Source organism: Spermophilus citellus (genome assembly GCF_964194105.1).
Source record: "Spermophilus citellus genome assembly, chromosome: 5".
NCBI lineage: Eukaryota > Metazoa > Chordata > Mammalia > Rodentia > Sciuridae > Spermophilus > Spermophilus citellus.
The window spans coordinates 36,548,071-36,620,159 of NC_138186.1; positions in this window are offsets into that span (position 1 = coordinate 36,548,071).

A 72,089-nucleotide genomic window follows, 5' to 3' on the forward strand; every position below is an offset into this window, starting at 1 on the left:
AGTTTTAATTTTTAGGTTTTACTCTGTTTTCTCCTATATGGATACATGTAGTTGGAACTCTAAATCAAACACGGTTTGTGCTAGCTCTTTGAAACTTGACACAATAATGTAGTTCCAAGTTCTATCTCTATGGTTTGTTTCCTATTGATGTAGCCCTAAGCAGAGACTGGGGCAAATCTCTTTCATGGAAAGGGGTTACCAAGCTTCCAAAATACTAAGAGTTTCCTGAAATCTCAGCACAGATTTTTTCACCCAATCTTGATGACACTTTCACGTAATGATCAGTACCCCAATCCCACTTGGCTCACCATATTTCGTTCTTCTAGGTTAAACTGTTCGTTGGCAGTAACAGTTTTAATTTTTAGGTTTCACTCTCTTTTCTCCTATATGGATACATGTAGTTGGAACTCTAAATCAAACACGGTTTGTGCTAGCTTTTTGAAACTTGACACAATAAAGTAGTTCCAAGTTCTATCTCTATGGTTTGTTTCCTATTGATGTAGCCCTAAGCAGAGACTGGCGCAAATCACTTTCATGGAAAGGGGTTGAAAAGCTTCCAAAAAACTACGAGTTTCCTGAAATCTCAGCAGACATTTTTTCACCAAATCTTGATGACACTTTCAGGTAATGATCAGTACCCCAATCCCGCTTGACTCACCAAATTTCATTCTTCTAGGTTAAACCGTTGGTTGGCAGTAACAGTTTTAATTTTTATGTTTCACTCTGTTTTCTCCTATATGGATACATGTAATTGGAACTCTAAATCAAACACGGATTATGCTAGCTCTTTGAAACTTGACACAATAAAGTAGTTCCAAGTTCTCTCTCTATGGCTGGTTTCCTATTGATGTAGCCCTAAGCAGAGACTGGCGCCAATCACTTTCATGGAAAGGGGTTGAAAAGCTTCCAAAAAATTACGAGTTTCCTGAAATCTCAGCACACATTTTTTCACCAAATCTTGATGACACTTTCAGGTAATCCTCAGTACCCCAATGCCACTTGGCTCACCAAATTTCGTTCTTCTCGGTTAAACCTTTCGTTGGCAGTATCAGTTTTAATTTTTAGGTTTCACTCTGTTTTCTCCTATATGGATACATGTCTTGGAACTCTAAATCAAACACGGTTTGTGCTAGCTCTTTGAAACTTGACACATAAAGTAGTTCCAAGTTCTCTCTCTATGGTTTGTTTCCTATTGATGTAGCCCTAAGCAGAGACTGGCGCCAATCACTTTCATGGAAAGGGGTTGAAAAGCTTCCAAAAAACTACGAGTTTCCTGAAATCTCAGCACACATTTTTTCACCAAATCTTGATGACACTTTCAGGTAATCCTCAGTACCCCAATGCCACTTGGCTCACCAAATTTCGTTCTTCTAAGTTAAACCGTTCATTGGCAGTAACAGTTTTAATTTTTAGGTTTCACTCTGTTTTCTCCTATATGGATACATGTCTTGGAACTCTAAATCAAACACGGTTTGTGCTAGCTCTTTGAAACTTGACACAATAAAGTAGTTCCAAGTTCTATCTCTATGGTTTGTTTCCTATTGATGTAGCCCTAAGCAGAGACTGGCGCAAATCACTTTCATGGAAAGGGGTTGCCAAGCTTCCAAAAAACTACGAGTTTCCTGAAATCTCAGCACACATTTTTTCACCCAATCTTGATGACACTTTCAGGTAATGATCAGTACCCAAATACCACTTGGCTCACCAAATATCGTTCTTCTAGTTTAAACCGTTCATTGGCAGTAACAGTTTTAATTTTTAGGTTTCACTCTGTTTTCTCCTATATGGACACATGTAGTTGGAACTCTAAATCAAACACGGTTTGTGCTAGCTCTTTGAAACTTGACACAATAAAGTAGTTCCAAGCTCTGTCTCTACGGTTTGTTTCCTATTGATGTAGCCCTAAGCAGACACTGGTGCAAATCACTTTCATGGAAAGGGGTTGCCAAGCTTCCAAAAAACTACGAGTTTCCTGAAATCTCAGCACACATTTTTTCAACCTATCTTGATGACACTTTCAGGTAATGAACAGTACCCCAATCCCACTTGGCTCACCAAATTTCGTTCTTCTAGGTTAAACCATTCGTTCGCAGTAACAGTTTTAATTTTTAGGTTTCACTCTGTTTTCTCCTATATGGATACATGTCTTGGAACTCTAAATCAAACACGGTATGTGCTAGCTCTTTGAAACTTGACACAATAAAGTAGTTCCAAGTTCTATCTCTATGGTTTGTTTCCTATTGATGTAGCCCTAAGCAGAGACTGGCGCAAATCACTTTCATGGAAAGGGGTTGCCAAGCTTCCAAAAAACTACGAGTTTCCTGAAATCTCAGCACACATTTTTTCACCCAATCTTGATGACACTTTCAGGTAATGATCAGTACCCAAATACCACTTGGCTCACCAAATATCGTTCTTCTAGTTTAAACCGTTCATTGGCATTAACAGTTTTAATTTTTAGGTTTCACTCTGTTTTCTCCTATATGGACACATGTAGTTGGAACACTAAATCAAACACGGTTTGTGCTAGCTCTTTGAAACTTGACACAATAAAGTAGTTCCAAGCTCTGTCTCTACGGTTTGTTTCCTATTGATGTAGCCCTAAGCAGACACTGGTGCAAATCACTTTCATGGAAAGGGGTTGCCAAGCTTCCAAAAAACTACGAGTTTCCTGAAATCTCAGCACACATTTTTTCAACCTATCTTGATGACACTTTCAGGTAATGAACAGTACCCCAATCCCACTTGGCTCACCAAATTTCGTTCTTCTAGGTTAAACCATTCGTTCGCAGTAACAGTTTTAATTTTTAGGTTTTACTCTGTTTTCTCCTATATGGATACATGTAGTTGGAACTCTAAATCAAACACGGTTTGTGCTAGCTCTTTGAAACTTGACACAATAATGTAGTTCCAAGTTCTATCTCTATGGTTTGTTTCCTATTGATGTAGCCCTAAGCAGAGACTGGGGCAAATCTCTTTCATGGAAAGGGGTTACCAAGCTTCCAAAATACTAAGAGTTTCCTGAAATCTCAGCACAGATTTTTTCACCCAATCTTGATGACACTTTCACGTAATGATCAGTACCCCAATCCCACTTGGCTCACCATATTTCGTTCTTCTAGGTTAAACTGTTCGTTGGCAGTAACAGTTTTAATTTTTAGGTTTCACTCTCTTTTCTCCTATATAGATACATGTAGTTGGAACTCTAAATCAAACACGGTTTGTGCTAGCTTTTTGAAACTTGACACAATAAAGTAGTTCCAAGTTCTATCTCTATGGTTTGTTTCCTATTGATGTAGCCCTAAGCAGAGACTGGCGCAAATCACTTTCATGGAAAGGGGTTGAAAAGCTTCCAAAAAACTACGAGTTTCCTGAAATCTCAGCAGACATTTTTTCACCAAATCTTGATGACACTTTCAGGTAATGATCAGTACCCCAATCCCGCTTGACTCACCAAATTTCATTCTTCTAGGTTAAACCGTTGGTTGGCAGTAACAGTTTTAATTTTTATGTTTCACTCTGTTTTCTCCTATATGGATACATGTAATTGGAACTCTAAATCAAACACGGATTATGCTAGCTCTTTGAAACTTGACACAATAAAGTAGTTCCAAGTTCTCTCTCTATGGCTGGTTTCCTATTGATGTAGCCCTAAGCAGAGACTGGCGCCAATCACTTTCATGGAAAGGGGTTGAAAAGCTTCCAAAAAACTACGAGTTTCCTGAAATCTCAGCACACATTTTTTCACCAAATCTTGATGACACTTTCAGGTAATCCTCAGTACCCCAATGCCACTTGGCTCACCAAATTTCGTTCTTCTCGGTTAAACCTTTCGTTGGCAGTATCAGTTTAAATTTTTAGGTTTCACTCTGTTTTCTCCTATATGGATACATGTCTTGGAACTCTAAATCAAACACGGTTTGTGCTAGCTCTTTGAAACTTGACACATAAAGTAGTTCCAAGTTCTCTCTCTATGGTTTGTTTCCTATTGATGTAGCCCTAAGAAGAGACTGGCGCCAATCACTTTCATGGAAAGGGGTTGAAAAGCTTCCAAAAAACTACGAGTTTCCTGAAATCTCAGCACACATTTTTTCACCAAATCTTGATGACACTTTCAGGTAATCCTCAGTACCCCAATGCCACTTGGCTCACCAAATTTCGTTCTTCTAAGTTAAACCGTTCGTTGGCAGTAACAGTTTTAATTTTTAGGTTTCACTCTGTTTTCTCCTATATGGATACATGTCTTGGAACTCTAAATCAAACACGGTTTGTGCTAGCTCTTTGAAACTTGACACAATAAAGTAGTTCCAAGTTCTATCTCTATGGTTTGTTTCCTATTGATGTAGCCCTAAGCAGAGACTGGCGCAAATCACTTTCATGGAAAGGGGTTGCCAAGCTTCCAAAAAACTACGAGTTTCCTGAAATCTCAGCACACATTTTTTCACCCAATCTTGATGACACTTTCAGGTAATGATCAGTACCCAAATACCACTTGGCTCACCAAATATCGTTCTTCTAGTTTAAACCGTTCATTGGCAGTAACAGTTTTAATTTTTAGGTTTCACTCTGTTTTCTCCTATATGGACACATGTAGTTGGAACTCTAAATCAAACACGGTTTGTGCTAGCTCTTTGAAACTTGACACAATAAAGTAGTTCCAAGCTCTGTCTCTACGGTTTGTTTCCTATTGATGTAGCCCTAAGCAGACACTGGTGCAAATCACTTTCATGGAAAGGGCTTGCCAAGCTTCCAAAAAACTACGAGTTTCCTGAAATCTCAGCACACATTTTTTCAACCTATCTTGATGACACTTTCAGGTAATGAACAGTACCCCAATCCCACTTGGCTCACCAAATTTCGTTCTTCTAGGTTAATCCATTCGTTCGCAGTAACAGTTTTAATTTTTAGGTTTTACTCTGTTTTCTCCTATATGGATACATGTAGTTGGAACTCTAAATCAAACACGGTTTGTGCTAGCTCTTTGAAACTTGACACAATAAAGTAGTTCCAAGTTCTATCTCTATGGTTTGTTTCCTATTGATGTAGCCCTAAGCAGAGACTGGGGCAAATCTCTTTCATGGAAAGGGGTTACCAAGCTTCCAAAATACTAAGAGTTTCCTGAAATCTCAGCACAGATTTTTTCACCCAATCTTGATGACACTTTCACGTAATGATAAGAACCCCAATCCCACTTGGCTCACCATATTTCGTTCTTCTAGGTTAAACTGTTCGTTGGCAGTAACAGTTTTAATTTTTAGGTTTCACTCTCTTTTCTCCTATATGGATACATGTAGTTGGAACTCTAAATCAAACACGGTTTGTGCTAGCTTTTTGAAACTTGACACAACAAAGTAGTTCCAAGTTCTATCTCTATGGTTTGTTTCCTATTGATGTAGCCCTAAGCAGAGACTGGCGCAAATCACTTTCATGGAAAGGGGTTGAAAAGCTTCCAAAAAACTACGAGTTTCCTGAAATCTCAGCAGACATTTTTTCACCAAATCTTGATGACACTTTCAGGTAATGATCAGTACCCCAATCCCGCTTGACTCACCAAATTTCATTCTTCTAGGTTAAACCGTTGGTTGGCAGTAACAGTTTTAATTTTTATGTTTCACTCTGTTTTCTCCTATATGGATACATGTAATTGGAACTCTAAATCAAACACGGATTATGCTAGCTCTTTGAAACTTGACACAATAAAGTAGTTCCAAGTTCTCTCTCTATGGTTTGTTTCCTATTGATGTAGCCCTAAGCAGAGACTGGCGCCAATCACTTTCATGGAAAGGGGTTGAAAAGCTTCCAAAAAACTACGAGTTTCCTGAAATCTCAGCACACATTTTTTCACCAAATCTTGATGACACTTTCAGGTAATCCTCAGTACCCCAATGCCACTTGGCTCACCAAATTTCGTTCTTCTCGGTTAAACCTTTCGTTGGCAGTAACAGTTTTAATTTTTAGGTTTCACTCTGTTTTCTCCTATATGGATACATGTCTTGGAACTCTAAATCAAACACGGTTTGTGCTAGCTCTTTGAAACTTGACACATAAAGTAGTTCCAAGTTCTCTCTCTATGGTTTGTTTCCTATTGATGTAGCCCTAAGAAGAGACTGGCGCCAATCACTTTCATGGAAAGGGGTTGAAAAGCTTCCAAAAAACTACGAGTTTCCTGAAATCTCAGCACACATTTTTTCACCAAATCTTGATGACACTTTCAGGTAATCCTCAGTACCCCAATGCCACTTGGCTCACCAAATTTCGTTCTTCTAAGTTAAACCGTTCGTTGGCAGTAACAGTTTTAATTTTTAGGTTTCACTCTGTTTTCTCCTATATGGATACATGTCTTGGAACTCTAAATCAAACACGGTTTGTGCTAGCTCTTTGAAACTTGACACAATAAAGTAGTTCCAAGTTCTATCTCTATGGTTTGTTTCCTATTGATGTAGCCCTAAGCAGAGACTGGCGCAAATCACTTTCATGGAAAGGGGTTGCCAAGCTTCCAAAAAACTACGAGTTTCCTGAAATCTCAGCACACATTTTTTCACCCAATCTTGATGACACTTTCAGGTAATGATCAGTACCCAAATACCACTTGGCTCACCAAATATCGTTCTTCTAGTTTAAACCGTTCATTGGCAGTAACAGTTTTAATTTTTAGGTTTCACTCTGTTTTCTCCTATATGGACACATGTAGTTGGAACTCTAAATCAAACACGGTTTGTGCTAGCTCTTTGAAACTTGACACAATAAAGTAGTTCCAAGCTCTGTCTCTACGGTTTGTTTCCTATTGATGTAGCCCTAAGCAGACACTGGTGCAAATCACTTTCATGGAAAGGGGTTGCCAAGCTTCCAAAAAACTACGAGTTTCCTGAAATCTCAGCACACATTTTTTCAACCTATCTTGATGACACTTTCAGGTAATGAACAGTACCCCAATCCCACTTGGCTCACCAAATTTCGTTCTTCTAGGTTAAACCATTCGTTCGCAGTAACAGTTTTAATTTTTAGGTTTTACTCTGTTTTCTCCTATATGGATACATGTAGTTGGAACTCTAAATCAAACACGGTTTGTGCTAGCTCTTTGAAACTTGACACAATAAAGTAGTTCCAAGTTCTATCTCTATGGTTTGTTTCCTATTGATGTAGCCCTAAGCAGAGACTGGGGCAAATCTCTTTCATGGAAAGGGGTTACCAAGCTTCCAAAATACTAAGAGTTTCCTGAAATCTCAGCACAGATTTTTTCACCCAATCTTGATGACACTTTCACGTAATGATAAGAACCCCAATCCCACTTGGCTCACCATATTTCGTTCTTCTAGGTTAAACTGTTCGTTGGCAGTAACAGTTTTAATTTTTAGGTTTCACTCTCTTTTCTCCTATATGGATACATGTAGTTGGAACTCTAAATCAAACACGGTTTGTGCTAGCTTTTTGAAACTTGACACAACAAAGTAGTTCCAAGTTCTATCTCTATGGTTTGTTTCCTATTGATGTAGCCCTAAGCAGAGACTGGCGCAAATCACTTTCATGGAAAGGGGTTGAAAAGCTTCCAAAAAACTACGAGTTTCCTGAAATCTCAGCAGACATTTTTTCACCAAATCTTGATGACACTTTCAGGTAATGATCAGTACCCCAATCCCGCTTGACTCACCAAATTTCATTCTTCTAGGTTAAACCATTGGTTGGCAGTAACAGTTTTAATTTTTATGTTTCACTCTGTTTTCTCCTATATGGATACATGTAATTGGAACTCTAAATCAAACACGGATTATGCTAGCTCTTTGAAACTTGACACAATAAAGTAGTTCCAAGTTCTCTCTCTATGGTTTGTTTCCTATTGATGTAGCCCTAAGCAGAGACTGGCGCCAATCACTTTCATGGAAAGGGGTTGAAAAGCTTCCAAAAAACTACGAGTTTCCTGAAATCTCAGCACACATTTTTTCACCAAATCTTGATGACAATTTCAGGTAATCCTCAGTACCCCAATGCCACTTGGCTCACCAAATTTCGTTCTTCTCGGTTAAACCTTTCGTTGGCAGTAACAGTTTTAATTTTTAGGTTTCACTCTGTTTTCTCCTATATGGATACATGTCTTGGAACTCTAAATCAAACACGGTTTGTGCTAGCTCTTTGAAACTTGACACAATAAAGTAGTTCCAATTTCTGTCTCTATGGTTTGTTTCCTATTGATGTAGCCCTAAGCAGAGACTGGCGCAAATCACTTTCATGGAAAGGGGTTGCCAAGCTTCCAAAAAACTACGAGTTTCCTGAAATCTCAGCACACATTTTTTCTCCCAATCTTGATGACACTTTCAGGTAATGATCAGTACCCAAAAACCACTTGGCTCACCAAATTTCGTTCTTCTAGGTTAAACCGTTCGTTCGCAATAACAGTTTTAATTTTTAGGTTTCACTCTGTTTTCTCCTATATGGATACATGTAGTTGGAAATCTAAATCAAACAGGGTTTGTTCTAGCTCTTTGAAACTTGACACAATAAAGTAGTTCCAAGTTCTATCTCTATGGTTTGTTTCCTATTGATGTAGCTCTAAGGAGAGTCCGGCGCAAATCACTTTCATGGAAAGGGGTTGCCAAGCTTCCGAAAAACTACGAGTTTCCTGAAATCTCAGCACACATTTCTTCACCCAATCTTGATGACACTTTCAGGTAATGATCCGTACCCCAATCCCACTTAACTCACCAAATTTCGTTCTTCTAGGTTAAACCGTTCGTTGGCAGTAACAGTTTTAATTTTTAGGTTTCACTCTGTTTTCTCCTATATGGATACATGTATTTGGAACTCTAAATCAAACACGGCTTGGGCTAGCTCTTTGAAACTTGACACAATAATGTAGTTCCATGTTCTCTCTCTATCTTTGTTTCCTATTGATGTAGCCCTAAGCAGAGACTGGCGCAAATCACTTTCATGGAAAGGGTTTGCCAAGCTTCCAAAAACCTCGAGTTTCCTGATATCTCAGCACACATTTTTTCACCCAATCTTGATGACACGTTCAGGTAATGATCAGTACCCCAATGCTACTTGGCTCACCAAAATTCGTTCTTCTAGGTTAAACCGTTCATTCGCAGTAACAGTTTTAATTTTTAGGTTTCACTCTGTTTTCTCCTATATGGATACATGTAGTTGGAACTCTAAATCAAACACGGTTTGTGCTAGCTCTTTGAAACTTGACACAATAAAGTAGTTCCAAGTTGTATCTCTATGGTTTGTTTCTTATTGATGTAGCTCTAAGCAGAGACCGGCGCAAATCACTTTCATGGAAAGGGGTTGTCAAGCTTCCAAAAAACTACGAGTTTCCTGAAATCTCAGCACACATTTATTCATCCAATTTGATGACACTTTCAGGTAATGATCAGTACCCCAATCCCGCTTGACTCACCAAATTTCGTTCTTCTTGGTTAAACCGTTCTTTGGCAGTAACAGTTTTAATTTTTAGGTTTCACTCTGTTTTCTCCTATATGGATACATGTAGTTAGAACTCTAAATCAAACACGGTTTGTGCTAGCTCTTTGAAACTTGACACAATAAAGTAGTTCCAAGTTGTATCTCTATGGTTTGTATCTTATTGATTTAGCTCTAAGCAGAGACCGGCGCAAATCACTTTCATGGAAAGGGGTTGCCAAGCTTCCAAAAAACTACGAGTTTCCTGAAATCTCAGCAGACATTTATTCATCCAATTTGATGACACTTTCAGGTAATGATCAGTACCCCAATCCCGCTTGACTCACCAAATTTCGTTCTTCTAGGTTAAACCGTTCGTTGGCAGTAACAGTTTTAAATTTTAGGTTTCACTCTGTTTTCTCCTATATGGATACATGTAGTTGGAACTCTAAATCAAACACGGTTTGTGCTAGATCTTTGAAACATGACACAATAAAGTAGTTCCAAGTTCTATCTCTATGGTTTGTTTCCTATTGATGTAGCACTAAGTAGAGACTGGCGCAAATCACTTTCATGGAAAGGGGTTGCCAAGCTTCCAAAAAACTACGAGTTTCCTGAAATCTCAGCACACATTTTTTCAAACAATCTTGATGACACTTTCAGGTAATGATCAGTACCCCAATCCCGCTTGGCTCACCAAATTTCGTTCTTCTATGTTAAACCGTTCTTTGGCAGTAACAGTTTTAATTTTTAGGTTTCACTCTGTTTTCTCCTATATGGATACATGTAGTTGGAACTCTAAATCAAACACGGTTTGTGCTAGCTCTTTGAAACTTGACACAATAAAGTAGTTCCAAGTTGTATCTCTATGGTTTGTTTCTTATTGATGTAGCTCTGAGCAGAGACCGGCGCAAATCACTTTCATGGAAAGGGGTTGACAAGCTTCCAATAAACTACGAGTTTCCTGAAATCTCAGCACACATTTATTCATCCAATTTGATGACACTTTCAGGTAATGATCAGTACCCCAATCCCGCTTGACTTATCAAATTTCGTTCTTCTAGGTTAAACCGTTCGTTGGCAGTAACAGTATTAATTTTTAGGTTTCACTCTGTTTTCTCTTATATGGATACATGTAGTTGGAACTCTAAATCAAACACGGTTTGTGCTAGCTCTTTGAAACTTGACACAATAAAGTAGTTCCAAGTTCTCTCTCTACGGTTTGTTTCCTATTGATGTAGCCCTAAGCAGACACTGGCGCAAATCACTTTCATGGAAAGGGGTTGCCAAGCTTCCAAAAAACTACGAGTTTCCTGAAATCTCAGCACACATTTTTTCAACCTATCTTGATGACACTTTCAGGTAATGATCAGTACCCCAATCCCACTTGGCTCACCAAATTTCGTTCTTCTAGGTTAAACCGTTCGTTGGCAGTAACAGTTTTAATTTTTAGGTTTCACTCTGTTTTCTCCTATATGGATACATGTAGTTGGAACTCTAAATCAAACACAGTTTGTGCTAGCTCTTTGAAACTTGACACAATATAGTAGTTCCAAGTTGTATCTCTATGGTTTGTTTCCTATTGATGTAGCCCTAAGTAGAGACTGGAGCAAATCACTTTTAAGGAAAGGGGTTGCCAAGCTTACAAAAAACTACGAGTTTCCTGAAATCTCAGCACACATTTTTTCACCCAATCTTGATTACATTTTGAGGTAATGATCAGTACCCCAATCCCACTTGGCTCACCAAATTTCATTCTTCTAGGTTAAACCGTTCGATTGCAATAACAGTTTTAATTTTTAGGTTTCACTCTGTTTTCTCCTATATGGATATATGTAGTTGGAAATCTAAATCAAACAGGGTTTGTGCTAGCTCTTTGAAACTTGACACAATAAAGTAGTTCCAAGTTCTATCTCTATGGTTTGTTTCCTATTGATGTAGCTCTAAGGAGAGTCTGGCGCAAATCACTTTCATGGAAAGGGGTTGCCAAGCTTCCGAAAAACTACGAGTTTCCTGAAATCTCAGCACACATTTCTTCACCCAAACTTGATGACACTTTCAGGTAATGATCAGTACCCCAATCCCACTTGGCTCACCAAATTTCGTTCTTCTATTTAAACCGTTCGTTGGCAGTAACAGTTTTAATTTTTAGGTTTCACTCTGTTTTCTCCTATATGGAAACATGTAGTTGGAACTCTAAATCAAACACGGTTTTGGTAGCTCATTGAAACTTGACAAAATAAAGTAGTTCCTTGTTCTCTCTCTATGGTTTGTTTCCTATTGATGTAGCCCTAAGCAGAGACTGGCGCAAATCACTTTCATGGAAAGGGGTTGCCAAGCTTCCAAAAAACTACGAGTTTCCTGAAATCTCAGCACACATTTTTTCACCCAATCTTGATGACACTTTCAGGTAATGATCAGTACCCAAAAACCACTTGGCTCACCAAATTTCGTTCTTCTAGTTTAAACCGTTCGTTGGGAGTAACAGTTTTAATTTTTAGGTTTCACTCTGTTTTCTCCTATATGGATACATGTAGTTGGAACTCTAAATCAAACACGGTTTGTGCTAGCTCTTTGAAACTTGACACATAAAGTAGTTCCAAGTTCTCTCTCTATGGTTTGTTTCCTATTGATGTAGCCCTAAGCAGAGACTGGCGCCAATCACTTTCATGGAAAGGGGTTGAAAAGCTTCCAAAAAACTACGAGTTTCCTGAAATCTCAGCACACATTTTTTCACCAAATCTTGATGACACTTTCAGGTAATCCTCAGTACCCCAATGCCACTTGGCTCACCAAATTTCGTTCTTCTAGGTTAAACCGTTCGTTGGCAGTAACAGTTTTAATTTTTAGGTTTCACTCTGTTTTCTCCTATATGGATACATGTCTTGGAACTCTAAATCAAACACGGTATGTGCTAGCTCTTTGAAACTTGACACAATAAAGTAGTTCCAAGTTCTATCTCTATGGTTTGTTTCCTATTGATGTAGCCCTAAGCAGAGACTGGCGCAAATCACTTTCATGGAAAGGGGTTGCCAAGCTTCCAAAAAACTACGAGTTTCCTGAAATCTCAGCACACATTTTTTCACCCAATCTTGATGACACTTTCAGGTAATGATCAGTACCCAAATACCACTTGGCTCACCAAATATCGTTCTTCTAGTTTAAACCGTTCATTGGCATTAACAGTTTTAATTTTTAGGTTTCACTCTGTTTTCTCCTATATGGACACATGTAGTTGGAACTCTAAATCAAACACGGTTTGTGCTAGCTCTTTGAAACTTGACACAATAAAGTAGTTCCAAGCTCTGTCTCTACGGTTTGTTTCCTATTGATGTAACCCTAAGCAGACACTGGTGCAAATCACTTTCATGGAAAGGGGTTGCCAAGCTTCCAAAAAACTACGAGTTTCCTGAAATCTCAGCACACATTTTTTCAACCTATCTTGATGACACTTTCAGGTAATGAACAGTACCCCAATCCCACTTGGCTCACCAAATTTCGTTCTTCTAGGTTAAACCATTCGTTCGCAGTAACAGTTTTAATTTTTAGGTTTTACTCTGTTTTCTCCTATATGGATACATGTAGTTGGAACTCTAAATCAAACACGGTTTGTGCTAGCTCTTTGAAACTTGACACAATAATGTAGTTCCAAGTTCTATCTCTATGGTTTGTTTCCTATTGATGTAGCCCTAAGCAGAGACTGGGGCAAATCTCTTTCATGGAAAGGGGTTACCAAGCTTCCAAAATACTAAGAGTTTCCTGAAATCTCAGCACAGATTTTTTCACCCAATCTTGATGACACTTTCACGTAATGATCAGTACCCCAATCCCACTAGGCTCACCATATTTCGTTCTTCTAGGTTAAACTGTTCGTTGGCAGTAACAGTTTTAATTTTTAGGTTTCACTCTCTTTTCTCCTATATGGATACATGTAGTTGGAACTCTAAATCAAACACGGTTTGTGCTAGCTTTTTGAAACTTGACACAATAAAGTAGTTCCAAGTTCTATCTCTATGGTTTGTTTCCTATTGATGTAGCCCTAAGCAGAGACTGGCGCAAATCACTTTCATGGAAAGGGGTTGAAAAGCTTCCAAAAAACTACGAGTTTCCTGAAATCTCAGCAGACATTTTTTCACCAAATCTTGATGACACTTTCAGGTAATGATCAGTACCCCAATCCCGCTTGACTCACCAAATTTCATTCTTCTAGGTTAAACCGTTGGTTGGCAGTAACAGTTTTAATTTTTATGTTTCACTCTGTTTTCTCCTATATGGATACATGTAATTGGAACTCTAAATCAAACACGGATTATGCTAGCTCTTTGAAACTTGACACAATAAAGTAGTTCCAAGTTCTCTCTCTATGGCTGGTTTCCTATTGATGTAGCCCTAAGCAGAGACTGGCGCCAATCACTTTCATGGAAAGGGGTTGAAAAGCTTCCAAAAAACTACGAGTTTCCTGAAATCTCAGCACACATTTTTTCACCAAATCTTGATGACACTTTCAGGTAATGATCAGTACCCCAATCCCGCTTGACTCACCAAATTTCATTCTTCTAGGTTAAACCGTTGGTTGGCAGTAACAGTTTTAATTTTTATGTTTCACTCTGTTTTCTCCTATATGGATACATGTAATTGGAACTCTAAATCAAACACGGATTATGCTAGCTCTTTGAAACTTGACACAATAAAGTAGTTCCAAGTTCTCTCTCTATGGCTGGTTTCCTATTGATGTAGCCCTAAGCAGAGACTGGCGCCAATCACTTTCATGGAAAGGGGTTGAAAAGCTTCCAAAAAACTACGAGTTTCCTGAAATCTCAGCACACATTTTTTCACCCAATCTTGATGACACTTTCAGGTAATCCTCAGTACCCCAATGCCACTTGGCTCACCAAATTTCGTTCTTCTCGGTTAAACCTTTCGTTGGCAGTATCAGTTTTAATTTTTAGGTTTCACTCTGTTTTCTCCTATATGGATACATGTCTTGGAACTCTAAATCAAACACGGTTTGTGCTAGCTCTTTGAAACTTGACACATAAAGTAGTTCCAAGTTCTCTCTCTATGGTTTGTTTCCTATTGATGTAGCCCTAAGCAGAGACTGGCGCCAATCACTTTCATGGAAAGGGGTTGAAAAGCTTCCAAAAAACTACGAGTTTCCTGAAATCTCAGCACACATTTTTTCACCAAATCTTGATGACACTTTCAGGTAATCCTCAGTACCCCAATGCCACTTGGCTCACCAAATTTCGTTCTTCTAAGTTAAACCGTTCGTTGGCAGTAACAGTTTTAATTTTTAGGTTTCACTCTGTTTTCTCCTATATGGATACATGTCTTGGAACTCTAAATCAAACACGGTTTGTGCTAGCTCTTTGAAACTTGACACAATAAAGTAGTTCCAAGTTCTATCTCTATGGTTTGTTTCCTATTGATGTAGCCCTAAGCAGAGACTGGCGCAAATCACTTTCATGGAAAGGGGTTGCCAAGCTTCCAAAAAACTACGAGTTTCCTGAAATCTCAGCACACATTTTTTCACCCAATCTTGATGACACTTTCAGGTAATGATCAGTACCCAAATACCACTTGGCTCACCAAATATCGTTCTTCTAGTTTAAACCGTTCATTGGCAGTAACAGTTTTAATTTTTAGGTTTCACTCTGTTTTCTCCTATATGGACACATGTAGTTGGAACTCTAAATCAAACACGGTTTGTGCTAGCTCTTTGAAACTTGACACAATAAAGTAGTTCCAAGCTCTGTCTCTACGGTTTGTTTCCTATTGATGTAGCCCTAAGCAGACACTGGTGCAAATCACTTTCATGGAAAGGGGTTGCCAAGCTTCCAAAAAACTACGAGTTTCCTGAAATCTCAGCACACATTTTTTCAACCTATCTTGATGACACTTTCAGGTAATGAACAGTACCCCAATCCCACTTGGCTCACCAAATTTCGTTCTTCTAGGTTAAACCATTCGTTCGCAGTAACAGTTTTAATTTTTAGGTTTTACTCTGTTTTCTCCTATATGGATACATGTAGTTGGAACTCTAAATCAAACACGGTTTGTGCTAGCTCTTTGAAACTTGACACAATAAAGTAGTTCCAAGTTCTATCTCTATGGTTTGTTTCCTATTGATGTAGCCCTAAGCAGAGACTGGGGCAAATCTCTTTCATGGAAAGGGGTTACCAAGCTTCCAAAATACTAAGAGTTTCCTGAAATCTCAGCACAGATTTTTTCACCCAATCTTGATGACACTTTCACGTAATGATAAGAACCCCAATCCCACTTGGCTCACCATATTTCGTTCTTCTAGGTTAAACTGTTCGTTGGCAGTAACAGTTTTAATTTTTAGGTTTCACTCTCTTTTCTCCTATATGGATACATGTAGTTGGAACTCTAAATCAAACACGGTTTGTGCTAGCTTTTTGAAACTTGACACAATAAAGTAGTTCCAAGTTCTATCTCTATGGTTTGTTTCCTATTGATGTAGCCCTAAGCAGAGACTGGCGCAAATCACTTTCATGGAAAGGGGTTGAAAAGCTTCCAAAAAACTACGAGTTTCCTGAAATCTCAGCAGACATTTTTTCACCAAATCTTGATGACACTTTCAGGTAATGATCAGTACCCCAATCCCGCTTGACTCACCAAATTTCATTCTTCTAGGTTAAACGGTTGGTTGGCAGTAACAGTTTTAATTTTTATGTTTCACTCTGTTTTCTCCTATATGGATACATGTAATTGGAACTCTAAATCAAACACGGATTATGCTAGCTCTTTGAAACTTGACACAATAAAGTAGTTCCAAGTTCTCTCTCTATGGTTTGTTTCCTATTGATGTAGCCCTAAGCAGAGACTGGCGCCAATCACTTTCATGGAAAGGGGTTGAAAAGCTTCCAAAAAACTACGATTTTCCTGAAATCTCAGCACACATTTTTTCACCAAATCTTGATGACACTTTCAGGTAATCCTCAGTACCCCAATGCCACTTGGCTCACCAAATTTCGTTCTTCTAAGTTAAACCGTTCGTTGGCAGTAACAGTTTTAATTTTTAGGTTTCACTCTGTTTTCTCCTATATGGATACATGTCTTGGAACTCTAAATCAAACACGGTTTGTGCTAGCTCTTTGAAACTTTACACAATAAAGTAGTTCCAAGTTCTATCTCTATGGTTTGTTTCCTATTGATGTAGCCCTAAGCAGAGACTGGCGCAAATCACTTTCATGGAAAGGGGTTGCCAAGCTTCCAAAAAACTACGAGTTTCCTGAAATCTCAGCAGACATTTTTTCACCAAATCTTGATGACACTTTCAGGTAATGATCAGTACCCCAATCCCGCTTGACTCACCAAATTTCATTCTTCTAGTTTAAACCGTTGGTTGGCAGTAACAGTTTTAATTTTTATGTTTCACTCTGTTTTCTCCTATATGGATACATGTAATTGGAACTCTAAATCAAACACGGATTATGCTAGCTCTTTGAACCTTGACACAATAAAGTAGTTCCAAGTTCTCTCTCTATGGTTTGTTTCCTATTGATGTAGCCCTAAGCAGAGACTGGCGCCAATCACTTTCATGGAAAGGGGTTGAAAAGCTTCCAAAAAACTACGAGTTTCCTGAAATCTCAGCACACATTTTTTCACCAAATCTTGATGACACTTTCAGGTAATCCTCAGTACCCCAATGCCACTTGGCTCACCAAATTTCGTTCTTCTCGGTTAAAACTTTCGTTGGCAGTAACAGTTTTAATTTTTAGGTTTCACTCTGTTTTCTCCTATATGGATACATGTCTTGGAACTCTAAATCAAACACGGTTTGTGCTAGCTCTTTAAAACTTGACACAATAAAGTAGTTCCAATTTCTGTCTCTATGGTTTGTTTCCTATTGATGTAGCCCTAAGCAGAGACTGGCGCCAATCACTTTCATGGAAATAGGTTGCCAAGCTTCCAAAAAACTACGAGTTTCCTGAAATCTCAGCACACATTTTTTCAACCTATCTTGATGACACTTTCAGGTAATGAACAGTACCCCAATCCCACTTGGCTCACCAAATTTCGTTCTTCTAGGTTAAACCATTCGTTCGCAGTAACAGTTTTAATTTTTAGGTTTTACTCTGTTTTCTCCTATATGGATACATGTAGTTGGAACTCTAAATCAAACACGGTTTGTGCTAGCTCTTTGAAACTTGACACAATAAAGTAGTTCCAAGTTCTATCTCTATGGTTTGTTTCCTATTGATGTAGCCCTAAGCAGAGACTGGGGCAAATCTCTTTCATGGAAAGGGGTTACCAAGCTTCCAAAATACTAAGAGTTTCCTGAAATCTCAGCACAGATTTTTTCACCCAATCTTGATGACACTTTCACGTAATGATCAGTACCCCAATCCCACTTGGCTCACCATATTTCGTTCTTCTAGGTTAAACTGTTCGTTGGCAGTAACAGTTTTAATTTTTAGGTTTCACTCTCTTTTCTCCTATATGGATACATGTAGTTGGAACTCTAAATCAAACACGGTTTGTGCTAGCTTTTTGAAACTTGACACAATAAAGTAGTTCCAAGTTCTATCTCTATGGTTTGTTTCCTATTGATGTAGCCCTAAGCAGAGACTGGCGCAAATCACTTTCATGGAAAGGGGTTGAAAAGCTTCCAAAAAACTACGAGTTTCCTGAAATCTCAGCAGACATTTTTTCAACAAATCTTGATGACACTTTCAGGTAATGATCAGTACCCCAATCCCGCTTGACTCACCAAATTTCATTCTTCTAGGTTAAACCGTTGGTTGGCAGTAACAGTTTTAATTTTTATGTTTCACTCTGTTTTCTCCTATATGGATACATGTAATTGGAACTCTAAATCAAACACGGATTATGCTAGCTCTTTGAAACTTGACACAATAAAGTAGTTCCAAGTTCTCTCTCTATGGTTTGTTTCCTATTGATGTAGCCCTAAGCAGAGACTGGCGCCAATCACTTTCATGGAAAGGGGTTGAAAAGCTTCCAAAAAACTACGAGTTTCCTGAAATCTCAGCACACATTTTTTCACCAAATCTTGATGACACTTTCAGGTAATCCTCAGTACCCCAATGCCACTTGGCTCACCAAATTTCGTTCTTCTCGGTTAAAACTTTCGTTGGCAGTAACAGTTTTACTTTTTAGGTTTCACTCTGTTTTCTCCTATATGGATACATGTCTTGGAACTCTAAATCAAACACGGTTTGTGCTAGCTCTTTGAAACTTGACACAATAAAGTAGTTCCAATTTCTGTCTCTATGGTTTGTTTCCTATTGATGTAGCCCTAAGCAGAGACTGGCACAAATCACTTTCATGGAAAGGGGTTGCCAAGCTTCCAAAAAACTACGAGTTTCCTGAAATCTCAGCACACATTTTTTCACCCATCTTGATGACACTTTCAGGTAATGATCAGTACCCCAATCCCAATTGGCTCACCAAATTTCGTTCTTCTAGGTTAAACCGTTCGTTGGCAGTAACAGTTTTAGTTTTTAGGTTTCACTCTGTTTTCTCCTATATGGATACATGTAGTTGGAACTCTAAATCAAACACGGTTTTTGCTAGCTCATTGAAACTTGACAAAATAAAGTAGTTCCTTGTTCTCTCTCTATGGTTTGTTTCCTATTGATGTAGCCCTAAGCAGAGACTGGCGCAAATCACTTTCATGGAAAGGGGTTGCCAATCTTCCAAAAAACTACGAGTTTCCTGAAATCACAGCACACATTTTTTCACCCAATCTTGATGACACTTTCAGGTAAGGATCAGTACCCAAATACCACTTGGCTCACCAAATTTCGTTCTTCTAGTTTAAACCGTTCATTGGCAGTAACAGTTTTAATTTTTAGGTTTCACTCTGTTTTCTCCTATATGGACACATGTAGTTGGAACTCTAAATCAAACACGGTTTGTGCTAGCTCTTTGAAACTTGACACAATAAAGGAGTTCCAAGCTCTGTCTCTACGGATTGTTTCATATTGATGTAGCCCTAAGCAGACACTGGCGCAAATCACTTTCATGGAAAGGGGTTCCCAAGCTTCCAAAAAACTACGAGTTTCCTGAAATCTCAGCACACATTTTTTCAACCTATCTTGATGACACTTTCAGGTAATGAACAGTACCCCAGTCCCACTTGGCTCACCAAATTTCGTTCTTCTAGGTTAAACCATTCGTTCGCAGTAACAGTTTTAATTTTTAGGTTTTACTCTGTTTTCTCCTATATGGATACATGTAGTTGGAACTCTAAATCAAACACGGTTTGTGCTAGCTCTTTGAAACTTGACACAATAAAGTAGTTCCAAGTTCTATCTCTATGGTTTGTTTCCTATTGATGTAGCCCTAAGCAGAGACTGGCGCAAATCTCTTTCATGGAAAGGGGTTACCAAGCTTCCAATATACTAAGAGTTTCCTGAAATCTCAGCACAGATTTTTTCACCCAATCTTGATGACACTTTCACGTAATGATCAGTACTCCAATCCCACTTGGCTCACCATATTTCGTTCTTGTAGGTTAAACTGTTCGTTGGCAGTAACAGTTTTAATTTTTAGGTTTCACTCTCTTTTCTCCTATATGGATACATGTAGTTGGAACTCTAAATCAAACACGGTTTGTGCTAGCTTTTTGAAACTTGACACAATAAAGTAGTTCCAAGTTCTATCTCTATGGTTTGTTTCCTATTAATGTAGCCCTAAGCAGAGACTGGCGCAAATCACTTTCATGGAAAGGGGTTGAAAAGCTTCCAAAAAACTACGAGTTTCCTGAAATCTCAGCAGACATTTTTTCACCAAAACTTGATGACACTTTCAGGTAATGATCAGTACCCCAATCCCGCTTGACTCACCAAATTTCGTTCTTCTAGGTTAAACCGTTGGTTGGCAGTAACAGTTTTAATTTTTAGGTTTCACTCTGTTTTCTCCTATATGGATACATGTAATTGGAACTCTAAATCAAACACGGATTATGCTAGCTCTTTGAAACTTGACACAATAAAGTAGTTCCAAGCTCTGTCTCTACGGTTTGTTTCCTATTGATGTAGCCCTAAGCAGACACTGGCGCAAATCACTTTCATGGAAAGGGGTTGCCAAGCTTCCAAAAAACTACGAGTTTCCTTAAATCTCAGCACACATTTTTTCAACCTATCTTGATGACACTTTCAGGTAATGAACAGTACCCCAATCCCACTTGGCTCACCAAATTTCGTTCTTCTAGGTTAAACCGTTCGTTCGCAGTAACAGTTTTAATTTTTAGGTTTTACTCTGTTTTCTCCTATATGGATACATGTAGTTGGAACTCTAAATCAAACAAGGTTTGTGCTAGCTCTTTGAAACTTGACACAATAAAGTAGTTCCAAGTTCTATCTCTATGGTTTGTTTCCTATTGATGTAGCCCTAAGCAGAGACTGGCGCAAATCACTTTCATGGAAAGGGGTTGAAAAGCTTCCAAAAAACTACGAGTTTCCTGAAATCTCAGCAGACATTTTTTCACCAAATCTTGATGACACTTTCAGGTAATGATCAGTACCCCAATCCCGCTTGACTCACCAAATTTCGTTCTTCTAGGTTAAACCGTTGGTTGGCAGTAACAGTTTTAATTTTTAGGTTTCACTCTGTTTTCTCCTATATGGATACATGTAATTGGAACTCTATATCAAACACGGATATGCTAGCTCTTTGAAACTTGACACAATAAAGTAGTTCCAAGTTCTCTCTCTATGGTTTGTTTCCTATTGATGTAGCCCTAAACAGATACTGGCGCAAATCACTTTCATGGAAAGGGGTTGCCAAGCTTCCAAAAAACTACTAGTTTCCTGAAATCTCAGCGCACATTTTTTCAACCAATCTTGATGACACTCTGAGGTAATGATCAGTACCCCAATCCCATTTTGCTCACCAAATTTCGTTCTTCTAGGTTTATCCGTTCGTTCGCAGTAACAGTTTTAATTATTAGGTTTCACTCTGTTTTCACCTATATGGATACATGTAGTTGGAACTCTAAATCAAACAGGGTTTGTGCTAGCTCTTTGAAACTTGACACTATAAAGTAGTTCCAAGTTCTATCTCTATGGTTTGTTTCCTATTGATGTAGCCCTAAGCAGACACTGGCGCAAATCACTTTCATTTAAAGGGGTTGCCAAGCTTTCAAAAAACTACGAGTTTCCTGAAATCTCAGCACACATTTTTTCAACCAATCTTGATGACACTTTCAGGTAATGATCAGTACCGCAATCCCACTTGGCTCACCAAATTTCGTTCTTCTACGTAAAACTGTTCGTTGGCAGTAAGAGTTTTAATTTTTAGGTTTCACTCTGTTTTCTCCTATATGGAAACATGTAGTTGGAACTCTAAATCAAACACGGTTTGTGCTAGCTCTTTGAAACTTGACACAATAAAGTAGTTCCAAGTTCTATCTCTATGGTTTGTTTCCTACTGATGTAGCCCTAAGCAGAGACTGGCGCAAATCACTTTCATAGAAAGGGGTTGCCAAGCTTCCAAAAAACTACGAGTTTACTGAAATCTCAGCAAACACTTCTTCACCCAATCTTGATGACACTTTCAGGTAATAATCCGTACCCCAATCCCACTTGACTCACCAAATTTCGTTCTTCTAGGTTAAACCGTTCGTTGGCAGTAACAGTTTTAATTTTTAGGTTTCACTCTGTTTTCTCCTATATGGAAACATGTAGTTGGAACTCTAAATCAAACACGGTTTGTGCTAGCTCATTGAAACTTGACAAAATAAAGTAGTTCCTTGTTCTCTCTCTATGGTTTGTTTCCTATTGATGTAGCCCTAAGCAGACACTGGCGCAAATCACTTTCATGGAAAGGGGTTGCCAAGCTTCCAAAAAACTACGAGTTTCCTGAAATCTCAGCACACATTTTTTCACCCAATCTTGATGACACTTTCAGGTAATGATCAGTACCCCAATCCCACTTGGCTCACCAAATTTCGTTCTTCTAGGTTAATCCGTTCGTTGGCAGTAACAGTTTTAATTTTTAGGTTTCACTCTGTTTTCTCCTATATGGATACATGTAGTTGGAACTCTAAATCAAACACGGTTTGTGCTAGCTCTTTGAAACATGACACAATAAAGTAGTTCCAAGTTCTATCTCTATGGTTTGTTTCCTTTTGATGTAGCACTAAGCATAGACTGGCGCAAATCATTTTCATTGAAAGGGGTTGCCAAGCTTCCAAAAAACTACGAGTTTCCTGAAATCACAGCACACATTTTTTCAAACAATCTTGATGACACTTTCAGGTAATGATCAGTACCCCAATCCCACTTGACTCACCAAATTTCGTTCTTCTATGTTAAACCGTTCTTTGGCAGTAACAGTTTTAATTTTTAGGTTTCACTCTGTTTTCTCCTATATGGATACATGTAGTTGGAACTCTAAATCAAACACGGTTTGTGCTAGCTCTTTGAAACTTGACACAATAAAGTAGTTCCAAGTTCTATCTCTATGGCTTGTTTCCTATTGATGTAGCTCTAAGCAGAGTCCGGCGCAAATCACTTTCCTGGAAAGGGGTTGCCAAGCTTCCGAAAAACTACGAGTTTCCTGAAATCTCAGCACATATTTCTTCACCCAAACTTGATGACACTTTCAGGTAATGATCAGTACCCCAATCCCACTTGGCTCACCAAATTTCGTTCTTCTAGGTTAAACCGTTCGTTGGCACTAACAGTTTTAAATTTAGGTTTCACTCTGTTTTCTCCTATATGGATACATGTAGTTGGAACTCTAAATCAAACACGGTTTGTGCTAGCTCTTTGAAACTTGACACAATAAAGTAGTTCTAAGTTCTATCTCTTTGGTTTGTCCTATTGATGTAGCCCTAAACAGAGACTGGCGCAAATCTCTTTCATGGAAAGGGGTTGCCAAGCTTCCAAAAAACTACGAGTTTCCTGAAATCTCAGCACAGATTTTTTCACCCAATCTTGATGACACTTTCACGTAATGATCAGTACCCCAATCCCACTTGGCTCACCATATTTCGTTCTTCTAGGTTAAACTGTTCGTTGGCAGTAACAGTTTTAATTTTTAGGTTTCACTCTCTTTTCTCCTATATGGACACATGTAGTTGGAACTCTAAATCAAACACGGTTTGTGCTAGCTCTTTGAAACTTGACACAGTAAAGTAGTTCCAAGTTCTATCTCTATGGTTTGTTTCCTATTGATGTAGCCCTAAGCAGAGACTGGCGCAAATCACATTCATGGAAAGGGGTTGAAAAGCTTCAAAAAAACTACGAGTTTCCTGAAATCTCAGCACACATTTTTTCACCCAATCTTGATGACACTTTCAGGTAATGATCAGTACCCGAATCCCACTTGGCTCACCAAATTTCGTTCTTCTAGGTTAAACCGTTCGTTGGCAGTAACAGTTTTAATTTTTAGGTTTCACTCTGTTTTCTCCTATATGGATACATGTAGTTGGAACTCTAAATCAAACACGGTTTTTGCTAGCTCATTGAAACTTGACAAAATAAAGTAGTTCCTTGTTCTCTCTCTATGGTTTGTTTCCTATTGATGTAGCCCTAAGCAGAGACTGGCGCAAATCACTTTCATGGAAAGGGGTTGCCAATCTTCCAAAAAACTACGAGTTTCCTGAAATCTCAGCACACATTTTTTCACCCAATCTTGATGACACTTTCAGGTAATGATCAGTACCCAAATACCACTTGGCTCACCAAATTTCGTTCTTCTAGTTTAAACCGTTCATTGGCAGTAACAGTTTTAATTTTTAGGTTTCACTCTGTTTTCTCCTATATGGACACATGTAGTTGGAACTCTAAATCAAACACGGTTTGTGCTAGCTCTTTGAAACTTGACACAATAAAGGAGTTCCAAGCTCTGTCTCTATGGATTGTTTCCTATTTATGTAGCCCTAAGCAGACACTGGCGCAAATCACTTTCATGGAAAGGGGTTCCCAAGCTTCCAAAAAACTACGAGTTTCCTGAAATCTCAGCACACATTTTTTCAACCTATCTTGATGACACTTTCAGGTAATGAACAGTACCCCAATGCCACTTGGCTCACCAAATTTCGTTCTTCTAGGTTAAACCGTTCTTTGGCAGTAACTGTTTTAATTTTTAGGTTTTACTCTGTTTTCTCCTATATGGATACATGTAGTTGGAACTCTAAATCAAACACGGTTTGTGCTAGCTCTTTGAAACTTGACACAATAAAGTAGTTCCAAGTTCTCTCTCTATGGTTTGTTTCCTATTGATGTAGCCCTAAACAGATACTGGCGCAAATCACTTTCATGGAAAGGGGTTGCCAAGCTTCCAAAAAACTACTAGTTTCCTGAAATCTCAGCGCACATTTTTTCAACCAATCTTGATGACACTCTGAGGTAATGATCAGTACCCCAATCCCATTTTGCTCACCAAATTTCGTTCTTCTAGGTTTATCCGTTCGTTCGCAGTAACAGTTTTAATTATTAGGTTTCACTCTGTTTTCTCCTATATGGATACATGTAGTTGGAACTCTAAATCAAACACGGTTTGTGCTAGCTCTTTGAAACTTGACACTATAAAGTAGTTCCAAGTTCTATCTCTATGGTTTGTTTCCTATTGATGTAGCCCTAAGCAGAGACTGGCGCAAATCACTTTCATTTAAAGGGGTTGCCAAGCTTTCAAAAAACTACGAGTTTCCTGAAATTTCAGCACACATTTTTTCAACCAATCTTGATGACACTTTCAGGTAATGATCAGTACCGCAATCCCACTTGGCTCACCAAATTTCGTTCTTCTAGGTAAAACGGTTCGTTGGCAGTAAGAGTTTTAATTTTTAGGTTTCACTCTGTTTTCTCCTATATGGAAACATGTAGTTGGAACTCTAAATCAAACACGGTTTGTGCTAGCTCTTTGAAACTTGACACAATAAAGTAGTTCCAAGTTCTATCTCTATGGTTTGTTTCCTACTGATGTAGCCCTAAGCAGAGACCGGCGCAAATCACTTTCATAGAAAGGGGTTGCCAAGCTTCCAAAAAACTACGAGTTTCCTGAAATCTCAGCACACACTTCTTCACCCAATCTTGATGACACTTTCAGGTAATAATCCGTACCCCAATCCCACTTGACTCACCAAATTTCGTTCTTCTAGGTTAAACCGTTCGTTGGCAGTAACAGTTTTAATTTTTAGGTTTCACTCTGTTTTCTCCTATATGGAAACATGTATTTGGAACTCTAAATCAAACACGGTTTGTGCTAGCTCATTGAAACTTGACAAAATAAAGTAGTTCCTTGTTCTCTCTCTATGGTTTGTTTCCTATTGATGTAGCCCTAAGCAGACACTGGCGCAAATCACTTTCATGGAAAGGGGTTGCCAAGCTTCCAAAAAACTACGAGTTTCCTGAAATCTCAGCACACATTTTTTCACCCAATCTTGATGACACTTTCAGGTAATGATCAGTACCCAAATACCACTTGGCTCACCAAATTTCGTTCTTCTAGTTTAAACCGTTCATTGGCAGTAACAGTTTTAATTTTTAGGTTTCACTCTGTTTTCTCCTATATGGATACATGTAGTTTTAACTCTAAATCAAACATGGTTTGTGCTAGCTCTTTGAAATTTGACACAATAAAGTAGTTCCAAATTGTAACTCTATGGATTGTTTCCTATTGATGTAGCCCTAAGCAGACACTGGCGCAAATCACTTTCATGGAAAGGGGTTTCCAAGCTTCCAAAAAACTACGAGTTTCCTGAAATCTCAGCACACATTTTTTAACCCAATCTTGATGACACTTTCAGGTAATGATCAGTATCCCAATCCCACTTGGCTCACCAAATTTCGTTCTTCTAGGTTAAACCATTCGTTGGCAGTAACAGTTTTAATTTTTAGGTTTCACTCTGTTTCTCCTATATGGATACATGGAGTTGGAACTCTAAATCAAACACGGTTTGGGCTAGCTCTTTGAAACTTCACACAATAAAGTAGTTCCAAGTTCTCTCTCTATGGTTTGTTTCCTATTGATGTAGCCCTAAGCAGAGACTGGCGCCAATCACTTTCATGGAAAGGGGTTGAAAAGCTTCCAAAAAACTACGAGTTTCCTGAAATCTCAGCACACATTTTTTCACCCAATCTTGATGACACTTTCAGGTAATCCTCAGTACCCCAATGCCACTTGGCTCACCAAATTTCGTTCTTCTCGGTTAAACCTTTCGTTGGCAGTAACAGTTTTAATTTTTAGGTTTCACTCTGTTTTCTCCTATATGGATACATGTAGTTGGAACTCTAAATCAAACATGGTTTGTGCTAGCTCTTTGAAATTTGACACAATAAAGTAGTTCCAAATTGTAACTCTATGGTTTGTTTCCTATTGATGTAGCCCTAAGTAGACACTGGCGCAAATCACTTTCATGGAAAGGGGTTTCCAAGCTTCCAAAAAACTACGAGTTTCCTGAAATCTCAGCACACATTTTTTAACCCAATCTTCATGACACTTTCAGGTAATGATCACTACCCCAATCCCACTTGGCTCACCAAATTTCGTTCTTCTAGGTTAAACCGTTCGTTGGCAGTAACAGTTTTAATTTTTAGGTTTCACTCTGTTTCTCCTATATGGATAAATGTCTTGGAACTCTAAATCAAACACGGTTTGTGCTAGCTCTTTGAAACTTGACACAATAAAGTGGTTCCAAGTTCTATCTCTATGGTTTGTTTCCTATTGATGTAGCCCAAAGCAGAGACTGGCACAAATCACTTACATGGAAAGGGGTTGCCAAGCTTCGAAAAAACTACGAGTTTCCTGAAATCTCAGCACACATTTTTTAACCCAATCTTGATGACACTTTCAGGTAATGATCAGTACCCCAATCCCACTTGGCTCACCATATTTCGTTCTTCTATGTTAATCCGTTCGTTGGCAGTAACAGTTTTAATTTTTAGGTTTCACTCTGTTTTCTCCTATATGGATAAATGTCTTGGAACTCTAAATCAAACACGGTTTGTGCTAGCTCTTTGAAACTTGACACAATAAAGTGGTTCCAAGTTCTATCTCTATGGTTTGTTTCCTATTGATGTAGCCCTAAACAGATACTGGCGCAAATCACTTTCATGGAAAGGGGTTGCCAAGCTTCCAAAAAACTACTAGTTTCCTGAAATCTCAGCGCACATTTTTTCAACCAATCTTGATGACACTCTGAGGTAATGATCAGTACCCCAATCCCATTTTGCTCACCAAATTTCGTTCTTCTAGGTTTATCCGTTCGTTCGCAGTAACAGTTTTAATTATTAGGTTTCACTCTGTTTTCTCCTATATGGATACATGTAGTTGGAACTCTAAATCAAACACGGTTTGTGCTAGCTCTTTGAAACTTGACACTATAAAGTAGTTCCAAGTTCTATCTCTATGGTTTGTTTCCTATTGATGTAGCCCTAAGCAGAGACTGGCGCAAATCACTTTCATTTAAAGGGGTTGCCAAGCTTTCAAAAAACTACGAGTTTCCTGAAATTTCAGCACACATTTTTTCAACCAATCTTGATGACACTTTCAGGTAATGATCAGTACCGCAATCCCACTTGGCTCACCAAATTTCGTTCTTCTAGGTAAAACTGTTCGTTGGCAGTAAGAGTTTTAATTTTTAGGTTTCACTCTGTTTTCTCCTATATGGAAACATGTAGTTGGAACTCTAAATCAAACACGGTTTGTGCTAGCTCTTTGAAACTTGACACAATAAAGTAGTTCCAAGTTCTATCTCTATGGTTTGTTTCCTACTGATGTAGCCCTAAGCAGAGACCGGCGCAAATCACTTTCATAGAAAGGGGTTGCCAAGCTTCCAAAAAACTACGAGTTTCCTGAAATCTCAGCACACACTTCTTCACCCAATCTTGATGACACTTTCAGGTAATAATCCGTACCCCAATCCCACTTGACTCACCAAATTTCGTTCTTCTAGGTTAAACCGTTCGTTGGCAGTAACAGTTTTAATTTTTAGGTTTCACTCTGTTTTCTCCTATATGGAAACATGTATTTGGAACTCTAAATCAAACACGGTTTGTGCTAGCTCATTGAAACTTGACAAAATAAAGTAGTTCCTTGTTCTCTCTCTATGGTTTGTTTCCTATTGATGTAGCCCTAAGCAGACACTGGCGCAAATCACTTTCATGGAAAGGGGTTGCCAAGCTTCCAAAAAACTACGAGTTTCCTGAAATCTCAGCACACATTTTTTCACCCAATCTTGATGACACTTTCAGGTAATGATCAGTACCCAAATACCACTTGGCTCACCAAATTTCGTTCTTCTAGTTTAAACCGTTCATTGGCAGTAACAGTTTTAATTTTTAGGTTTCACTCTGTTTTCTCCTATATGGATACATGTAGTTTTAACTCTAAATCAAACATGGTTTGTGCTAGCTCTTTGAAATTTGACACAATAAAGTAGTTCCAAATTGTAACTCTATGGATTGTTTCTTATTGATGTAGCCCTAAGCAGACACTGGCGCAAATCACTTTCATGGAAAGGGGTTTCCAAGCTTTCAAAAAACTACGAGTTTCCTGAAATCTCAGCACACATTTTTTAACCCAATCTTGATGACACTTTCAGGTAATGATCAGTATCCCAATCCCACTTGGCTCACCAAATTTCGTTCTTCTAGGTTAAACCGTTCGTTGGCAGTAACAGTTTTAATTTTTAGGTTTCACTCTGTTTCTCCTATATGGATACATGGAGTTGGAACTCTAAATCAAACACGGTTTGGGCTAGCTCTTTGAAACTTCACACAATAAAGTAGTTCCAAGTTCTCTCTCTATGGTTTGTTTCCTATTGATGTAGCCCTAAGCAGAGACTGGCGCCAATCACTTTCATGGAAAGGGGTTGAAAAGCTTCCAAAAAACTACGAGTTTCCTGAAATCTCAGCACACATTTTTTCACCCAATCTTGATGACACTTTCAGGTAATCCTCAGTACCCCAATGCCACTTGGCTCACCAAATTTCGTTCTTCTCGGTTAAACCTTTCGTTGGCAGTAACAGTTTTAATTTTTAGGTTTCACTCTGTTTTCTCCTATATGGATACATGTAGTTGGAACTCTAAATCAAACATGGTTTGTGCTAGCTCTTTGAAATTTGACACAATAAAGTAGTTCCAAATTGTAACTCTATGGTTTGTTTCCTATTGATGTAGCCCTAAGTAGACACTGGCGCAAATCACTTTCATGGAAAGGGGTTTCCAAGCTTCCAAAAAACTACGAGTTTCCTGAAATCTCAGCACACATTTTTTAACCCAATCTTCATGACACTTTCAGGTAATGATCAGTACCCCAATCCCACTTGGCTCACCAAATTTCGTTCTTCTAGGTTAAACCGTTCGTTGGCAGTAACAGTTTTAATTTTTAGGTTTCACTCTGTTTCTCCTATATGGATAAATGTCTTGGAACTCTAAATCAAACACGGTTTGTGCTAGCTCTTTGAAACTTGACACAATAAAGTGGTTCCAAGTTCTATCTCTATGGTTTGTTTCCTATTGATGTAGCCCAAAGCAGAGACTGGCACAAATCACTTACATGGAAAGGGGTTGCCAAGCTTCGAAAAAACTACGAGTTTCCTGAAATCTCAGCACACATTTTTTAACCCAATCTTGATGACACTTTCAGGTAATGATCAGTACCCCAATCCCACTTGGCTCACCATATTTCGTTCTTCTATGTTAATCCGTTCGTTGGCAGTAACAGTTTTAATTTTTAGGTTTCACTCTGTTTTCTCCTATATGGATACATGTAGTTGGAACTCTAAATCAAACACGGTTTGTGCTAGCTCTTTGAAACTTGACACAATAAAGTAGTTCCAAGTTCTATCTCTATGGTTTGTTTCCTATTGATGTAGCACTAAGCAGAGACTGGCGCAAATCACTTTCATTGAAAGGGGTTTCCAAGCTTCCAAAAAACTACGAGTTTCCTGAAATCTCAGCACACATTTTTTCAAACAATCTTGATGACACTTTCAGGTAATGATCAGTACCCCAATCCCACTTGACTCACCAAATTTCGTTCTTCTAGGTTAAACCGTTCTTTGGCAGTAACAGTTTTAATTTTTAGGTTTCACTCTGTTTTCTCCTATATGGATACATGTAGTTGGAACTCTAAATCAAACACGGTTTGTGCTAGCTCTTTGAAACTTGACACAATAAAGTAGTTCCAAGTTGTATCTCTATGGTTTGTTTCTTATTGATGTAGCTCTAAGCAGAGACCGGCGCAAATCACTTTCGTGGAAAGGGGTTGCCAAGCTTCCAAAAAACTACGAGTTTCCTGAAATTTCAGCACACATTTATTCATCCAATTTGATGACACTTTCAGGTCATGATCAGTACCCCAATCCCGCTTGACTCACCAAATTTCGTTCTTCTAGGTTAAACCGTTCGTTGGCAGTAACAGTTTTAATTTTTAGGTTTCACTCTGTTTTCTCCTATATGGATACATGTAGTTGGAACTCTAAATCAAACACGGTTTGTGCTAGCTCTTTGAAACATGACACAATAAAGTAGTTCCAAGTTATATCTCTATGGTTTGTTTCCTATTGATGTAGCACTAAGCATAGACTCGCACAAATCACTTTCATTGAAAGGGGTTGCCAAGGTTCCAAAAAACTACGAGTTTCCTGAAATCTCAGCACACATTTTTTCAAACAATCTTGATGACACATTCAGGTAATGATCAGTACCCCAATCCCACTTGACTCACCAAATTTCGTTCTTCTAGGTTAAACCGTTCTTTGGCAGTAACAGTTTTAATTTTTAGGTTTCACTCTGTTTTCGCCTATATGGATACATGTAGTTGCAACTCTAAATCAAACACGGTTTGTGCTAGCTCTTTGAAACTTGACACAATAAAGTAGTTCCAAGTTGTATCTCTATGGTTTGTTTCTTCTTGATGTAGCTCTAAGCAGAGACCGGAGCAAATCACTTTCATGGAAAGGGGTTGCCAAGCTTCCAAAAAACTACGAGTTTCCTGAAATCTCAGCACACATTTATTCATCCAATTTGATGACACTTTCAGGTAATGATCAGTACCCCAATCCCGCTTGACTCCCAAATTTCGTTCTTCTAGGTTAAACCGTTCTTTGGCAGTAACAGTTTTAATTTTTAGGTTTCACTCTGTTTTCTCCTATATGGATACATGTCTTGGAACTCTAAATCAAACACGGTTTGTGCTAGCTCTTTGAAACTTGACAAAATAAAGTGTTCCAAGTTCTGTCTCTACGGTTTGTTTCCTATTGATGTAGCCCAAAGCAGAGACTGGCACAAATCACTTTCATGGAAAGGGGTTTCCAAGCTTCCAAAAAACTACGAGTTTCCTGAAATCTCAGCACACATTTTTTAACCCAATCTTGATGACACTTTCAGGTAATGATCAGTACCCCAATCCCACTTGGCTCACCAAATTTCGTTCTTCTAGGTTAATCCGTTCGTTGGCAGTAACAGTTTTAATTTTTAGGTTTCACTCTGTTTTCTCCTATATGGATACATGTAGTTGGAACTCTAAATCAAATATGGTTTGTGCTAGCTCTTTGAAACATGACACAATAAAGTAGTTCCAAGTTCTATCTCTATGGTTTGTTTCCTATTGATGTAGCACTAAGCAGAGACTGGCGCAAATCACTTTCATTGAAAGGGGTTGCCAAGCTTCCAAAAAACTACGAGTTTCCTGAAATTTCAGCACACATTTATTCATCCAATTTGATGACACTTTCAGGTCATGATCAGTACCCCAATCCCGCTTGACTCACCAAATTTCGTTCTTCTAGGTTAAACCGTTCGTTGGCAGTAACAGTTTTAATTTTTAGGTTTCACTCTGTTTTCTCCTATATGGATACATGTAGTTGGAACTCTAAATCAAACACGGTTTGTGCTAGCTCTTTGAAACATGACACAATAAAGTAGTTCCAAGTTATATCTCTATGGTTTGTTTCCTATTGATGTAGTACTAAGCATAGACTGGAGCAAATCACTTTCATTGAAAGGGGTGGCCAAGCTTCCAAAAACTACGAGTTTCCTGAAATCTCAGCACACATTTTTTCAAACAATCTTGATGACACATTCAGGTAATGATCAGTACCCCAATCCCACTTGACTCACCAAATTTCGTTCTTCTAGGTTAAACCGTTCTTTGGCAGTAACAGTTTTAATTTTTAGGTTTCACTCTGTTTTCTCCTATATGGATACATGTAGTTGGAACTCTAAATCAAACACGGTTTGTGCTAGCTCTTTGAAACTTGACACAATAAAGTAGTTCCAAGTTGTATCTCTATGGTTTGTTTCTTCTTGATGTAGCTCTAAGCAGAGACCGGCGCAAATCACTTTCATGGAAAGGGGTTGCCAGGCTTCCAAAAAACTACGAGTTTCCTGAAATCTCAGCACACATTTATTCATCCAATTTGATGACACTTTCAGGTAATGATCAGTACCCCAATCCCGCTTGACTCCCAAATTTCGTTCTTCTAGGTTAAACCGTTCGTTGGCAGTAACAGTTTAAATTTTTAGGTTTCACTCTGTTTTCTCCTATATGGATACATGTCTTGGAACTCTAAATCAAACACGGTTTGTGCTAGCTCTTTGAAACTTGACACAATAAAGTGTTCCAAGTTCTGTCTCTACGGTTTGTTTCCTATTGATGTAGCCCAAAGCAGAGACTGGCACAAATCACTTTCATGGAAAGGGGTTTCCAAGCTTCCAAAAAACTACGAGTTTCCTGAAATCTCAGCACACATTTTTTAACCCAATCTTGATGACACTTTCAGGTAATGATCAGTACCCCAATCCCACTTGGCTCACCAAATTTCGTTCTTCTAGGTTAATCCATTCATTGGCAGTAACAGTTTTAATTTTTAGGTTTCACTCTGTTTTCTCCTATATGGATACATGTAGTTGGAACTCTAAATCAAACACGGTTTGTGCTAGCTCTTTGAAACATGACACAATAAAGTAGTTCCAAGTTCTATCTCTATGGTTTGTTTCCTATTGATGTAGCACTAAGCAGAGACTGGCGCAAATCACTTTCATTGAAAGCGGTAGCCAAGCTTCCAAAAAACTACGAGTTTCCTAAATCTCAGCACACATTTTTTCAAACAATCTTGATGACACTTTCAGGTAATGATCAGTACCCCAATCCCACTTGACTCACCAAATTTCGTTCTTCTAGGTTAAACCGTTCTTTGGCAGTAACAGTTTTAATTTTTAGGTTTCACTCTGTTTTCTCCTATATGGATACATGTAGTTGGAACTCTAAATCAAACACGGTTTGTGCTAGCTCTTTGAAACTTGACACAATAAAGTAGTTCCATGTTCTCTCTCTATGGTTTGTTTCCTATTGATGTAGACCTAAGCAGAGACTGGCGCAAATCACTTTAATAGAAAGGGGTTGACAAGCTTCCAAAAAACTACGAGTTTCCTGAAATTTCAGCACACATTTATTCATCCAATTTGATGACACTTTCAGGTCATGATCAGTACCCCAATCCCGCTTGACTCACCAAATTTCGTTCTTCTAGTTTAAACCGTTCGTTGGCAGTAAGAGTTTTAATTTTTAGGTTTCACTCTGTTTTCTCCTATATGGATACATGTAGTTGGAACTCTAAATCAAACACGGTTTGTGCTAGCTCTTTGAAACATGACACAATAAAGTAGTTCCAAGTTATATCTCTATGGTTTGTTTCCTATTGATGTAGTACTAAGCATAGACTGGAGCAAATCACTTTCATTGAAAGGGGTTGCCAAGCTTCCAAAAAACTACGAGTTTCCTGAAATCTCAGCACACATTTTTTCAAACAATCTTGATGACACATTCAGGTAATGATCAGTACCCCAATCCCACTTGACTCACCAAATTTCGTTCTTCTAGGTTAAACCGTTCTTTGGCAGTAACAGTTTTAATTTTTAGGTTTCACTCTGTTTTCTCCTATATGGATACATGTAGTTGGAACTCTAAATCAAACACGGTTTGTGCTAGCTCTTTGAAACTTGACACAATAAAGTAGTTCCAAGTTGTATCTCTATGGTTTGTTTCTTCTTGATGTAGCTCTAAGCAGAGACCGGCGCAAATCACTTTCATGGAAAGGGGTTGCCAAGCTTCCAAAAAACTACGAGTTTCCTGAAATCTCAGCACACATTTATTCATCCAATTTGATGACACTTTCAGGTAATGATCAGTACCCCAATCCCGCTTGACTCCCAAATTTCGTTCTTCTAGGTTAAACCGTTCGTTGGCAGTAACAGTTTAAATTTTTAGGTTTCACTCTGTTTTCTCCTATATAGATACATGTCTTGGAACTCTAAATCAAACACGGTTTGTGCTAGCTCTTTGAAACTTGACACAATAAAGTGTTCCAAGTTCCCTCTCTACGGTTTGTTTCCTATTGATGTAGCCCAAAGCAGAGACTGGCACAAATCACTTTCATGGAAAGGGGTTTCCAAGCTTCCAAAAAACTACGAGTTTCCTGAAATCTCAGCACACATTTTTTAACCCAATCTTGATGACACTTTCAGGTAATGATCAGTACCCCAATCCCACTTGGCTCACCAAATTTCGTTCTTCTAGGTTAATCCGTTCATTGGCAGTAACAGTTTTAATTTTTAGGTTTCACTCTGTTTTCTCCTATATGGATACATGTAGTTGGAAATCTAAATCAAACACGGTTTGTGCTAGCTCTTTGAAACATGACACAATAAAGTAGTTCCAAGTTCTATCTCTATGGTTTGTTTCCTATTGATGTAGCACTAAGCAGAGACTGGCGCAAATCACTTTCATTGAAAGCGGTCGCCAAGCTTCCAAAAAATTACGAGTTTCCTAAATCTCAGCACACATTTTTTCAAACAATCTTGATGACACTTTCAGGTAATTATCAGTACCCCAATCCCACTTGACTCACCAAATTTCATTCTTCTAGGTTAAACCGTTCTTTGGCAGTAAAAGTTTTAATTTTTAGGTTTCACTCTGTTTTCTCCTATATGGATACATGTCTTGGAACTCTAAATCAAACACGGTTTGTGCTAGCTCTTTGAACTTGACACAATAAAGTGTTCCAAGTTCTGTCTCTACGGTTTGTTTCCTATTGATGTAGCCCAAAGCAGAGACTGGCACAAATCACTTTCATGGAAAGGGGTTTCCAAGCTTCCAAAAAACTACGAGTTTCCTGAAATCTCAGCACACATTTTTTAACCCAATCTTGATGACATTTTCAGGTAATGATCAGTACCCCAATCCCACTTGGCTCACCATATTTCGTTCTTCTAGGTTAATCCGTTCGTTGGCAGTAACAGTTTTAATTTTTAGGTTTCACTCTGTTTTCTCCTATATGGATACATGTAGTTGGAACTCTAAATCAAACACGGTTTGTGCTAGCTCTTTGAAACATGACACAATAAAGTAGTTCCAAGTTCTATCTCTATGGTTTGTTTCCTATTGATTTAGCACTAAGCAGAGACTGGCGCAAATCACTTTCATTGAAAGGGGTTTCCAAGCTTCCAAAAAACTACGAGTTTCCTGAAATCTCAGCACACATTTTTTAACCCAATCTTGATGACACTTTCAGGTAATGATCAGTACCCCAATCCCACTTGACTCACCAAATTTCGTTGTTCTAGGTTAAACCGTTCTTTGGCAGTAACAGTTTTAATTTTTAGGTTTCACTCTGTTTTCTCCTATATGGATACATGTAGTTGGAACTCTAAATCAAACACGGTTTGTGCTAGCTCTTTGAAACTTGACACAATAAAGTAGTTCCAAGTTGTATCTCTATGGTTTGTTTCTTATTGATGTAGCTCTAAGCAGAGACCGGCGCAAATCACTTTCATGGAAAGGGGTTGCCAAGCTTCCAAAAAACTACGAGTTTCCTGAAATTTCAGCACACATTTATTCATCCAATTTGATGACACTTTCAGGTCATGATCAGTACCCCAATCCCGCTTGACTCACCAAATTTCGTTCTTCTAGGTTAAACCGTTCGTTGGCAGTAACAGTTTTAATTTTTAGGTTTCACTCTGTTTTCTCCTATATGGATACATGTAGATGGAACTCTAAATCAAACACGGTTTGTGCTAGCTCTTTGAAACATGACACAATAAAGTAGTTCCAAGTTATATCTCTATGGTTTGTTTCCTATTGATGTAGCACTAAGCATAGACTCGCACAAATCACTTTCATTGAAAGGGGTTGCCAAGCTTCCAAAAAACTACGAGTTTCCTGAAATCTCAGCACACATTTTTTCAAACAATCTTGATGACACATTCAGGTAATGATCAGTACCCCAATCCCACTTGACTCACCAAATTTCGTTCTTCTAGGTTAAACCGTTCTTTGGCAGTAACAGTTTTAATTTTTAGGTTTCACTCTGTTTTCGCCTATATGGATACATGTAGTTGCAACTCTAAATCAAACACGGTTTGTGCTAGCTCTTTGAAACTTGACACAATAAAGTAGTTCCAAGTTGTATCTCTATGGTTTGTTTCTTCTTGATGTAGCTCTAAGCAGAGACCGGCGCAAATCACTTTCATGAAAAGGGGTTGCCAAGCTTCCAAAAAACTACGAGTTTCCTGAAATCTCAGCACACATTTATTCATCCAATTTGATGACACTTTCAGGTAATGATCAGTACCCCAATCCCGCTTGACTCCCAAATTTCGTTCTTCTAGGTTAAACCGTTCGTTGGCAGTAACAGTTTAAATTTTTAGGTTTCACTCTGTTTTCTCCTATATGGATACATGTCTTGGAACTCTAAATCAAACACGGTTTGTGCTAGCTCTTTGAAACTTGACACAATAAAGTGTTCCATGTTCTGTCTCTACGGTTTGTTTCCTATTGATGTAGCCCAAAGCAGAGACTGGCACAAATCACTTTCATGGAAAGGGGTTTCCAAGCTTCCAAAAAACTACGAGTTTCCTGAAATCTCAGCACACATTTTTTAACCCAATCTTGATGACACTTTCAGGTAATGATCAGTACCCCAATCCCACTTGGCTCACCAAATTTCGTTCTTCTAGGTTAAACCATTCGTTCGCAGTAACAGTTTTAATTTTTAGGTTTCACTCTGTTTTCTCCTATATGGATACATGTAGTTGGAACTCTAAATCAAACACGGTTTGTGCTAGCTCTTTGAAACATGACACAATAAAGTAGTTCCAAGTTCTATCTCTATGGTTTGTTTCCTATTGATGTAGCACTAAGCAGAGACTGGCGCAAATCACTTTCATTGAAAGGGGTTTCCAAGCTTCCAAAAAACTACGAGTTTCCTGAAATCTCAGCACACATTTTTTAACCCAATCTTGATGACACTTTCAGGTAATGATCAGTACCCCAATCCCACTTGACTCACCAAATTTCGTTCTTCTAGGTTAAACCGTTCTTTGGCAGTAACAGTTTTAATTTTTAGGTTTCACTCTGTTTTCTCCTATATGGATACATGTAGTTGGAACTCTAAATCAAACACGGTTTGTGCTAGCTCTTTGAAACTTGACACAATAAAGTAGTTCCAAGTTGTATCTCTATGGTTTGTTTCTTATTGATGTAGCTCTAAGCAGAGACCGGCGCAAATCACTTTCATGGAAAGGGGTTGCCAAGCTTCCAAAAAACTACGAGTTTCCTGAAATTTCAGCACACATTTATTCATCCAATTTGATGACACTTTCAGGTCATGATCAGTACCCCAATCCCGCTTGACTCACCAAATTTCGTTCTTCTAGGTTAAACCGTTCGTTGGCAGTAACAGTTTTAATTTTTAGGTTTCACTCTGTTTTCTCCTATATGGATACATGTAGTTGGAACTCTAAATCAAACACGGTTTGTGCTAGCTCTTTGAAACATGACACAATAAAGTAGTTCCAAGTTATATCTCTATGGTTTGTTTCCTATTGATGTAGTACTAAGCATAGACTGGAGCAAATCACTTTCATTGAAAGGGGTGGCCAAGCTTCCAAAAAACTACGAGTTTCCTGAAATCTCAGCACACATTTTTTCAAACAATCTTGATGACATTTTCAGGTAATGATCAGTACCCTAATCCCACTTGGCTCACCAAATTTCATTCTTCTAGGTTAAACCGTTGGTTGGCAGTAACAGTTTTAATTTTTAGGTTTCACTCTGTTTTCTCCTATATGGATACATGTAGTTGGAACTCTAAATCAAACACGGATTATGCTAGCTGTTTGAAACTTTACACAATAAAGTAGTTCCAAGTTCTCCCTCTATGGTTTGTTTCCTATTGATGTAGCCCTTAGCAGAGACTGGCGCAAATCACTTTCATGGAAAGGGGTTGAAAAGCTTCCAAAAAACTACGAGTTTCCTGAAATCTCAGCACACATTTTTTCATCAAATCTTGATGACACTTTCAGGAAATGATCAGTACCCCAATCCCGCTTGACTCACCAAATTTCGTTCTTCTAGGTTAAACCGTTGGTTGGCAGTAACAGTTTTAATTTTTAGGTTTCACTCTGCTTTCTCCTATATGGATACATGTAGTTGGAACTCTAAATCAAACACGGATTATGCTAGCTGTTTGAAACTTTACACAATAAAGTAGTTCCAAGTTCTCCCTCTATGGTTTGTTTCCTATTGATGTAGCCCTTAGCAGAGACTGGCGCAAATCACTTTCATGGAAAGGGGTTGCCAAGCTTCCAAAAAACTACTAGTTTCCTGAAATCTCAGCACACATTTTTTCAACCAATCTTGATGACACTTTGAGGTAATGATCAGTACCCCAATCCCACTTGGCTCACCAAATTTCGTTCTTCTAGGTTAAACCGTTCGTTCGCAGTAACAGTTTTAATTATTAGGTTTCACTCTGTTTTCTCCTATATGGATACATGTAGTTGGAACTCTTAATCAAACACGGTTTGTGCTAGCTCTTTGAAACTTGACACAATAAAGTAGTTCCAAGTTCTATCTCTATGGTTTGTTTAATATTGATGTAGTGCTAAGCAGACACTGGCACAAATCACTTTCATGGAAAGGGGTTGCCAAGCTTCCAAAAAACTACGAGTTTGCTGAAATCTCAGCACACATTTTTTCAACCAAACTTGATGACACTTTCAGGGAATGATCAGTACCGCAATCCCACTTGGCTCACCAAATTTCGTTCTTCTAGGTTAAACTGTTCGTTGGCAGTAAGAGTTTTAATTTTTAGGTTTCACAATGTTTTCTCCTATATGGAAACATGTAGTTGGAACTCTAAATCAAACACGGTTTGTGCTAGCTCTTTGAAACTTGACACAATAAAGTAGTTCCAAGTTCTATCTCTATGGTTTGTTTCCTACTGATGTAGCCCTAAGCAGAGACCGGCGCAAATCACTTTCATGGAAAGGGGTTGCCAAGCTTCCAAAAAACTACGAGGTTCCTGAAATCTCAGCACACATTTCTTCACCCAATCTTGATGACACTTTCAGGTAATGATCCGTACCCCAATCCCACTTGACTCACCAAATTTCGTTCTTCTAGTTTAAACCGTTCGTTGGCAGTAACAGTTTTAATTTTTAGGTTTCACTCTGTTTTCTCCTATATGGATACATGTAGTTGGAACTCTAAATCAAACACGGTTTGGGCTTGCTCTTTGAAACTTGACACAATAAAGTAGTTCCAAGTTCTCTCTCTATGGTTTGTTTCCTATTGGTGTAGCCCTAAGCAGAGACTGGCGCCAATCACTTTCACGGAAAGGGGTTGCCAAGCTTCCGAAAAACTACGAGGTTCCTGAAATCTCAGCACACATTTTTTCACCAAATCTTGATGACACTTTCAGGTAATCCTCAGTACCCCAATGCCACTTTGCTCACCAAATTTCGTTCTTCTAGGTTAAACCGTTCGTTGGCAGTAACAGTTTTAATTTTTAGGTTTCACTCTGTTTTCTCCTATATGGATACATGTAGTTGGAACTCTAAATCAAACACGGATTATGCTAGCTCTTTGAAACTTTACACAATAAAGTGGTTTCAAGTTCTCTCTCTATGGTTTGTTTCCTATTGATGTAGCCCTAATCAGAGACTGGCGGAAATCACTTTCATGGAAAGGGGTTGCCAAGCTTCCAAAAAACTACAAGTTTCCTGAAATCTCAGCACACATTTTTTCAACCAATCTTGATGACACTTTGAGGTAATGATCAGTACCCCAATCCCACTTGGCTCACCAAATTTCGTTCTTCTAGGTTATCCGTTCGTTCGCAGTAACCGTCTTAATTATTAGGTTTCACTCTGTTTTCTCCTATATGGATACATGTAGTTGGAACTCTTAATCAAACACGGTTTGTGCTAGCTCTTTGAAACTTGACACAATAAAGTAGTTCCAAGTTCTATCTCTATGGTTTGTTTAATATTGATGTAGCCCTAAGCAGAGACTGGCGCAAATCCCTTTCATGGAAAGGGGTTGCCAAGCTTCCAAAAAACTATGAGTTTCCTGAAATCTCAGCACACATTTTTTCACCCAATCCTGATGACACTTTCAGGTAATGATCACTACCGCAATCCCACTTGGCTCACCAAATTTCGTTCTTCTAGGTTAAACCGTTCGTTGGCACTAACAGTTTAAATTTTTAGGTTTCACTCTCTTTTCTCCTATATGGACACATGTAGTTGGAACTCTAAATCAAACACGGTTTGTGCTAGCTCTTTGAAACTTGACACAATAAAGTAGTTACAACTTCTCTCTCTATGGTTTGTTTCCTATTGATGTAGCCCTAAGCAGAGACTGGCGCAAATCACTTTCATGGAAAGGGGTTGCCAAGCTTCCAAAAAACTACGAGTTTCCTGAAATCTCTGTACAAATTTTTTCACCCAATCTTGATGACTCTTTCTCGGAATGATCAGTACCCCAATCCCACTTGGCTAACCAAATTTCATTCTTCTAGGTTATACCGTTCGTTGGCAGTAACAGTTTTAATTTTTAGGTTTCACTCTGCTTTCTCCTATATGGACACATGTAGTTGGAACTCTAAATCAAACACCGTTTGTGCTAGCTCTTTGAAACTTGACACAATAAAGTAGTTCCAAGTTCTATCTCTATGGTTTGTTTCCTATTGATGTAGCCATAAGCAGAGACCGGTGCAAATCACTTTCATGGAAAGGTGTTGCCAAGCATCCAAAAAACTATGAGTTTCCTGAAATCTCAGCACACATTTTTTCACCCAATCTTGATGACACTTTCAGGTAATGATCAGTACCGCAATCCCACTTGGCTCACCAAATTTTGTTCTTCTAGGTTAAACCGTTCGTTGGCACTAACAGTTTAAATTTTTAGGTTTCACTCTGTTTTCTCCTATATGGATACATGTAGTTGGAACTCTAAATCAAACACGGTTCGTGCTAGCTCTTTGAAACTTGACGCAATAAAGTAGTTCCAAGATCTATCTCTATGGTTTGTTTCCTATTGATGTAGCCCTAAGCAGAAACTGGCGCAAATCACTTTCATGGAAAGGTGTTGCCAAGCTTCCAAAAAACTACGAGTTTCCTGAAATCTCAGCACACATTTTTTCACCCAAACTTGATGACACTTTCTCGCAATGATCAGTACCCCAATCCCACTTGGCTCACCAAATTTCGTTCTTCTAGGTTAAACCGTTCGTTGGCAGTAACAGTTTTAATTTTTAGGTTTCACTCTGTTTTCTCCTATATGGACACATGTAGTTGGAACTCTAAATCAAACACGGTTTGTGCTAGCTCTTTGAAACTTGACACAATAAAGTAGTTCCAACTTCTCTCTCTATGGTTTGTTTCCTATTGATGTAGCCCTAAGCAGAGACTGGCGCAAATCACTTTAATGGAAAGGGGTTGCCAAGCTTCTAAAAAACTACGAGTTTCCTGAAAACTCAGCACACATTTTTTCACCCAATCTTGATGACACTTTCTCGGAATGATCAGTACCTAAATCCCACTTGGCTAACCAAATTTCGTTCTTCTAGATTAAACCATTCAATGGCAGTAACGGTTTTAAATTTTAGGTTTCACTCTGTTTTCTCCTATATGGACACATGTAGTTGGAAGTCTAAATCAAACACAGTTTGTGCTAGCTCTTTGAAACTTAACACAATAAAATAGTTCCAAGTTCTCTCTCTATGGTTTGTTTCCTATTGATGTAGCCCTAAGCAGAGACTGGCGCAAATCACTTTCATGGAAAGGGGTTGCCAAGCTTCCAAAAAACTACGAGTTTCCTGAAATCTCAGCACACATTTTTTCACCCAAACTTGATGACACTTTCTCGGAATGATCAGTACCCCAATCCTACTTGGCTCACCAAATTTCGTTCTTCTAAGTTAAACTGTTCATTGGCAGTAACAGTTTTAATTTTTAGGTTTCACTCTGTTTTCTCCTATATAAATACATGTAGTTGGAACTCTAAATCAAACACGGTTTGTGCTAGCTCTTTGAAACTTGACACAATAAAGTAGTTCCAAGTTCTATCTCTATGGTTTGTTTCCTATTGATGTAGCCATAAGCAAAGACCGGTGCAAATCACTTTCATGGAAAGGGGTTGCCAAGCTTCCAAAAATCTACGAGTTTCCTGAAATCTCAGCACATATATTTTCACCCAAACTTAATGACACTTTTAGGTAATGATCAGTACCCCATTCTCACTTGGCTTACCAAATTTTGTTCTTCTAGGTTAAACCGTTCGTTGGCAGTAACAGTTTTAATTTTTAGGTTTCACTCGGTTTTCTCCTATATGGATACATGTAGTTGGAACTCTAAATCAAACAGGGTTTGTGCCAGCTCTTTGAAACTTGACACAATAAAGTAGTTCCAAGTTCTATCTCTATCGTTTGTTTCCTATTGATGTAGCCCTAAGCAGAGACTGGCGCCAATCACTTGCATGGAAAGGGGTTGCCAAGCTTCCAAAAAACTAGGAGTTTCCTGAAAACTCAGCACACATTTTTTCACTCAATCTTGATGACACTTTCTCGGAAAGATCAGTACCTAAATCCCACTTGGCTAACCAAATTTCGTTCTTCTAGGTTAAACAATTCGATGGCAATAACAGTTTTAAATTTTAGGTTTCACTCTGTTTTCTCCTATATGGACACATGTAGTTGGAAGTCTAAATCAAACACCGTTTGTGCTAGCTCTTTGAAACTTGACACAATAGAGTAGTTCAAAGTTCTCTCTCTATGTTTTGTTTCCTATTGATGTAGCCCTAAGCAGAGACTGGCGCAAATCACTTTCATGGAAAGGGGTTGCCAAGCTTCCAAAAAACTAGGAGTTTCCTGAAAACTCAGCACACATTTTTTCACTCAATCTTGATGACACTTTCTCGGAAACATCAGTACCTAAATCCCACTTGGCTAACCAAATTTCGTTCTTCTAGGTTAAACCATTCGATGGCAATAACAGTTTTAAATTTTAGGTTTCACTCTGTTTTCTCCTATATGGACACATGTAGTTGGAAGTCTAAATCAAACACAGTTTGTGCTAGCTCTTTGAAACTTGACACAATAAAATAGCTCCAAGTTCTCTCTCTATGTTTTGTTTCCTATTGATGTAGCCCTAAGCAGAGACTGGCGCAAATCACTTTCATGGAAAAAGGTTGCCAAGCTTCCAAAAACTACTAGTTTCCTGCAATCTCAGCACAAATTTTTTCACCCAATGTTGATGACACTTTCTCGGAATGATCAGTACCCCAATCCTACTTGGCTCTCCAAATTTCGTTCTTCTAGGTTAAACCGTTCGTTGGCAGCAACAGTTTTAATTTTTAGGTTTCACTCTGTTTTCTCCTATATGGATACATGTAGTTGGAACTCTAAATCAAACACGGTTTGTGCTAGCTCTTTGAAACTTGACACAATAAAGTAGTTCCAAGTTCTATCTCTATGGTTTGTTTCTTATAGGTGTAGCCCTAAGCAAAGACTGGCACAAATCACTTTCATGGAAAGGGGTTGCCAAGCTTCCAAAAAACTACGAGTTTCCTGAAATCTCAGTACACATTCTTTCACCCAATCTTGATGACACTTTCTCGGAATGATCAGTACCCCAATCCCACTTGGCTAACCAAATTTCATTCTTCTAGGTTATACCGTTCGTTGGCAGTAACAGTTTTAATTTTTAGGTTTCACTCTGCGTTCTCCTATATGGACACATGTAGTTGGAACTCTAAATCAAACACGGTTTGTGCTAGCTCTTTGAAACTTGACACAATAAAGTAGTTCCAAGTTCTATCTCTATGGTTTGTTTCTTATAGGTGTAGCCGTAAGCAGAGACCCGTGCAAATCACTTTCATGGAAAGGGGTAGCCAAGCTTCCAAAAAACTACGAGTATCCTGAAATCTCAGCACACATTTTTTCAACCAATCTTGATGACACTTTCTCGGAATGATCAGTACCCCAATCCCACTTGGCTCACCAAATTTCGTTCTTCTAGGTTAAACCGTTCGTTGGCAGTAACAGTTTTAATTTTTAGGTTTCACTCTGTTTTCTCCTATATGGACACATGTAGTTGGAACTCTAAATCAAACACGGTTTGTGCTAGCTTTTTGAAACTTGAAACAATAAAGTAGTTCCAAGTTCTATCTCTATGGTTTTTTTCCTATTGATGTAGCCCTAAGCAAAGACTGGCACAAATCACTATCATGGAAAGGGGTTGCCAAGCTTCCAAAAAACTACGAGTTTCCTGAAATCTCAGCACACATTTTTTCACCCAATCTTGATGACACTTTCAGGTAATGATCAGTACCGCAATCCCACTTGGCTCACCTAATTTCGTTCTTCTAGGTTAAACCGTTCGTTGGCAGTAACAGTTTTAATTTTTAGGTTTCACTCTGTTTTCTCCTACATGGATACATGTAGTTGGAACTCTAAATCAAACCCGGTTTGTGCTAGCTCTTTGAAACTTGACACAATAAAGTAGTTCCAAGATCTATCTCTATGGTTTGTTTCCTATTGATGTAGCCCTAAGCAGAGACCGGCGCAAATCACTTTCATGGAAAGGGGTTGCCAAGCTTCCAAAAACTACGAGTTTCCTGAAATCTCAGCATACATTTTTTCACCCAATCTTGATGACACTTTCTCAGAATGATCAGTACCCCAATCCCACTTGGCTCACCAAATTTCGTTCTTCTAGGTTAAACCATTCCTTGGCAGTAACAGTTTTAATTTTTAGACTTCACTCTGTTTTCTCTTATATGGACACATGTAGTTGGAACTCTAAATCAAACACGGTTTGTGCTAGCTCTTTGAAACTTGACACAATAAAGTATTTCCAACTTCTATCTCTATGGTTTGTTTCTTATAGGTGTAGCCGTAAGCAGAGACCCGTGCAAATCACTTTCATGGAAAGGGGTTGCCAAGCTTCCAAAAAACTACGAGTTTCCTGAAATCTCAGCACACATTTTTTCAACCAATCTTGATGACACTTTCTCGGAATGATCAGTACCCCAATCCCACTTGGCTCACCAAATTTCGTTCTTCTAGGTTAAACCGTTCGTTGGCAGTAACAGTTTTAGTTTTTAGGTTTAGGTCTGTTTTCTCCTATATGGACACATGTAGTTGGAACTCTAAATCAAACACGGTTTGTGCTACCTCTTTGAAACTTGACACAGTAAAGTAGTTCAAAGTTCTTTCTCTATGGTTTGTTTCCTATTGATGTAGCCCTAAGCAGAGACTGGCGCATATCACTTTCATGGAAAGGGGTTGCCAAGCTTCCAAAAAACTACGAGTTTCCTGAAATCTCAGCACACATTTTTTCACCAATCATGATGACACTTTCAGGTAATGATCAGTACCACAATCCCACTTGGCTCACCAAATTTCGTTCTTCTAGGTTAAACCGTTCGTTGGCAGTAACAGTTTTAATTTTTAGGTTTCACTCTGTTTTCTCCTATATGGATACATGTAGTTGGAACTCTAAATCAAACACGGTTTGTGCTAGCTCTTTGAAACTTGACACAATAGATTAGTTCCAAGTTCTATCTCTATGGTTTGTTTCCTATTGGTGTAGCCATAAGCAGAGACCGGTGCAAATCACTTTCATGGAAAGGGGTTGCCAAGCTTCCAAAAAACTACGAGTTTCCTGAAATCTCAGCACACATTTTTTCACCCAATCTTGATTACACTTTCAGGTAATGATCAGTACCGCAATCCCACTTGGCTCACCAAATTTCGTTCTTCTAGTTTAATCCGTTCGTTGGCAGTAACAGTTTTAATTTTTAGGTTTCACTCTGTTTTCTCCTATATGGATACATGTAGTTGGAACACTAAATCAAACACGGTTTGTGCTAGCTCTTTGAAACATGACACAATAAAGTAGTTCATAGTTCTTTCTCTATGGTTTGTTTCCTATTGATGTAGCCCTAAGCAGAGACTGGCGCAAATCACTTTCATGGAAAGGGGTTGCCAAGCTTCCAAAAAACTACGAGTTTCCTGAAATCTCAGCACACATTTTTTCACCAATCATGATGACACTTTCAGGTAATGATCAGTACCCCAATCCCACTTGACTCACCAAATTTCGTTCTTCTAGGTTAAACCGTTTGTTGGCAGTAACAGTTTTAATTTTTAGGTTTCACTCTGTTTTGTCCTATATGGATACATGCAGTTGGAACTCTAAAACAAACACGGTTTGTGCTAGCTCTTCGAAACTTGACACAATAAAGTAGTTCAAAGATCTGTCTCTATGGTTTGTTTCCTATTGATGTAGCCCTAAGCAGAGACCAGCGCAAATCACTTTTATGGAAAGGGGTTGCCAAGCTTCCAAAAAACTACGAGTTTCCTGAAATCTCAGCACACATTTTTTCACCCAATCTTGATGACACTTTCAGGTAATGATCAGTACCGCAATCCCACTTGGCTCACCAAATTTCGTTCTTCTAGGTTAAACCGTTCGTTGGCAGTAACAGTTTTAATTTTTAGGTTTAGGTCTGTTTTCTCCTATATGGATACATGTACTTGGAACTCTAAATCAAACACGGTTTGTGCTAGGTCTTTGAAACTTGACACAATAAAGTAGTTCCAAGTTCTCTCACTATGGTTTGATTCCTATTGATGAAGCCCTAAGCAAATACTGGCACAAATAACTTTCATGGAAAGGGGTTGCCAAGCTTCCAAAAAACTACGAGTTTCCTGAAATCTTATCAAACATTTTTTCACCCAATCTTGATGACACTTTCTCTGAATGATCTGAACCCCAATCCCACTTGGCTAACCAAATTTCGTTCTTCTAGGTTATACCGTTCATTGGCAGTAACAGTTTTAATTTTTAGGTTTCACTCTGTTTTCTCCTACATAAACACATGTAGTTGGAACTCTAAATCAAACACGGTTTGTGCTAGCTCTTTGAAACTTGACAAAATAAAGTAGTTCCAAGTTCTGTCTCTATGGTTTGTTTCCTATTGATGTAGCCCTAAGCAGAGACCGATGCGAATCACTTTCATTGAAAGGGGTTGCCAAGCTTTCAAAAAACTACGAGTTTCCTGAAATCTCAGCACACATTTTTTCATCCAATCTTGATGACACTTTCTCGGAACGATCAGTACCCCAATCCCACTTGGCTAACCAAATTTCATTCTTCTAGGTTAAACCATTTGATGGCAGTAACACTTTTAATTTTTAGGTTTCACTCTGTTTTCTCCTATATGGAAACATGTAGTTGGAACTCTAAATCAAACACGGTTTGTGCTAGCTCTTTGAAACTTGACAATAAAGTAGTTCCAAGTTCTATCTCTATGGTTTGTTTCCTATTGATGTAGCCCTAAGCAGAGACCGGCGCAAATCACTTTCATGGAAAGGGGTTGCCAAGCTTCCAAAAAACTACGAGTTTCCTGAAATCTCAGCACACATTTTTTCACCCAAACTTGATGACACTTTCTCAGAATGATCAGTATCCCAATACCACTTGGCTCACCAAATTTTGTTCTTCTAGGTTAAACCATTCGTTGGCAGTAACAGTTTTAATTTTTAGTTTTCACTCTGTTTTCCCCTATATGGATACATGTAGTTGGAACGCGAAATCAAACACGGTTTGTGCTAGCTCTTTGAAACTTGACACAATAAAGTAGTTCCAAGATCTGTCTCTATGGTTTGTTACCTATTGATGTAGCCCTAAGCAGAGACCACCGCAAATCACTTTCATGGAAAGGGGTTGCCAAGCTTCCAAAAAACTACGAGTTTCCTGAAATCTCAGCACACATTTTTTCACCCAATATTGATGACACTTTCAGATAACTATCAGTACCCCAATCCCAATTGGCTCACCAAATTTCATTCTCCTAGGTTAAACCGTTCGTTGGCAGTAATAGTTTTAATTTTTAGGTTTCACTCTGTTTTCTCCTATATGGATACATGTAGTTGGAACTCTAAATGAACCACGGTTTGTGCTAGGTCTTTTAAACTTGACAAAATAAAGTAGTTCCAAGTTCTCTCTCTATGGTTTGTTTCCTATTGATGTAGCCCTAAGCAGAGACCAGCGCAAATCACTTTCATGGAAATGGGTTGACAAGCTTCCAAAAAACTAGGAGTTTCCTGAAATCTCAGCACACATTTTTTCACCCAATCTTGATGACACTTTCTCGGTATGATAAGTACACCAATCCCATTTGGCTCACCATATTTCGTTCTTCTAGGTTAAACCGTTCGTTGGCAGTAACAGTTTTAATTTTTAGGTTTCACTCTGTTTTCTCCTATATGGATACATGTAGTTGGAACTCTAAATCAAACACGGTTTGTGCTAGCTCTTTGAAACTTGACACAATAAAGTAGTTCCAAGTTCTGTCTCTATGGTTTGTTTCCTATTGATGTAGCCCTAAGCAGAGACCGATGCGAATCACTTTCATGGAAAGGGGTTGCCAAGCTTCCAAAAAACTAGGAGTTTCCTGAAATCTCAGCACACATTTTTTCACCCAATCTTGATGACACTTTCTCGGTATGATAAGTACACCAATCCCATTTGGCTCACCATATTTCGTTCTTCTAGGTTAAACCGTTCGTTGGCAGTAACAGTTTTAATTTTTAGGTTTCACTCTGTTTTCTCCTATATGGATACATGTAGTTGGAACTCTAAATCAAACACGGTTTGTGCTAGCTCTTTGAAACTTGACACAATAAAGTAGTTCCAAGTTCTGTCTCTATGGTTTGTTTCCTATTGATGTAGCCCTAAGCAGAGACCGATGCGAATCACTTTCATGGAAAGGGGTTGCCAAGCTTTCAAAAAACTACGAGTTTCCTGAAATCTCAGCACACATTTTTTCATCCAATCTTGATGACACTTTCTCGGAACGATCAGTACCCCAATCCCACTTGGCTAACCAAATTTCATTCTTCTAGGTTAAACCATTTGATGGCAGTAACACTTTTAATTTTTAGGTTTCACTCTGTTTTCTCCTATATGGACACATGTAGTTGGAACTCTAAATCAAACACGGTTTGTGCTAGCTCTTTGAAACTTGACAATAAAGTAGTTCCAAGTTCTATCTCTATGGTTTGTTTCCTATTGATGTAGCCCTAAGCAGAGACCGGCGCAAATCACTTTCATGGAAAGGGGTTGCCAAGCTTCCAAAAAACTACGAGTTTCCTGAAATCTCAGCACACATTTTTTCACCCAATCTTGATGACACTTTCTCAGAATGATCAGTATCCCAGTACCACTTGGCTCACCAAATTTTGTTCTTCTATGTTAAACCATTCGTTGGCAGTAACAGTTTTAATTTTTAGTTTTCACTCTGTTTTCCCCTATATGGATACATGTAGTTGGAACGCTAAATCAAACACGGTTTGTGCTAGCTCTTTGAAACTTGACACAATAAAGTAGTTCCAAGATCTGTCTCTATGGTTTGTTACCTATTGATGTAGCCCTAAGCAGAGACCACCGCAAATCACTTTCATGGAAAGGGGTTGCCAAGCTTCCAAAAAACTACGAGTTTCCTGAAATCTCAGCACACATTTTTTCACCCAATATTGATGACACTTTCAGATAACTATCAGTACCCCAATCCCACTTGGCTCACCAAATTTCATTCTCCTAGGTTAATCCGTTCGTTGGCAGTAATAGTTTTAATTTTTAGGTTTCACTCTGTTTTCTCCTATATGGATACATGTAGTTGGAACTCTAAATGAACCACGGTTTGTGCTAGGTCTTTTAAACTTGACAAAATAAAGTAGTTCCAAGTTCTCTCTCTATGGTTTGTTTCCTATTGATGTAGCCCTAAGCAGAGACCGGCGCAAATCACTTTCATGGAAAGGGGTTGCCAAGCTTCCAAAAAACTACGAGTTTCCTGAAATCTCAGCACACATTTTTTCACCCAATCTTGATGACACTTTCTCAGAATGATCAGTATCCCAATACCACTTGGCTCACCAAATTTTGTTCTTCTAGGTTAAACCATTCGTTGGCAGTAACAGTTTTAATTTTTAGTTTTCACTCTGTTTTCCCCTATATGGATACATGTAGTTGGAACGCGAAATCAAACACGGTTTGTGCTAGCTCTTTGAAACTTGACACAATAAAGTAGTTCCAAGATCTGTCTCTATGGTTTGTTACCTATTGATGTAGCCCTAAGCAGAGACCACCGCAAATCACTTTCATGGAAAGGGGTTGCCAAGCTTCCAAAAAACTACGAGTTTCCTGAAATCTCAGCACACATTTTTTCACCCAATATTGATGACACTTTCAGATAACTATCAGTACCCCAATCCCAATTGGCTCACCAAATTTCATTCTCCTAGGTTAAACCGTTCGTTGGCAGTAATAGTTTTAATTTTTAGGTTTCACTCTGTTTTCTCCTATATGGATACATGTAGTTGGAACTCTAAATGAACCACGGTTTGTGCTAGGTCTTTTAAACTTGACAAAATAAAGTAGTTCCAAGTTATCTCTCTCTGGTTTGTTTCCTATTGATGTAGCCCTAAGCAGAGACCAGCGCAAATCACTTTCATGGAAATGGGTTGACAAGCTTCCAAAAAACTAGGAGTTTCCTGAAATCTCAGCACACATTTTTTCACCCAATCTTGATGACACTTTCTCGGTATGATAAGTACACCAATCCCATTTGGCTCACCATATTTCGTTCTTCTAGGTTAAACCGTTCGTTGGCAGTAACAGTTTTAATTTTTAGGTTTCACTCTGTTTTCTCCTATATGGATACATGTAGTTGGAACTCTAAATCAAACACGGTTTGTGCTAGCTCTTTGAAACTTGACACAATAAAGTAGTTCCAAGTTCTGTCTCTATGGTTTGTTTCCTATTGATGTAGCCCTAAGCAGAGACCGATGCGAATCACTTTCATGGAAAGGGGTTGCCAAGCTTCCAAAAAACTAGGAGTTTCCTGAAATCTCAGCACACATTTTTTCACCCAATCTTGATGACACTTTCTCGGTATGATAAGTACACCAATCCCATTTGGCTCACCATATTTCGTTCTTCTAGGTTAAACCGTTCGTTGGCAGTAACAGTTTTAATTTTTAGGTTTCACTCTGTTTTCTCCTATATGGATACATGTAGTTGGAACTCTAAATCAAACACGGTTTGTGCTAGCTCTTTGAAACTTGACACAATAAAGTAGTTCCAAGTTCTGTCTCTATGGTTTGTTTCCTATTGATGTAGCCCTAAGCAGAGACCGATGCGAATCACTTTCATGGAAAGGGGTTGCCAAGCTTTCAAAAAACTACGAGTTTCCTGAAATCTCAGCACACATTTTTTCATCCAATCTTGATGACACTTTCTCGGAACGATCAGTACCCCAATCCCACTTGGCTAACCAAATTTCATTCTTCTAGGTTAAACCATTTGATGGCAGTAACACTTTTAATTTTTAGGTTTCACTCTGTTTTCTCCTATATGGACACATGTAGTTGGAACTCTAAATCAAACACGGTTTGTGCTAGCTCTTTGAAACTTGACAATAAAGTAGTTCCAAGTTCTATCTCTATGGTTTGTTTCCTATTGATGTAGCCCTAAGCAGAGACCGGCGCAAATCACTTTCATGGAAATGGGTTGACAAGCTTCCAAAAAACTAGGAGTTTCCTGAAATCTCAGCACACATTTTTTCACCCAATCTTGATGACACTATCTCGGTATGATAAGTACACCAATCCCATTTGGCTCACCATATTTCGTTCTTCTAGGTTAAACCGTTCGTTGGCAGTAACAGTTTTAATTTTTAGGTTTCACTCTGTTTTCTCCTATATGGATACATGTAGTTGGAACTCTAAATCAAACACGGTTTGTGCTAGCTCTTTGAAACTTGACACAATAATGTAGTTCCAAGTTCTGTCTCTATGGTTTGTTTCCTATTGATGTAGCCCTAAGCAGAGACCGATGCAAATCACTTTCATGGAAAGGGGTTGCCAAGCTTTCAAAAAACTACGAGTTTCCTGAAATCTCAGCACATTTTTTCACCCAATCTTGATGACACTTTCAGGTAATGATCAGTACTGCAATCCCACTTGGCTCACCAAATTTCGTTCTTCTAGGTTAAACCATTCGTTGGCAGTAAAAGTTTTAATTTTTAGGTTTCACTCTGTTTTCTCCTATATGGATACATGTAGTTGGAACTCTAAATCAAACACGGTTTGTGCTACCTCTTTGAAACTTGACACAATAGAGTATTCCAAGTTCTATCTCTATGGTTTGTTTCCTATTGATGTAGCCCTAAGCAGAGACTGGCGCAAATCACTTTCATGGAAAGGGGTTGCCAAGCTTCCAAAAAACTAAGAGTTTCCTGAAATCTCAGCACACATTTTTTAACCAATCTTGATGACACTTTCAGGTAATGATCAGTACCCCAATCCCACTTGGCTCACCAAATTTCGTTCTTCTAGGTTAAACCGTTCGTTGGCAGTAACAGTTTTAATTTTTAGGTTTCACTCTGTTTTCTCCTATATGGATACATGTCTTGGAACTCTAAATCAAACACGGTTTGTGCTAGCTCTTTGAAACTTGACACAATAAAGTAGTTCCAAGATCTATCTCTATGGTTTGTTTCCTATTGATGTAGCCCTAAGCAGAGACCAGCACAAATCACTTTCATGGATAGGGGTTGCCAAGCTTCCAAAAAACTACGAGTTTCCTGAAATCTCGGCACACATTTTTTCACCCCAACTTGATGACACTTTCAGGTAATGATCAGTACCCTATTCCCACTTGCCTACCAAATTTTGTTCTTCTAGGTTAAAACGTTCGTTGGCAGTAACAGTTTTAATTTTTAGGTTTCACTCTGTTTTCTCCTATATGGACACATGTAGTTGGAACTCTAAATCAAACACGGTTTGTGCCAGCTCTTTGAAACGTGACACAATAAAGTAGTTCCAAGTTCTCTCTCTATGGTTTGTTTCCTATTGATGTAGCCCTAAGCAGAGACTGGCGCAAATCGCTTTCATGGAAAGGGGTTGCCAAGCTTCCAAATAACTACGAGTTTCCTAAAATCTCAGCACACATTTTTTCACCGAATCTTGAGGACACTTTCTCGGAATGATCAGTACCCCAATGCTACTTGGCTCACCAAATTTCGTTCTTCTAGGTTAAACCATTTGTTTGCAGTAACAGTTTTAATTTTTAGGTTTCACTCTGTTTTCCCCTATATGGATACATGTAGTTGGAACTCTAAATCAAACACGGTTTGTGCTAGCTCTTTGAAACTTGATACAATAAAGTAGTTCCAAGTTCTATCTCTATGGTTTTTTTCCTGTTGATGTTGCCATAAGCAGAGACCGGTGCAAATCACTTTCATGGAAAGGGGTTGCCAAGCTTCCAAAAAACTACGAGTTTTCTGAAATCTCAGCACACATTTTTTTACCCCATCTTGATGACACTTTCAGGTAATGATCAGTACCCCATTCCCACTTGGCTCACTAAATTTTGTTCTTCTAGGTTAAATCGTTCGTTGGCAGTAACAGTTTTAATTTTTAGGTTTCACTCTGTTTTCTCCTATATGGACACGTGTAGTTGGAACTCTAAAACAAACACGGTTTGTGCTAGCTCTTTGAACCTTGACACAATAAAGTAGTTCCAAGTTCTCTCTCTATGGTTTGTTTCCTATTGATGTAGCCCTAAGCAGAGACTGGCGCAAATCACTTTCATAGAAAGGGGTTGACAAGCTTCCAAAAATCTACGAGTTTACTGAAATCTCAGCACACATTTTTTCACCCTATCTTGATGACACTTTCAGGTAATGATCAGTACCGCAATCCCACTTGGCTCACCAAATTTCGTTCTTCTACGTTAAACGATTCGTTGGCAGTAACAGTTTTAATTTTTAGGTTTCACTCTGTTTTCTCCTAAATGGATACATGTAGTTGGAACTCTAAATCAAACACGGTTTGTGCTAGCTCTTTGACACTTGATACAATAAAGTACTTCTAAGTTCTATCTCTATGGTTTGTTTCCTATTGATGTTGCCATAAGCAGAGACTGGTGCAAATCACTTTCATGGAAAGGGGTTGCCAAGCTTCCAAAAAACTACGAGTTTTCTGAAATCTCAGCACACATTTTTTCACCCCATCTTGATGACACTTTCAGGTAATGATCAGTACCCCATTCCCACTTGGCTCACCAAATTTTGTTCTTCTAGGTTAAATCGTTCGTTGGCAGTAACAGTTTTAATTTTTAGGTTTCACTCTGTTTTCTCCTATATGGACACATGTAGTTGGAACAATAAATCAAACACGGTTTGTGCTAGCTCTTTGAAACTTGACACAATAAAGTAGTTCCAAGTTCTCTCTCTATGGTTTGTTTCCTATTGATGTAGCCCTAAGCAGAGACTGGCACAAATCACTTTCTTAGAAAGGGGTTGACAAGCTTCCAAAAATCTACGAGTTTCCTGAAATCTCAGCACACATTTTTTCACCCAATCTTGATGACACTTTCTCGGAATGATCAGTACCCCAATGCCACTTGGCTCACCAAATTTCGTTCTTCTAGGTTAAACCATTCATTGGCAGTAACAGTTTAAATTTTTAGGTTTCACTCTGTTTTCTCCTATATGGATACATGTAGTTGGAACTCTAAATCAAACACGGTTTGTGCTAGCCCTTTGAAACTTGACACAATAAAGTATTCCAAGTTCTATCTCTATGTTTTGTTTCCTATTGATGTAGCCCTAAGCAGAGACCGGCGCAAATCCCTTTCATGGAAAGGGGTTGCCAAGCTTCCAAAAAATTACGAGTTTCCTGAAATCTCAGCACACATTTTTTCACCCAATATTGATGACACTTTCAGGTAATGATCAGTACCCCAATCCCACTTGGCACACCAAATTTCGTTCTTCTAGGTTAAACCGTTCGTTGGCAGTAACAGTTTTAATTTTTAGGTTTCACTCTGTTTTCTCCTATATGGATACATGTAGTTTTAACTCTAAATCAAACACGGTTTGTGCTAGATCTTTGAAACTTGACACAATAAAGTAGCACCAAGTTCTATCTGTATGGTTTGTTTCCTATTGATGTAGCCCTAAGCAGAGACTGGCGCAAATCACTTTCATGGAAAGGGGTTGCCAAGCTTCCTAAAAACTACGAGTTTCCTGAAATCTCAGCACATATTTTTTCACCCAATCTTGATGACACTTTCTCAGAATGATCAGTACACCAATCCATCTTGGCTCACCAAATTTCGTTCTTCTAGGTTAAACCGTTTGTTGGCAGTAAAAGTTTTAATTTTTAGGTTTCACTCTGTTTTCTCCTATATGGATACATGTAGTTGGAACTCTAAATCAAACACGGTTTGTGCTAGCTCTTTGAAACTTGACACAATAAAGTAGTTCCAAGTTCTCTCTGTATGGTTTGTTTCCTATTGATGTATCCCCAATCAGAGAATGGCGCAAATCACTTTCATGGAAAGGGATTGCCAAGCTTCCAAAAAACTACGAGTTTCTTGAAATCTCAGCACACACTTTTTCACCCAATCTTGATGACACTTTCAGGTAATGATCAGTACCGCAATCCATCTTGGCTCACCAAATTTCGTTCTTCTAGGTTTAACCTTTTGTTGGCAGTAACAGTTTTAATTTTTAGGTTTCACTCCGTTTTCTTCTATATGGATACATGTAGTTGGAACTATAAATAAAACACGGTTTGTGCTAGCTCTTTGAAACTTGACAAAATAAAGTAGTTCCAAGTTCTATCTCTATAGTTTGTTTGCTATTGATGTAGCCCTAAGCAGAGACTGGCGCAAATCACTTTCATGGAAATGGGTTGCCAAGCTTCCAAAAAATCACGAGATTCCTGAAATCTCAGCACACATTTTTTCACCCAATCTTGATGACACTTTCAGGTAATGATCAGTACAGGAATCCCACTTGGCTCAACAAATTTCGTTCTTCTAGGTTAAACCGTTCGTTGGCAGTAACAGTTTTAATTTTTAGGTTTCACTTTGTTTTCTCCTATATGGATAAATGTAGTTGGAATTCTAAATCAAACACGGTTTGTTCAAGCTCTTTGAAACTTGACACAATAAAGTAGTTCCAAGTTCTATCTGTATGGTTTGTTTAATATTGATATAGCCCCAAGCAGAGACTGGCGCAAATCACTTTCATGGAAAGGGGTTGCCAAGCTTCCAAAAAACTACGAGTTTTCCTGAAATCTCAGCACACATTTTTTCACCCAATCTTGATGACACTTTCATGTAATTATCAGTACGCCATTCCTAATTGGCTCACCAAATTTTGTTCTTCTTGGTTAAATCGTTCGTTGACAGTAACAGTTTTCAGTTTTATGTTTCACTCTGTTTTCTCCTATATGGACACATGTAGTTGGAACTCTAAATCAAACACGGTTTGTGCTAGCTCTTTGAAACTTGACACAATAAAGTAGTTCCAAGTTCTCTCTCTATGGTTTGTTTCCTATTGATGTAGCCCTAAGCAAAGACTGGCGCAAATCACTTTCATGGAAAGGGGTTGCCAAGCTTCCAAAAAACTACGAGTTTCCTGAAATCTCAGCACACATTTTTTCAAGCAATCTTGATGACACTTTCTCGGAATGATCAGTACCCCAATCCCACTTGGCTAACCAAATTTCGTTCTTCTAGGTTAAACCGTTCGTTGGTAGTAACAGTTTTAATTTTTAGGTTTCACTCTGTTTTCTCCTATATAAACACATGTAGTTGGAACTCTAAATCAAACACCGTTTGTGCAAGCTCTTTGAAACCTGACACAATAAAGTAGTTCCAAGTTCTATCTCTATGGTTTGTTTCCTATTGATGTAGCCCTAAGCAGAGAGTGGGGCAAATCACTTTCATGTAAATGGGTTGCCAAGCTTCCAAAAAACTACGAGTTTCCTGAAATCTCAGCACACATTTTTTCACCCAATCGTGATGACACTTTCACGTAATGATCAGTACCACAATCCCACTTGGCTCACCAAATTTCGTTCTTCTAGGTTAAACCGTTCGTTGGCAGTAACAGTTTTAATTTTTAGATTTCACTCTGTGTTCTCCTATAAGGATACATGTAGTTGGAACTCTAAATCAAACACGGTTTGTGCTAGCTCTTTGAAACTTGACCCAATAAAGTAGTTCCAAGTTCTGTCTCTATGGTTTGTTTCCTATTGATGTAGCCCTAAGCAGAGACTCGCGCAAGTCACTTTCATGGAAAGGGGTTGCCAAGCTTCCAAAAAACTACGAGTTTCCTGATATCTTAGCACACATTTTTTCAGCCAATCTTCAAGTCACTTTCAGATAATGATCAGTACCCCAATCCCACTTGGCTCACCAAATTTCGTTCTTCTAGCTTAAACTGTTCGTTGGCAGTAAGAGTTTTAATTTTTAGGTTTCACTCTGTTTTCTCCTATATGGATACATGTAGTTGGAACTCTAAATCAAACACGATTTGTGCTAGCTCTTTGAAACTTGACACAATAAAGTAGTTCCAAGATCTATCTCTATGGTTTGTTTCCTATTGATGTAGCCATAAGCAGAGACTTGCGCAGATCACTTTCATGTAAAGGGGTTGCCAAGCTTCCAAAAAACTACGAGTTTCCTGAAATCTCAGCACACATTTTTTCAACCAATCTTGATGACACTTTATCAGAATGATCAGTACCCCAATCCCACTTGGCTCACGAAATTTCGTTCTTCTAGTTTAAACCGTTCGTTGGCAGTAAGAGTTTTAATTTTTTGGTTTCACTCTGTTTTCTCCTATATGGACACATGTAGTTGGAACTCTAAATCAAACACGGTTTGTGCTAGCTCTTTGAAACTTGACACAATAATGTAGTTCCAAGTTCTCTCTCTATGGTTTGTTTCCTATTGATGTAGCCCTAAGAGGAGACTGGCGCAAATCACTTTCATGGAAAGGGGTTGCCAAGCTTCCAAAAAACTACGAGTTTCCTGAAATATCAGCACACATTTTTTCACGCAAACTTGATGACACTTTCAGGTAATGATCAGTACCCCAATCCCACTTGGCTCACCATATTTCGTTCTTCTAGGTTAAACCGTTCGTTGGCAGTAACAGTTTTAATTTTTTGGTTTCACTCTGCTTTCTCCTATAAGGATACATGTAGTTGGAACTCTAAATCAAACACGGTTTGTGCTAGCTTTTTGAAACTTGACCCAATAAAGTAGTTCCAAGTTCTATCTCTATGGTTTGTTTCCTATTGATGTAGCCATAAGCAGAGACCGGTGCAAATCACTTTCATGGAAAGGGGTTTTCAAGTTTCCAAAATACTACGAGTTTCCTGAAATCTCAGCACACATTTTTTCACCCAATCTTGATGACACTTTCTGGTAATGATCAGTACCCCAATCCCAATTGGCTCACCAAATTTCATTCTTCTAGGTTAAACCGTTCGTTCGCAGTAACAGTTTTAATTTTTAGGTTTCACTCTGTTTTCTCCTATATGGACACATGTAGTTGGAACTCTAAATCAAACATGGTTTGTGCTAGCTCTTTGAAAATTGACACAATAAAGTAGTTCCAAGTTCTATCTCTATGGTGTGTTTCCTATTGATGTAGCCATAAGCAGAGACCGGTGCAAATCACTTTCATGGAAAGGGGTTTTCAAGCTTCCAAAATACTACGAGTTTCCTGAAATCTCAGCACACATTTTTTCACCCAATCTTGATGACACTTTCTGGTAATGATCAGTACCCCAATCCCACTTGGCTCACCAAATTTCATTCTTCTAGGTTAAACCGTTCGTTCACAGTAACAGTTTTAATTTTTAGGTTTCACTCTGTTTTCTCCTACATGATTACATGTAGTTGGAACTCTAAATCAAACACGGTTTGTGCTAGCTCTTTGAAACTTGACACAATAAAGTAATTCCAAGATCTGTCTCTATGGTTTGTTACCTATTGATGTAGCCCTAAGCAGAGACCAGCGCAAATCACTTTCATGGAAAGGGGTTGCCAAGCTTCCAAAAAACTACGAGTTTCCTGAAATCTCAGCACACATTTTTTCACCCAATATTGATGACACTTTCAGATAAGTATCAGTACCCCAATCCCACTTGGCTTAACAAATTTCGTTCTTCTAGGTTAAACCGTTCGTTGGCAGTAATAGTTTTAATTTTTAGGTTGCACTCTGTTTTCTCCTATATGGATACATGTAGTTGGAACTCTAAATCAACCACTGTTTCTGCTAGCTCTTTGAAACTTAACAAAATAAAGTAGTTCCAAGTTCTCTCTCTATGGTTTGTTTCCTATTGATGTAGCTCTATGCAGAGACTGGCGCAAATCACTTTCATGGAAAGGGGTTGCCAATCTTCCAAAAAACTACGAGTTTCCTGAAATCTGAGCACAGATTTTTTCACGCAAACTTGATGACACTTTCAGGTAATGATCCGTACGGCAATCCCACTTGGCTCACCAAATTTCGTTCTTCTAGGTTAAACAGTTCGTTCGCAGTAACAGTTTTAATTTTTAGGTTTCACTCTGTTTTCTCCTATATGGATACATGTAGTTGGAACTCTAAATCAAACACGATTTGTGCTAGCTCTTTGAAACTTGACACAATAAAGTAGTTCCAAGATCTATCTCTATGGTTTGTTTCCTATTGATGTAGCCCTAAGCAGAGACCAGCGCAAATCACTTTCATGGAAAAGGGTTGCCAAGCTTCCAAAATACTACGAGTTTCCTGAAACATCAGCACACATTTTTTCACCCAATCTTGATGACACTTTCTCGGAATGATCAGTACCCCAATACCACTTGGCTCACCAAATTTCGTTCTTTTCGGTTAAACCGTTCGTTGGCAGTAACAGTTTTAATTTTTAGGTTTCACTCTGTTTTCTCCTATATGGATACATGTAGTTGGAACTCTAAATCAAACACGATTTGTGCTAGCTCTTTGAAACTTGACACAATAAAGTAGTGCCAAGTTCTGTCTCTATGGTTTGTTTCCTATTGATGTAGCTCTAAGCAGAGACCAGTGCAAATCACTTTCATGGAAAGGGGTTGCCAAGCTTCCAAAAAACTACGAGTTTCCTGAATCTCAGCACACATTTTTTCACCCAAACTTGATGACACTTTCTCGGAATGATCAGTACCCAATCCCACTTGGCACATCAAATTTCGTTCTTCTAGGTTACACCGTTCGTTGGCAGTAGCAGCTTTAATTTTTAGGTTTCACTCTGTTTTCTCCTATATGGATACATGTAGTTGGAACTCTAAATCAAACACGGTTTGTGCTAGCTCTTTGAAACTTGACACAATAAAGTAGTTCCAAGATATATCTCTATGGTTTGTTTCCTATTGATGTAGCCCTAAGCAGAGACCAGTGCAAATCACTTTCATGAAAAGGGTTTGCCAGTCTTCCAAAAAACTACGAGTTTCCCGAAATCTCAGCACACATTTTTTCACCCAATCTTGATGACACTTAATCGGAATGATCAGTACCCCAATCCAACTTGGCTTACCAAATTTCGTTCTTCTAGGTTAAACCGTTCGTTGGCAGTAACAGTTTTAATTTTTAGGTTTCACTCTGTTTTCTCCTATATGGATACATGTAGTTGGAACTCTAAATCAACCACGGTTTGTGCTAGGTCTTTGAAACTTGACAAAATAAAGTAGTTCCAAGCTCTCTCTCTATGGTTTGTTTCCTATTGATGTAGCCCTAAGCAGAGACCAGCGCAAATCACTTTCATGGAAAGGGGTTGACAAGCTTCCAAAAAACTACGAGTTTCCTCAAATCTCAGCACACATTTTTTCACCCAATCTTGATGACACTTTCTCGGTATGATAAGTACCCCAATCCCACTTGGATCACCAAATTTCGTTCTTCTAGGTTAAACCGTTCGTTGGTAGTAACAGTTTTAATTTTTAGGTTTCACTCTGTTTTCTCCTATATGGATACTTGTAGTTGGAACTCTAAATCAAACACTGTTTGTGCTAGCTCTTTGAAACTTGACACAATAAAGTTGTTCCAAGTTCTGTCTCTATGGTTTGTTTCCTATTGATGTAGCCCTAAGCAGAGACCGATGCAAATCACTTTCATGGAAAGGGGTTGCCAAGCTTCCAAAAAACTACGAGTTTCCTGAAATCTCAGCACACATTTTTTCACCCAATCTTGATGAGACTTTCAGGTAATGATCAATACCCCATTCCCACTTGGCTCACCAAATTTTGTTCTCCTAGGTTACACCATTCGATGGCAATAACAGTTTAAATTTTTAGGCTTCACTCTGTTTTCTCCTATATGGATACATGTAGTTGGAACTCTAAATCAAACACAGTTTGTGCTAGCTCTTTGAAACTTGACACAATAAAGTAGTTCCAAGATGTATCTCTATGATTTGTTTCCTATTGATGTAGCCCTAAGTAGAGACTGGCGCAAATCACTTTCATGGAAAGGGGTTGCCAAGCTTCCAAAAAACTACGAGTTTCCTGAAATCTCAGCACACATTTTTTCACCCAATCTTGATGACACTTTCTCAGAATGATCAGTACCCCAATCCCTCTTGGCTCACCAAATTTCGTTCTTCTAGGTTAAACCATTCGTTGGCAGTAACAGTTTTAATTTTTAGGTTTCACTCTGTTTTCTCCTATATGGATACATGTAGTTGGAACTCTAAATCAAACACGGTTTGTGCTAGCTCTTTGAAACTTGACACAATAAAGTAGTTCCAAGTTCTCTCTGTATGGTTTGTTTCCTATTGATGTATCTCCAAGTTGAGACTGGCGCAAATCACTTTCATGGAAAGGGATTGCCAAGCTTCCAGAAAACTACGAGTTTCCTGAAATCTCAGCACACACTTTTTCACCCAATCTTGATGACACTTTCAGGTAATGATCAGTACCGCAATCCCACTTGGCTCACCAAATTTCGATCTTCTAGGTTAAACCGTTTGTTGGCAGTAACAGTTTTAATTTTTAGGTTTCACTTTGTTTTCTCCTATATGGATAAATGTAGTTGGAATTCTAAATCAAACACGGTTTGTTCAAGCTCTTTGAAACTTGACACAATAAAGTAGTTCCAAGTTCTATCAGTATGGTTTGTTTAATATTGATGTAGCCCCAAGCAGAGACTGGCGCAAATCACTTTCATGGAAAGGGGTTGCCAAGCTTCCAAAAAACTACGAGTTTCCTGAAATCTCAGCACATATTTTTTCACCCAATCTTGATGACACTTTCAGGTAATGATCAGTACCCCAATCCCAATTGGCTCACCAAATTTCGTTCTTCTAGGTTAAACCGTTCGTTGGCAGTAACAGTTTTAATTTTTAGGTTTCACTCTATTTTCTCCTATATGGATACATGTAGTTGGAACTCTAAATCAAACACGGTTTGTGCTAGCTCTTTGAAACTTGACACAATAAAGTTGTTCCAAGATGTATCTCTATGGTTTGTTTCCGATTGATGTAGCCCTAAGCACAGACCGGCGCAAATCACTATCATGGAAGGGGGTTGCCAAGCTTCCAAAAAACTACGAGTTTCCTGAAATTTCAGCACACATTATTTCACCCTATCTTGATGACACTTTCAGGTAATGATCAGTACCGCAATCCCACTTGGCTCACCAAATTTCGTTCTTCTAGGTTAAACCATTCGTTGGCAGTAATAGTTTTAATTTTTAGGTTTCACTCTGTTTTCTCCTATATGGATACATGTAGTTGGAACTCTAAATCAAACACGGTTTGTGCTAGCTCTTTGAAACTTGATACAATAAAGTAGTTCCAAGTTCTATCTGTATGGTTTGTTTCCTATTGATGTAGCCCTAAGCAGAGACTGGCGCAAATCACTTTCATGGAAAGGGGTTGCCACGCTTCCAAAAACTACGAGTTTTTTGAAATCTCAGCACACATTTTTTCACACAATCTTGATGACACTTTCAGGTAATGATCAGTACCCCAACCAGTCTTGGCTCACCAAATTTCGTTCTTCTAGGTTAACCGTTCGTTGGCAGTAACAGTTTTAAATTTTAGGTTTCACTCTGTTTTCTCCTATATGGATACATGTAGTTGGAACTCTAAATCAAACACGGTTTGTGCTAGCTCTTTGAAACGTGACACAATAAAGTAGTTCCAAGATCTATCTCTATGGTTTGTTTCCTATTGATGTAGCCCTAAGCAGAGACCAGCGCAAATCACTTTCATGGAAAGGGGTTGCCAAGCTTCCACAAATCTACCAGTTTCCTGAAATCTCAGCACACATTTTTTCACCCTATCTTGATGACACTTTCTCGGAATAATCAGTACCCCATTCCCACTTGGCTCACCAAATTTTGTTCTTCTAGGTTAAAACGTTCGTTGGCAGTAACAGTTTTAATTTTTAGGTTTCACTCTGTTTTCTCCTATATGGACACATGTAGTTGGAACTCTAAATCAAACACGGTTTGTGCTAGCTCTTTGAAACTTGACACAATAAAGTAGTTCCAAGTTCTCTCTCTATGGTTTGTTTCCTATTGATGTAGCCCTAAGTAGAGACTGGCGCAAATCACTTTCATGGAAAGGGGTTGCCAAGCTTCCAAAAAACTACGAGTTTCCTGAATACTCAGCACACATTTTTTCACCGAATCTTGATGACACTTTCTCGGAATGATCAGTACCCCAATGCCACTTGGCTTACCAAATTTCGTTCTTCTAGGTTAAACCATTTGTTTGCAGTAACAGTTTTACTTTTTAGGTTTCACTCTGTTTTCTCCTATATGGATACATGTAGTTGGAACTCCAAATCAAACACGGGTTGTGCTAGCTCTTTGAAACTTGATACAATAAATTAGTTCCAAGTTCTATCTCTATGGTTTGTTTCCTGTTGATGTTGCCAGAAGCAGAGACCGGTGCAAATCACTTTCATGGAAAGGGGTTGCCAAGGTTCCAAAAAACTACGAGTTTTCTGAAATCTCAGCACACATTTTTTTACCCCATCTTGATGACACTTTCAGGTAATGATCAGTACCCCATTCCCACTTGGCTCACCAAATTTTGTTCTTCTAGGTTAAATCGTTCGTTGGCAGAAACAGTTTTAATTTTTAGGTTTCACTCTGTTTTCTCCTATATGGACACATGTAGTTGGAACTCTAAATCAAACACGGTTTGTGCTAGCTCTTTGAAACTTGACACAATAAAGTAGTTCCAAGTTCTCTCTCTATGTTTTTTTTTTTCCTATTGATGTAGCCCTAAGCAGAGACTGCCGCAAATTACTTTCATAGAAAGGGGTTGACAAGCTTCCAAAAATTTCCGAGTTTCCTGAAATCTCAGCACACATTTTTTCACCCAATCTTGATGACACTTTCTCGGAATGATCAGTACCCCAATGCCACTTGGCTCACCAAATTTCGTTCTTCTAGGTTAAACCATTCGTTGGCAGTAACAGTTTTAATTTTTAGGTTTCACTCTGTTTTCTCCTATATGGATACATGTAGTTGGAACTCTAAATCAAACACGGTTTGTGCTAGCTCTTTGAAACTTGACACAATAAAGTAGTTCCAAGTTCTGTCTCTATGGTTTGTTTCCTACTGATGTAGCCCTAAGCAGAGACCGGCGCAAATCACTTTCATGGAAAGGTGTTGCCAAGCTTCCAAAAAACTACGAGTCTCCTGAAATCTCAGCACACATTTTTTCACCCAATCTTGATGACACTTTCAGGTAATGATCAGTACCCCGATCCCACTTGGCTCACCAAATTTCGTTCCTCTAGGTTAAACCGTTCGTTGGCAGTAACAGTTTTAATTTTTAGGTTTCACTCTGTTTTCTCCTATATGGATACATGTAGTTGGAACTCTAAATCAAACATGGTTTTTGCTAGCTCTTTGAAAATTGACACAATAATGTAGTTCCAAGTTGTATCTCTATTGTTTGTTTCCAATTGATGTAGCCCTAAGCAGAGACCGGCGCAAATCACTTTCATTGAAAGGGGTTGCCAAGCTTCCAAAAAACTACGAGTTTTCTGAAATCTCAACACACATTTTTTCACCCAATCTTGATGACACTTTCAGGTAACGATCAGTACGCCAATCCCACTTGGCGCACCAAATTGCGTTCTTCTAGGTTAAACCGTTCCTTGGCAGTAACAGTTTTAATTTTTAGGTTTCACTCTGTTTTCTCCTATATGGATACATGTAGTTGGAACTCTAAATCAAACACGGTTTGAGCTAGCTCTATGAAACTTGACACAATAAAGTAGTTCCAAGTTCTATCTCTATGATTTGTTTCCTATTGATGTAGCCCTAAGCAGAGACTGGCGCAAATCACTTTCATGGAAAGGGGTTGCCAAGCTTCCAAAAACTACGAGTTTCCTGAAATCTCAGCACACATTTTTTCACCCAATCTTGATGACACTTTCAGGTAATGATCAGTACCCCAATCCCACTTGGCTCACCAAATTTCGTTCTTCTAGGTTAAACCGTTCGTTGGCAGTAACAGTTTTAATTTTTAGGTTTCACTCTGTTTTCTCCTATATGGATACATGTAGTTGGAACTCTAAATCAAACACGGTTTGTGCTAGCTCTTTGAAACTTGACACAATAAAGTATTCCAAGTTCTATCTCTATGTTTTGATTCCTATTGATGTAGCCCTAAGCAGAGACCGGCGCAAATCACTTTCATGGAAAGGGGTTGCCAAGCTTCCAAAAAACTACGAGTTTTCTGAAATCTCAGCACACATTTTTTCACCCAATCTTGATGACACTTTCTCGGAATGATGAGTACCCCAATCCCACTTGGCTCACCAAATTTCGTTCTTCTAGGTTAAACCGTTCGTTGGCAGTAACAGTTTTAATTTTTAGGTTTCACTCTGTTTTCTCCTATATGGATACATGTAGTTGGAACTCTAAATCAAACACGGTTTGTGCTAGCTCTTTGAAACTTGACACAATAAAATATTCAAAGTTCTATCTCTATGGTTTGTTTCCTATTGATGTAGCCCTAAGCAGAGACTGGCGCAAACCACTTTAATGGAAAGGGGTTGCCAACCTTCCAAAAAACTACGAGTTTTCTGAAATCTCAGCACACATTTTTTCACCCCATCTTGATGACACTTTCAGGTAATGATCAGTACCCCAATCCCACTTGGCTCACCAAATTTTGTTCTTCTAGGTTAAATCGTTCGTTGGCAGTAACAGTTTTAATTTTTAGGTTTCACTCTGTTTTCTAATATATGGACACATGTTGTTGGAACTGTAAATCAAACACGGTTTGTCCTAGCTCTTGAAACTTGAAACAATAAAGTAGTTCCAAGTTCTCTCTCTATGTTTTTTTTTCCTATTGATGTAGCCCTAATTAGAGACTGGCGCAAATCACATTCATGGAAAGGGGTTGCCAAGCTTCCAAAAAACTACGAGTTTCCAGAAATATCAGCACACATTTTTTCACCCAATCTTGATGACACTTTCAGGTAATGATCAGTACCCCAATCCCACTTGGCTCACCAAATTTCATTCTCTAGGTTAATCCGTTCGTTGGCAGTAACAGTTTTAATTTTTAGGTTATACTCTGTTTTTTCCTATATGGATACATGTAGTTGGAACTCTAAATCAAACACGGTTTGTGCTAGCTCTTTGAAACTTCACACAATGAAGTAGTTCCAATTTCTCTCACTACGGTTTGTTTCCTATTGATGTATCCCTAAGCAGAGACCGGCGCAAATCACTTTCATGGAAAGGGGTTGCCAAGCTTCCTAAAAACTACGAGTTTCCTGAAATCTCAACACACATTTTTTCACCCAATCTTGATGACACTTTCTTCAAATGATCAGTACCCCAATCCCACATGCCTACCAAATTTCGTTCTTCTAGGTTAAACCGTTCGTTGGCAGTAACAATTTTAATTTTTAGGTTTCACTCTGTTTTCTCCTATATGGATACATGTAGTTGGAACTCTAAATCAAACACAGTTTGTGCTAGCTCTTTGAAACTTGACACAATAAAGTAGTTCCAAGTTCTATCTCTATGGTTTGTTTCCTATTGATGTAGCCCTAAGCAGAGACCAGTGCAAATCACTTTCATGGAAAGGGGTTGCCAAGCTTCCAAAAAACTACGAGTTTCCTGAAATCTCAGCACACATTTTTTCACCCAATCTTGATGACACTTTCTAGGAATGATCAGTACCCCATTCCCACTTGGCTCACCAAATTTCGTTCTTCTAGGTTAAACCGTTCGTTGGCAGTAACAATTTTAATTTTTAGGTTTCACTCTGTTTTCTCCTATATGGACATATGTAGTTGGAACTCTAAATCAAACACGGTTTGTGCTACCTCTTTGAAACTTGAAACAATAAAGTAGTTCCAAGTTCTCTCTCTATGGTTTGTTTCCTATTCATGTAGCCCTAAGTAGAGACTGGCGCAAATCACTTTCATGGAAAGGGGTTGCCAAACTTCCAAAAAACTACGAGTTTCCTGAAATCTCAGCACACATTTTTTCACCCAATCTTGATGACACGTTCAGGTAATGATCAGTACCGCAATCCCACTTGGCTCACCAAATCTCGCTCTTCTAGGTAAAACCGTTCGTTGGCAGTAACAGTTTTAATTTTTAGGTTTCACTCTGTTTTCTCCTATATGGATACGTGTAGTTGAAACTCTAAATCAAACACGGTTTGTGCTAGCTCTTTGAAACTTGACACAATAATGTAGTTCCAAGTTCTATCTCTATGGTTTCTTTCCTATTGATGTAGCCATAAGCAGAGACTGGTGCAAATCACTTTCATGGAAAGGGGTTGCCAAGCTTCCAAAAAACTACGAGTTTTCCTGAAATCTCAGCACACATTTTTTCACCCAATCTTGATGACACTTTCATGTAATTATCAGTACGCCATTCCTAATTGGCTCACCAAATTTTGTTCTTCTTGGTTAAATCGTTCGTTGACAGTAACAGTTTTCAGTTTTATGTTTCACTCTGTTTTCTCCTATATGGACACATGTAGTTGGAACTCTAAATCAAACACGGTTTGTGCTAGCTCTTTGAAACTTGACACAATAAAGTAGTTCCAAGTTATCTCTCTATGGTTTTTTTCCTATTGATGTAGAACTAGGAAAAGACTGGCACAAATCACTTTCTTGGAAAGGGGTTGCCAAGCTTCCAAAAAACTACGAGTTTCCTGAAATCTCAGCACACATTTTTTCAACTAATCTTGATGACACTTTCAGGTAATGATCAGTACCGCAATCCCACTTGGCTCACCAAATTTCGTTCTTCTAGGTTAAACCGTTCGTTGGCAGTAACAGTTTTAATTTTTAGGTTTCACTTTGTTTTCTCCTATATGGATAAATGTAGTTGGAATTCTAAATCAAACACGGTTTGTTCAAGCTCTTTGAAACTTGACACAATAAAGTAGTTCCAAGTTCTATCTGTATGGTTTGTTTAATATTGATATAGCCCCAAGCAGAGACTGGCGCAAATCACTTTCATGGAAAGGGGTTGCCAAGCTTCCAAAAAACTACGAGTTTTCCTGAAATCTCAGCACACATTTTTTCACCCAATCTTGATGACACTTTCATGTAATTATCAGTACGCCATTCCTAATTGGCTCACCAAATTTTGTTCTTCTTGGTTAAATCGTTCGTTGACAGTAACAGTTTTCAGTTTTATGTTTCACTCTGTTTTCTCCTATATGGACACATGTAGTTGGAACTCTAAATCAAACACGGTTTGTGCTAGCTCTTTGAAACCTGACACAATAAAGTAGTTCCAAGTTCTCTCTCTATGGTTTGTTTCCTATTGATGTAGCCCTATGCAAAGACTGGCGCAAATCACTTTCATGGAAAGGGGTTGCCAAGCTTCCAAAAAACTACGAGTTTCCTGAAATCTCAGCACACATTTTTTCAAGCAATCTTGATGACACTTTCTCGGAATGATCAGTACCCCAATCCCACTTGGCTAACCAAATTTCGTTCTTCTAGGTTAAACCGTTCGTTGGTAGTAACAGTTTTAATTTTTAGGTTTCACTCTGTTTTCTCCTATATAAACACATGTAGTTGGAACTCTAAATCAAACACCGTTTGTGCAAGCTCTTTGAAACCTGACACAATAAAGTAGTTCCAAGTTCTATCTCTATGGTTTGTTTCCTATTGATGTAGCCCTAAGCAGAGAGTGGGGCAAATCACTTTCATGTAAATGGGTTGCCAAGCTTCCAAAAAACTACGAGTTTCCTGAAATCTCAGCACACATTTTTTCACCCAATCGTGATGACACTTTCACGTAATGATCAGTACCACAATCCCACTTGGCTCACCAAATTTCGTTCTTCTAGGTTAAACCGTTCGTTGGCAGTAACAGTTTTAATTTTTAGATTTCACTCTGTGTTCTCCTATAAGGATACATGTAGTTGGAACTCTAAATCAAACACGGTTTGTGCTAGCTCTTTGAAACTTGACCCAATAAAGTAGTTCCAAGTTCTGTCTCTATGGTTTGTTTCCTATTGATGTAGCCCTAAGCAGAGACTCGCGCAAGTCACTTTCATGGAAAGGGGTTGCCAAGCTTCCAAAAAACTACGAGTTTCCTGATATCTCAGCACACATTTTTTCAGCCAATCTTCAAGTCACTTTCAGATAATGATCAGTACCCCAATCCCACTTGGCTCACCAAATTTCGTTCTTCTAGCTTAAACTGTTCGTTGGCAGTAACAGTTTTAATTTTTAGGTTTCACTCTGTTTTCTCCTATATGGATACATGTAGTTGGAACTCTAAATCAAACACGGTTTGTGCTAGCTCTTTGAAACTTGACACAATAAAGTAGTTCCAAGATCTATCTCTATGGTTTGTTTCCTATTGATGTAGCCCTAAGCAGAGACCAGCGCAAATCCCTTTCATGGAAAGGGGTTGCAAAGCTTCCAAAAACTACGAGTTTCCTGAAATCTCAGCACACATTTTTTCAGCCAATCTTCATGTCAGTTTCAGGTAATAATCAGTACCCCAATCCCACTTGGCTCACCAAATTTCATTCTTCTAGGTTAAACCGTTCGTTGGCAGTAACAGTTTTAATTTTTAGTTTTCACTCTGTTTTCTCCTATATGGATACATGTAGTTGGAACTCTAAATCAAACACGATTTGTGCTAGCTCTTTGAAACTTGACACAATAAAGTAGTTCCAAGATCTATCTCTATGGTTTGTTTCCTATTGATGTAGCCATAAGCAGAGACTTGCGCAGATCACTTTCATGTAAAGGGGTTGCCAAGATTCCAAAAAACTACGAGTTTCCTGAAATCTCAGCACACATTTTTTCAACCAATATTGATGACACTTTATCAGAATGATCAGTACCCCAATCCCACTTGGCTCACCAAATTTCGTTCTTCTAGGTTAAACCGTTCGTTGGCAGTAACAGTTTTAATTTTTTGGTTTCACTCTGTTTTCTCCTATATGGACACATGTAGTTGGAACTCTAAATCAAACACGGTTTGTGCTAGCTCTTTGAAACTTTACACAATAATGTAGTTCCAAGTTCTCTCTCTATGGTTTGTTTCCTATTGATGTAGCCCTAAGAGGAGACTGGCGCAAATCACTTTCATGGAAAGGGGTTGCCAAGGTTCCAAAAAACTACGAGTTTCCTGAAATCTCAGCACACATTTTTTCACCCAATATTGATGACACTTTCAGGTAATGATCAGTACCCCAATCCCACTTGGCTCACCATATTTCGTTCTTCTAAGTTAAACCGTTCGTTGGCAGTAACAGTTTTAATTTTTTGGTTTCACTCTGCTTTCTCCTATAAGGATACATGTAGTTGGAACTCTAAATCAAACACGGTTTGTGCTAGCTCTTTGAAACTTGACCCAATAAAGTAGTTCCAAGTTCTATCTCTATGGTTTGTTTCCTATTGATGTAGCCCTAAGCAGAGACCCGCGCAAACACTTTCATGGAAAGGGGTTGCCAAGCTTCCAAAAAACGACGATTTTCCTGAAATCTCAGCACACATTTTTTCAGCCAATCTTCATGTCACTTTCAGGTAATGATCAGTACCCCAATCCCACTTGGCTCACCAAATTTCGTTCTTCTAGCTTAAACTGTTCGTTGGCAGTAACAGTTTTAATTTTTAGGTTTCACTCTGTTTTCTCCTATATGGATACATGTAGTTGGAACTCTAAATCAAACACGGTTTGTGCTAGCTATTTGAAACTTGACACAATAAAGTAGTTCCAAGATCTATCTCTATGGTTTGTTTCCTATTATATAGCCCTAAGCAGAGACCAGCGCAAATCACTTTCATGGAAAGGGGTTGCCAAGCTTCCAAAAAACTACGGGTTTCCTGAAATCTCAGCACACATTTTTTCACCCAATCTTGATGACACTTTCTCGGAATGATCAGTACCCCAATCCCACTTGGCTCACCAAATTTCGTTCTTCTAGTTTGAACCGTTCGTTGGCAGTAACAGTTTTAATTTTTAGGTTTCACTCTGTTTTCTCCTATATGGATACATGTAGTTGGAACTCTAAATCAAACACGGTTTG